The following is a 72,089-nucleotide window of genomic DNA, read 5'->3' as shown; positions in this document are numbered from 1 at the left end:
TGACAGCTTGGCTGTGTTTTTCAGAGCAAACCTGGCTGTGGTGGCACTCAGCTTTTCCGAAGGCAGTGTATTCTCTGAGGAGAGGGTGGTAGCCCTGGCCCAGGGTGAACTGGGGATGGCCAGCTGGGGAAAGGGGTGGATGGGTGGTAGCCCTGGCCCAGGGTGAACTGGGGATGGCCAGCTGGGGAAAGGGGTGGATCAAGGCGTGACGTGAGTACAACCCAATCTTTAACAAAAAGACTTCCTGCCTGAGTTGAAATGTCTTGGTGTATTTCCCTGCCTTCAAACAAGAGCTGTGTGCACCTGACGTCACATTCCCCGGCTGCCCAGCGGATGACAGGACGGACCTGCACTGACTCTGAAGCAGACATTCCACTGGTTATTGTGCTCTGCAATGGGGCAGGAGATTTTACTGCCAAGGTTGTTTCTGTAGTTGATGCTCCACTGGCACTTCTCCGCTCTGCTCCCAGCAGTTCCCAGGGAAGCAGCGTAGGAACTTGTGCGATGTGCTTGCAGGCACACAGCAGCAATGTGACTCATCAATAGGCCAGGCTTTGGGAGCTGGTGCCTGTTACAGCGTGAAGCCAGCCTGCTTCTTCACAGAGCTCCAAAAGGCAGCTGGCTATGTCAAAAGGGCAGAGAATAAAGAGTGTAGTGTAAAACGGAGACACAATTAGGCAAAGATAAAAAGAAAAAAAACCCCAACCCTATAACATTTTTCATCTCTTTACTGAAAGTTCCCTCGGGTGGTGTTTGCTGAAACGAACAGTTCTACAGCTTGCTGGTATAAAAATGGGGCATAGATTTTGCAATAATGTTAGGTTTTTTTGAAACATCTGAATGAACAATCATAAAACATCTACCTTGGTATGCACCAAGTTCATGATAGGATATGTCTTTATCACTTTGTAGCACTGAGGAAGTGGCATTTAAGTGATATCTCTATGAATCTGTTCCCCTTAAACCTTCAAGTGTTTCAGCCTTATCTTATATCTTGTATTTAACACTAGCCAGTGAAGACAGAGAGGTTAATTTATTGCTAGTCATTGATCTGAAACCTTGATACAGTTTTTTATGTTTCAGGGCATTTTAAAAGGAACCTGGTTTAGCACTGTCTGCATTTTGGAAGTGGGAAAATTTGGGCACTTCTTTGAAAAAAAAAAAAAAATTTGGTGCCTCCATTTGATTTCATAAAACCACAGAAAAGATGTAAAACTTGGACAATGACACCCTTGCTTCTGCTTATCTAGCAGGTGATACTGCAGTATGTCCCAGTAATTTGGTTATTTTGGGTTGTGCAGCTGTGCCTGTAGACGTGGGTTGCTCTTATATCACTGGAAATCTGTGCTGTTTCCACTCAACAATGGAATTTGGAAGACATGGAGAATAGTGTATGGCAGACATTTGAAAACAAATACTGTCCTCTATTTTGACATTGCTTTAAACATTAGTATTATTCTGAAATGACCACAAGGGTCAGCAAGATGTAGATTTTGACATTTCTGATTTCACTGAATTCAGAGGTTTTTGCAAATATGATTGCATTATTTGATTTCATTACATTTCTACAAAGAAGACAAATTCATGAAAAGGAGTGCCCTTATTCAGTTCCTAGTTTTTACCTGTGCTGCCCACAGCTGTGTTCACATGTCATGGGATGGCAAGGTCAAGTTGTAAACACGATTGATAATGTTGGCCAGGGTTATCACCACTGGGTTATCATTCAAGGTCATAATCTGCTTGTCCTTTATCATGTAACAATACCAAGAAAAATAGTCTCTGTAAGCATAAATAAGAATAACGTTAATACTAATAATTCACCACACTGCAGAACCCATTGCATGTTTTTCCACATTTCCAAGCATTTATTTAAAAACCCCCAAACAAACCTGTTTCTGTTCACTTCAAAGGATGTGTCAGGCTGCTCTGTTTCTGGACATCCTAGACAGTTTGGAAGACCAGAGCCTTAGTGTGGTTGGTGGTCCCATGCCTTTGGTACTGATATTTGGTAGAGAAAACTCTTCAAAGTATCTAGAAATATTTTGTTGTACACTGTGCTGAGTCTTGGCACTTCCACATAATAAAAAGAATAAGTCAGCTGCTAGGACAAAATCTTACTCATGAGTAGTTAGTTACTTGACGTGACAAATTACAAGGTTTGAAACAGATTAGTCAACCAGTCCTCATCTTGGTTTCTCCTTCTGATAATTTTTAGAGTCTTTCTGTGATTATCTAATATTATATTTTCTCCATAAGCAACATTTGGTTGAGACTGGTAGTCTCAGGACTTTTTTCTTCCCTTTGTTCCTTAGAACTTAGTCAATTTTCAGTCAGGGTTCACAATGGAGGACATATCCTTAGAATAAGCCTATTTATCTTCTGTGTACTTCACCACTTCTACTTCATTTTTATCTTCCGTGAAGGATAACTTTTTTTCAATATCTGTTTGTCACTGGAACGGGAGAAAATTTACATTGACAAGATCTGTAATATTCCACTGGTAAGCAACTTAAACCTAGATGCTTTCCCTGGAGTGAGTGAAATGGTGTGATTATACTGTATATTTGTGGACCCTTGTGATTTATCTCCTTTTATAGTCTGCTGTTCCCTCTAGTTCCCTTGAGATAACTTAATGTTACCCACAAAGGAGCATGTCCCAGCCCATCTGCTTGTGGGGTGTGACAGTGATATGCATCTGAATGATGAGTTCAGTGAAATGGGGCCCAAGGAGTCACTGTAACCCTCACACTCTTGGTATTTATTCCAGGGTAATCCAGGGTCAGACTTATGTTGATTAGTTGCTTTCACAATGAAGGACAGGAGGAGACATTCCTGAACATGTGAATTTTCTGAGGATATTCAGGTGAACTGCCAAAAGAAATCAGGATATCTTTTACAAGAATGAAATCCTCAAAACATTTGAAAGGACAGGAGCAGTATGTTTTCTTTGGGCAGGTATTTTCCTTTAATTTCCATGTAATTTGTTTAGACAATTTATTAAGGATGTGTTGGAAGGCAAGTTAGAAGTGAAATTATTTTCCTAGTTTAAAACCAGCTTGTTTAACATTTATTCATGAAGGGCTGGGCCTCCAGATGGTACAAATTGGCATAGATCCATTTAATTTAGTGGATCTGTGCCAATTTCCAGCAGCTGAGAATCTTGTCCAGTAAGTCACTTTTAGTCCCATGGTTTAGGTTCATTGCTAGAAAGATGGAAAGACTCAGCCCCTGGGGTGATGACAAAAATTCTTAGTTTTACCAAAATGAAACATTCTTTGTCAATGATCATCACAGAGCTGAGTGAGCACGATCTACTCAGAACAGACAAAATGCCCTTTTTTCCCCATCTACTTTTCATTACTGGTAATGTTATAGCTAGAGGTGTGCGTCACCTTAACCTTAGAGGTCAACATGACAAGTTTTATTATCATGGCAGGGCTCTGTATGGTGAGCCTGGGAGTGCAGGGGTTGTGAATTGTGCTTCTACAGGTACCTAAATTGGAAGTTACCAATGGAGTTATGCCACTTAGTCCATATGTGGATCTGGCCCATACGATATATTTGCTTTAGGAATTCATCCAACCATCACAACAATTGTTACCTCATCATCTCATCTATTATTGTTCATAACTTTAGACACTAGTTGTGTTGTAGAGATCTATTATCAAGACAGTGATGTTCAGACCACAAATGTCAGATCCTCTATGATAAAATTGCCAGCACAACACAGGCATCTGAAACAAAACTCTAAGAGATCAGAAGAGACAGAAGTCTCAACTGCTTTAGAATAATCAATAAAATAACACTTAGATTTTTGAAATAATGTGTTTCTTCAATAAAACTTACTTCTGTTGAATGTGTGGCGAGTGACCCTGGGTGGCAACTAAATGTCCACCCAGCTGCTCCCTCAGTCTCCCCAGGTGGGATGGGGGGAAGAAAATAGAGAGAAACAAGAAAACTCATGGATCTAAATAAAGACACTGATTTGGGTACTGAAAAGCAAAAATGACAAACATTCAAACACTTCAGGAAAGCACCTCCTCACTCCCCTTCCTAGAATTTTGCTATTGATGTCACCACAGATTACTCTCAGTCCCTCTGGCAAAGCAACAGGCAGCACAGGACATTAGGGTCAAGGGTGTAGTGGTTTCTTTCTGACACTCCTTGTTCCTTACTCTTTTCTCTGTTCCTCCTTCCTTTTTACTGTTTTCTTGTGCTCTGGTGTGGGTCCTCCATGGGCTACAGCCTGTTCATGGAGTTCCTGCTGTGGCATGAGTCCTCCAGGGGCTGCAGTCCCTTTGGGTGACTGTTGTGGAGTCAGCTAGAGCTGACTGGGACTGGCACACGGCATCCCTTTACCTTCTCCCATAGAGGTCACCCCTGCAGCACTGCCTTCCTCCTCCCCCCTGCTACCAAGATCCTGCAGAAGATATCCAAAACAATCTATAAGCTTCCTACTTAGCTGAGCAGAACACTTAAAACAGGTTGTTGTGGGGTAGGAACAACACTACACACTTTATTTATGCACTGCATCAAAGGTCTCTGGGTAGGGTATCTTAAGAGACAGGATATGGGGCCACTATATCCATGGTCTGCTATGTTAATTTACCCAATGTCATGTTGCCCTGCTTTATTTCAGTCTTTCACTAGCAATTATGGGGATTCCAGAGGCTGTGTAGAACCAAGCAGAGGAACACACAGCTGTCTTTAGAAGTGGAGAAGAACCTGGAGGTGGCAGTGTTCAAACCAAACAGCTCCAGGGTAAGGCCATAGCAACCCATAATTTTCATTTGTTAACCATAATGCTGGAATGAAAAAAAAAAAAATCTTAAAACCTTTTACCATCTTTATCCCCATGACCAAAAATCACCACCATTTCAATAACATTAATCTGCTCGGTCATTAAGCTGTTGAATGAGTAGATTTTATTTCTCTCAGCTTATTTTCTACTACTCTTCTAGCTTTAATAGCTATGTGCTTAATATGAAAGTTGTTCCCTTTCATTACCTTCCTCCTGGGTTTTTTTTTGAGGTGGAACTAATGCAATGCAAATTGTGATGGCTGTCTCTGATTTTTCTATTAAGCAACTTAGGATTCTGTACAGCCTGTGTTGTTGACTGCAGAGCTAGAAATATATTTGAATTTATGATGAAATCCTGGAGTTTGCAGTATATCAAGTTTGGTGGATTTTTTTTTCAAACAAGTAATAATATTCAATGATATTCAAGACTTTGATGGAGGCCTTTTCTACAAAGTATGTTTTACACACATTTCAGTTCTTTTATTTCCACCTGATGCAATTCCATAGCAGCTGCCATACAAAATTTATGACATAGGGCTAAGCACAGTACAAGCTCAGCTGGGCACTAAAGCTGCAACGGTGCAATGTGAACAAGTTCACAGACACTGTGGAACTGCGGTCTGGGCCTGGTGAAACCAAAAGCAGGAAATGGTTGACTGAGTTGTATCACACCAGAAGCACTGGGAGAGTAACTACTGGCACATACTGGTGCCTGGAGAGCTGGAGTTACTTCAGCAATCAGAGCAATTTTACTCTTCAAGTAAAGAGGAAATAATTTTTGGATTAAGCACTGCAATGTGTGTTTATGCTCTTCTGAGCACATAGTCTGTGCTGGAGATGCTGCAAATTGCTGCTTTTGAAAACTATGAATGAGCCATGGTGTGCGTCTCCATTAAGGCTTTGGATGCATTTGTTCCTCACTTCTGTTTTATTTCACTGTATAAAATTTAAAGGAACTTTCTAGCCTGTTTTGTTCAATGATCTGATCAGTCATATCAAAGATATGACTCCTTTCACCTCTGTCTTAAAAATAGAGTTTCTTTACCCTAGTGTTTTGAAAGAGGGGATGTTCTGCAGTCACATTTTTTTGGTTTTTTGGTCACTTTATTACCAAGTGATATTTTCAGTGTATGCATAACCAGACTCTCTCCTTTTATAAATCAGTCATTCTTTCCCTGCAGCAAATGTAAGAATATAAAATGTTTTCCCTTGAGGAGTTTCCTGTACTTTTTGCAGAAAGCAATACTAGTCCACTTTTGCTTTAATACGGGGCCAAACTCTGCCCAATCTAAAATAGTGGTGATCTTTCTGGTAGTATTGGAAAAGACTGATGTAGTTTTATATTCACATCTGGGCTGTCTTCTAAATGAAGCACCAGCTGACGTTTTTGGTTTTGCACTGTTTTAATCTTTTGTGCTGGCCTAGCTCATCTCAAAACTTGGCAATTCCTATCCTTTCCCCATACTCTGTCTGCTGAGGACTTGCTTTGCTGATTGATCATTTTTCTTTTGTTTTCCCTGTGGCCTTCTCCTTATATGTTGCAGAGGAACGGCTTCACCAGTTAAGGTGTCTAAATCTCTCCTTAAAGTTGATTTCCTTCCTTGGACTATGGGCATCATCACCTGGATTAAACCTGAACTCCTCTACTAGAATGTTCCCCTCATCCTTACATAGAGATTCCTGTTGGAAAATCAGTAGAAGTCACCATTTTAGGAAAGGGAAACTCTAAGGAGGTTTGGAACTAGAGAAGAAACAAAATGTGTAGAATCCAGGAATCTGCACTGCAGCAATAAATGTTATTCAGGTTACTATTTCCAGGAAGAAAGATTTTGGCTTTGCAGCAAGGCCTGTAGGAAATCCTACAGAAGTGTTAAACCATTAACATATTTGGTTATCATGTCTGAAAGGAAACCCTCAGGGCAAACCTGACTTGTGAATACCCTGTGACACTCAAGAGAACCTCAAATAACTCTCATGATTCAGGAAATATCAGAGGATACAGACATTACATAAATTAATTTGTTGAGTGCAGGGAAGGAGGATGAGCCTGATTCTTGATGGGACAATCCACTTCATCAGAAGAGAAATAATGATGAGAAAAACCCTACAGAAAACATTCTTGTGCTGAATTCAGAAAAAAAAAATCACTATCTCTCTATATATCTTGACTTAAAATATCTCACTGTTACATGTCAATGACAGTCAACTTCCAGAGAAACTCAGAGAAGTTCTGTAAGAACTGAGGTGGTCAAACTCATGATTTTCAAACAGTAACACAGTGTGATTCTTTTCTTAGAACATGTGTAGAGGCTTTTGTTAGGGTAAATGAATGGGTGGTCCGGGAAAGCTGAATTTGTTTCATCCTGGAGTTGTATTAGAGATCATTGCACGTTTCCTTGCTGTGAGGATGAAAAGGCTGTGAAATATATGAAATTCAAAGCTGTGTGAGCAGATAAAACACAAGAGGAAAAGTGTCACCAGACTATTTTCCTATTTGGATTATGTATTTCTTCAATCTCATTTCAACACTTAAGAGATGATCCATATGCAATCTTTGGCTGAGAAATTTCATATACAGACTGATGTGAAGAGGTTTTCTATTTTGAAGCAACTTGTTTACTCTTTCTCCTAATGTCCACCACTGGCTATTCTCAGAAGATGTTTGCCAAATTTACTCTTTGCCTGGCCGAGTGCAGCTGTTCTGATACTGCATTCTCAACTTTCCTTGAGGATGGATGTCTGCAGACTTGGTCTGTGTGAGAAGTTGTGATGACTCTTAGAGGGAGCATTTTCAGCATCTGCAGAAAGTCAGCTCAGCCATGAATTGCGCTCCCTATGGGTCCCAAATGGCAGGATTACATTTTGGAAGCGGAGTTTGCAAGTTGGGAATGTGGGGGCCCTTGTACAGAGTCCAAACCCAAGACTCAGACAGCTTTTAAGGGACAATGAGAGGAAATAATGAAGCAGTCTAAGGAGAGCTGGAGAAATGCACTTGATCTCTTACAAGCTATATACAGTGCCTCATGACCCAGATCTTTTTGGCTTACAGCGCAACACTAAGTCCTCTCAGGACCCCTTTGTCCTGAAAGGACCTGTATCACAAGAATTTTAGACCAGTACAATATACTGTGCCAATTGATGTAGGAAGCTACTTTTGTGCATGAATGATTAGTTTGACAAGCTCTGACTCATGCTGAAACCACTGGGAATACTTGGAGATGTAATAGGTTGCTAGTTAGGGCAAAGATTTTGAAATTTGCATCTACTGCCCCCTAACTTTGTACCTGTCTGCGATCATGTTTATGAGTCATTGCTGGTTTAACTACTCATGAATACTGTGATTCCCCCCAAAAAACTCACGCCACTTAATTATTATGTCAACAATTTGTAATTCAGATATTACACATATATATATGTGTATATATATCTATATGATCAAATGCAACATGTGTTTAAGACAGCTGTTTAAAATAAATTGCTGAGGCATACCGAGCTACATAAAACCCCCAAAACTCTAGCATTTTTGCTAGCTTCACACATATTTCATTACTTTAGTACTTTTTGAGTGGATTTCTGATCCATATTGATTGAAAAACATGTGAGCAAAGTAGGTCAAATCTTTGCTGAAATATTGTCAGGGAAAACATGTAAGGCATTGAATTCTAGTAAAATTCATAATGTGTTTTTAACCATATTTGAAAGACTGGGAATTTTTTCCCAGCTGAACCACAGGGATATCAGTGATGCCGTATGGCTGACATGGAGGTCAGGCATCATATACCTGACAACAGCACTCTGACTCTCCAGCACAAGTGTCTCATTGATGTTTCCCTTTAGCTTGGAATAAAGTTGGTTTTAAAAATCTGGCTCTGTTGTGAAAATTGTCCTATCTGATGCTTGATGTTGAAAGAAAATAATCAAACCTGCAATTCACACTACAGTGAAAAAATAGAGATTATTTGAGGTTCAAAATAATGGAGATAAAACTGTGGTTCATATGTTGATGTTTCCTTGACTTTTGACCTGAACAACCGGTGACACCCTGTAAGAAATGGCAGGACAACATTACTGTCCTAATTAAATGCCACTGTTTTATTTGAGAGAGTTTTGTATTATGATTTAATGTTTGAAAATCCAGATAGAGGAAATTGCTAGAGGCAGGTTATAATTTTAATCATGTAGGGCATATATATTTGTACCTTAGTATGACCAAGTGACCAACACAACAAAAAAACCCATGTTACAGATAACTCTGCTTACTGGAGATGCTACAATAGTATTGCAATACTGCTTCCTTGGAAAGTGTCTGAAGAGGAGATGCACTGCTGTACAGAGAGATCTCAAATCTTTAAAGCTAGAGAAACACTCAGTTTCCATTAAAGCAATCCCTGGCTTGAGAGGGCATTAAGCCACGTGAGTACCTCTGGCAATTCACATCCAAGGGATGTATCCAGGGTCAGGAAGGAAACTAGATGCAAAGCAAAGGCCTCTTACATCACTGTTTTGTGCTCTAAGTAGCTCTTACCTTCTTGTTCAGTAACAAGACCATCTCCATGCAGTTCAGTCCCAACATCATGAAGGACTTGACAAGTAATCTGTTTGATAGGGAAAAACAACCCTAAAATTAAAGACCATAAATAAGCAAAAAAGCAGAGCATGAGAGTAAATGTAAATTCATTTGTAAGGTCAGTAATCTTAGTGAAAAATCATGGGTTATAACAGTTTTCCCATTTGCTCTTTTGTGAACCTGTTAAGTTCTAGTCTCATCCCACAGAAGACAGAAGCAATCATTGCCCTTGCTATTCATTATACTTTTTGCCTTTACCTTTCCTGCAGAAAAGACAGAACTGTAGAAGTTGTGCCTCATCGGTATGATTGGCCTGGTTTCAGATTACAGACCCTCATTCTCATTCTGCTTTTCTCTGCTTACAAGTTCTCCATCTGGTATTGTCTTCTTTACACACCAACAAAATCACATCTCAGTCTACTTTTAGAGAAGCTAAACAGGTAGATCTTGTTAAGACTCTTACTGTGAGACACTTTCTCCAGTCCTTGAATAATTTTTGTACCTCTCCCATCAATGTAATCTATAAATTTTGCCAGAAGCAGTTCTGTACCAGACCTTAGATTATTGTCAGAATGCTGCAGAATATTTTATCTGTCATCCACCTGTGCAGAATCATTTATTCAATGATCAGCATCCGTCTCTATTCAAGACTGCTTCAGATTTTCCCTCCACTGATCCTTTGCCTATTTATCATCACTTTGTTCATATTACCATTGAATAATTTAGCTTGGAAGAGATTTCTGGAGATCATCTAATCTAACCCACACTCAAAACAAGGCCAGCTTTAAGGGTAGAGCCAGCAATTGGGCATTACTACTCTTTAAAGAGTGTTTTGTGGTAAGTCAAACACATTATGGTCTACTCTATTGTACCTTCACCAACCAAACAATGCTTCAGTGAGGATATGAGCTCTGAAGTTCCTTCCATACCTATTTTTCTGTTCTCTAATGACCTGAAAGTTGTTTAACAAAACCTATTCTCTGTCATGTAGTGGACTGACATTTATTGTATTTCCCATTGACTGAACCTCATACCAACAAGTAAACAGGAAACTATTTGGTGGGAAAATTTGCATTTATTTAGAAACAAAGGAATTTTTGCTCTGCATCACTCTTCTCTTGTTTCCCTCCCTTCTCCATGATTTTTCTGTTAGTTTCTCAGCATTTCCTTCCCCTTGTAACTCTTAAACTTCTTATTGTTTGTATTTCATCAGTGCTCTCTTTGGATATCTCAGGAGTGAGCTTACATGACTCATGTTCACAATGCACAGCCTATGCTATGTGTTAGCTCTAGAGCCACAGGTGTTTTACCTATATCCATATAACACATACTGACATATACCGTGCTTTCTGTTTTTGAGAAGTTACACTTAGTTTTTGGGGGAAGCTTAGTTTGGGGGGAAACCAGTGCAGAATCATCTTCATGATCAGAATCCAAGCAATGTCACAAAGAGAGACGTGCTGATGAAGAGGTTTGCTCCATACACCTGGGTGTATTAATTTTTGTGCTCCATACCATAAATGCTGTTTTCAGACCTCAGGCATTTTCTGAATGTGTGTAAACTGAACTTTAGTTTAATAGATCTATTGACTACTACTGTAGTGACCTACAGTGGGGCACACTCCAAAAGGGTGGAAATACATGGGGGAGCTCTGCAGAGCTACACCTGAGCAAAAACTCAACACATCTAGAAATAGCCTGTAGGATCTGACTTAGAACAACTACAGTGAGCAAAGTATCACACAGTGGGAAAAAAGACATCAGAGATGTAAGAAGGGCCCAAAATTCTGCAGGGACTCTGACTGAAACCTTTGGCTTATGCTTGTGCTAAAAAATTCCATGGAACTAGATCCTGGTCTGTGGCCAGACCAAGTGGCACTGCATGGCTCACCTCTCCTTAATTCCCTTCTTTTCATCTGAGCACAGTCTGGTCTTATCACTACTACCTGGTGGGCACAGAAGCAGTTCCCTAGTCCTGCATTTCTGTCTGACTAAAATATTAATTAGCAGGTGTGATGTGGTCCCCCTTAGTGGCTAATGAGACAAGAGGTTACTCTGATCCTTATGGTTCTGCCTTTGGAGCTGGAAATGCCTCTTGGTAGCCATCCTTTCCACCCCACAGATTTGTGATCCAGCTGAGGTGTGAACTTCTGTGGCCGTTTGGTTCTTCAGAAATCTTCACTTAGGAGAATGTCCTTTGTGGAATGTGTATGAAGGACCCATGAATGCATTAAGTGGCTTTTTTATTTATTTATACAAGTACACATGGAACCTAGGCATCCTATAAAAGGCTTATTTTGCCCTTTCTAGTTCTGTTTCTAGTCTGCAATAAAGCAGATTGATTCGTTTTCACATCCCCTTTTCTAAAAGGCTTCTTCCTTTTGCAATCCTCCCCATCTTCCTTCATTCCAGATGATCAGAGAAAAAAAAAACCCAGATAATAATCCAACTTTCAAGTTAGGCAATTGTAAGTATCATTCTCTTCAGTAATATTCTTAAATTACATTAAGATTACTCAGAGAAAAGGATAGAGGTAGATGAGTTTGGAGCAGAGAGGCCAAGCAGATGAAAAGCTGGAACTGTTCTTTTATTACCATTGCAGTCCCAACTTTGTTTCCAATTACTATTGCAATTTTTGGGGTTTTTAAAGTGCTGGGTCTGACATGTGCTATTCATTTGATTCAGGGAATATAGAAAAGATTGAGTAGATTCTCATCAGCTGTTGGTTCTGACCTTAAGTGAGTTGTTTAACATACCAAAACTTTCCAGCAGTGTTAGTAGAGATTAGTCAGACCCCAGCTTAAGTTTTTAACTTTGCAGCAGGGTCCAAAATGTTGTTACAGTCTTTTGAATATCTGTGGTAAGGACAAAGACTTGTCATCACAGTACACCAATGGAAGCAGCTGATAGATTCTGTGCCTGGCAAAGACCAGAAAAAAGCTGTAATTACACAGTTAAAGGGGAAAAAATGCTTGTTGCTCAGAAATGGTAGGCTTTCTCCTTGGGGTTGTATAGCAGAATTTCTATTAGCACAGCACTGTTCATTTGTTAGCTCCAAAAGCAAGAGCAAGCAAGTTTAGACTTGAATTTCTTTCATTTTATATAGGCCAGAGGCACAGTATTACTGGAAGCTTTTTCAATGCTAGATGTGCCACAAGGATGTGAGGCATGAGAAAGGGTGTGTTTTGGAAGACTGTTGCTGAGCTGGGTAAGGGCCACTGGCCAGCTTCCTTTTCACACCAAAAGTACAGCTGGCTTGTCATACAGACCTAAGGCCAGCTACAGATTCAAGCTGCTAATAATATGTTATTTTTCTCCTTCAGGCCCCTTTACAGCTTTAATTAACTTGTACTTGCATTTGCAAAGTTTCTCTTCCCAGTATGTGCAGTTTTGTCCATTCAAATGCTTTTATGCCAGTAGAAAAATTACCTTACTATACTTGTTAAGGCATGGGCCCAAAGCTCACCTCAGGCAACTACCCTGGAGTTAGTGCAGCCACAGAAGTCTTCAACCCTGAGATGGTGTGCCCAACAGAAAAAGATGGGAAGGACTGAGTGGGGAAAGGATACTAAGGTTACAGTAACTTCTCTCTCAGTCAGGTTCACAAAAGGAAGGAATAACAGACCATAAGTGACAGGATTAATGGACCATCCATTGCAATACCGTTCAGTCTCTGTGCAATCACAGTCTACCCCACAGGGCTTCTAAAAACTTCAACCTGTGACATCTTTATCTCTTATAGAAGTGATGCTGAGTTTCCACTTACAAGATCATTCAAGCCTTGGTCACATAGTAAAGTGACCAAATTGTTTACCTTTGGATGCACACAGCACAATTATATTGAGATGAATTTCAGGAACTGGCAACCAGGGTGTGTTTGAGGTGAGTGACCTAGAAAAAAACTTGGTATCTCGTTACTGTAAGCCATCCAGTATGATTTACTTAGTGGGACAATTTTGAGCCCATCCTGCTTTCGGAAACTGCTGAATTCTAGTAGTTTTTGACACTGACCTGTGAAATGTTTAGCTGACACTTTAAAAGAGGAACGTGACTAAAATAACAGAGAAAGCTTTAATTATATGGGATTATTCTTAACATGGACTAAATTTTCCATAACCTCAGACTTTAGGACTCAGCATTTCTGATTTCAGTAGTTTGCAGTCAGATAATATGATGTCTGTGAGCAGGAGGGATAAATTTAGATCTGAAATTAATGACATTGTAATGAGGTGCAGGCAAGGTAAGGGATCGTCAGCAATGAGTTGTTTAGATGGAGATGAACTGAAGTTTATCCAGGAAAGATGAGGCAAAACAGTTTGTTTGAGGATTGATATTCCCGTCACTTAAGGAAATCACAAACAAGTGTTCTATTCCAGGTAATGTTGGAAAATGGCTGGTAAGCCATTTTCCAAAGATCATTGTGTAAGTGTCAAGGATATGGCAGAGCTAAACATGTGGAATTAAGGAACCTGGCAGCTCCATGCTGAAGGAGGACATGGCAAAGAAAGAGATTTGCTTTGCAGATCTGTAAGATTATTTTAATAGAAGAACTATGCAAATATACTTCCAGATAGGATGAACTATTTGAAAATTTCGTTAGGTTTTCTCTGCCCCCCCCAAAATGACTATTGAGAATCAAATGGCTGGTGCTCCTAAGAGATGGACAAGTCAGTTTTGATCATGCGATACCTGTTGTGTTCTTGAGTGCTGAAAAAAGGGAAGAAAAAAAGTCCTAAATTTTAATAATTTTTACAGATAGATTTCATATTCACTTATTTTTCCTACCTGTCTTTGGTATAATTTTCAACTGTCTTAATACTCGTAAATTTCTGTTACTTTAGCTTAGTGTTATGGGCATTATGCGTGTATTATGTGAAATTACTAATCTGGTCAAGGATCTACATGGTCCCCTACCAGATGAATTTTCAAATAGTATGGAGGCAATCATTACTAATAAATGCCTCTGGTCTATATAAAATCTGAGATAAAAGGTCACATCAAAAATGTCATTCTTCAGGGAGGTAACAATTTGAGAACTTCTGTAATGACTGCTGTCTCAGTTGAGTAACAAAGCTGAAAACTGAGCAGCCAGCCTCCCCCTTCCTTCTGTGCTGGGTGGTGTCATTAGCTGACTTTCAGCACTGACACAGAAAGTGAAGAACCACCTATCTACTATCAGAAGGTTTCCCCTGCAAGAGCTCATGCAAAAAGCACTCCGGGTGATTATTAGATGATTCACCAGTTATCTCTGTCTGAGTCACGCATCCCGCTGAGTGGGTGAGGCTGTGAACTTCTTTATCTTCTGACATGCTGATTTGCCACGATGAGAATTTACTGTGTGGCACCCAGAGTTGTCACAAATCCGTGTGAGGAAGGGATGTGGCAGAAGGTCTGAGGAACAAAGTTCATCATGGATGAACTGATTGAAGACAGAGGCCTGGAGGTGAATTTGTGCTTTGTTGGAGCTGACTGACCACTTGCCTGCAAGGCTCAGTGCCCTTGGCACACTTGGCTGTGGTGGTAGCAGTGAGGAGCCTGGCACAGGTGTGACTCTGAGAGCACCTGATGGAGAGCTTCTTACACCTAAACACAACATAACCAAATTTATTCTCGAAAAAGGAGGTTGAGCTGCCTCTGTTTATCCTGAAAATGGGGAGCGGGTGGTGGACTTTTACAATATAATGGGTGGGCCACAGGGGGACTTTTGAGACATAAAATTGAATACAAGAAACAACAGGTATTAGCCCAATGGCAGAGACAGAGAAGTAGTTATTATCCAAACTGGCCTGCAATGCTCAGGTTCTTGACCTGTGCCATTAGACACATGTCAGAGTGGAGGAAAAGCTTGCTGAACAGCCTGTGGAGTCCAGGAATGGTGCAATGATCAGAGATGAGGTAGACATGGTTATACTACGTTAGAAATCCTGAAGGAACAGCAGGCTTTACCGTGTATGCTGTTCTCCTGCTCACCTTTGGTCTGACCCAAAGCTATCACCTGCCAGCGGTCAAGAGCTCCTTTCTGGAGTAGGAAATGCACTTCCTATACATGTCAGGAAGAGCAGCGCTGTTCCAGACATTAACTCCTGCAAATACGGGCTGGCAGAGGAACCAGAGCTGGAAACCTTTGCCTAACATCAATTTGCACTGTAGTCACTTACTAAAATCAGAGGAAAAACCAAACTGCAGTGTATCATGAACAATGGGCCTACAGCATCCTTCGCCTGTGGTAGTTGACTGGGAGGGGAAGTGAGATTTTCCATGAAGATGCAACAAATTTTTTTTTGTTTTGTTTGTTTGTTTGTTTTGTTTTGTTTTGTTTTGTTTTGTTTTGTTTTGTTTTGTTTCTGGGCTTGGGTTTTTGTAGTGAGGGGAGGAGGGGGCGGGATGGTGTGAGTATAGTGCTGTTTGTCAGTTTTGCTAAAATAAACATTTGTAATTTATATCAAACTTACCAGCCATATTTTCTGGCTCCACCGAGGTCTTCAGGGTCACTGTACCTGACATCTTTTGGCTAAACTAAGTCTTCTACCACTGAGGTGTCATCTCCTTCTCTAAACTTGGAGAATGCAACAAGATATGTAAGTTTGTTTGCATCTGTTTGTAACTATTTTGATGGTTTCTGTGTGGCAATAATTTGAAGTATTATTGCTCTTCTCCATATAATTTGCCTGTAATACAGCAGCTAAATATATCCTTTCTCAACAACATAATGGAAAGTTGCAACTACTGCAAAATATGTCAGTCCATGGAAGAGTTCTGGGATGATTATCCTGCTTCACAGAGCATTTTACATGCAGCCTATGTTTTATTATTTTTATGAAAGGCCAGGTGCGTAGGGAGAGGTAATGGCTTGTATTAAGTGATTGATGTGCTAGGGAAAATGACACATTTCCAGGCACACACATCCTTGCCTTTCAATGTGACTAATGAGTACTAGACACAATACCAAAAGAAATGAGTGACCAAACACTGAAGGTTGATAGCAAAGGGTTTTAAACTTGGCTTTTTATTTTTTTTTGTCTTTATTCTAGAAATTTGCTGTAATTACATGGTTGGGGTGATATAGAGCCAAAAGTTGATTAATGTTAATTCAGAGCAAACAGAGACAGGTAAGGCCAATGTGCTCCACAGCTAAAAATACACCTTCACTGTGGGACATGACATCTGCGGATTTACAACCCTGAAATTATTTGTGAATAATGATTAAATTCCCTCATATAATTAATTTGTGTCATCAGTGGCTGGTTATCCTTAAAGTCACCAACTGGTGTTGACTAAAACCATCTGCAAGTCCAGGTGAGTCCCCTTTCTACTTAGGACACAGGACTAGAATTGTGCAATAAAGCAAGGGTGTTCTAAAATAACCATCATAGAGATGCAAACACCTCTTTTTTGTGGCCAGAAACCCCGCCAAAATCAATTTTTTTGAGAGACATATTTTTCTTTTGACTCATTTATTTTATGTTTTGCCTATACTGTTTGCTCTGAGGGGTATCTTCTAACACACAGAATACCACTCCTCATGAGACAGAGCTAAAAGCTGGGATGGACTACTTGAGACATCTGATCTTCATAATCTGGGGTTTGTGATTATGCTAATGTATCCCTTACCACCTTCAGATTTTGCTATAGAGTTACAGCACATCCCTTAGTCTGGGCTTTTCACATGAGGGATAACCCACCATGCCCTTCATTAAGATTTTTCCAAACCCTCCTATCTCCTCAAGGTGGTATGTATAACCAAATCAACTCCAGATTCCTTTTGGTTAAATCAAATGCATGGGAGGAAAGTGTAGTCACTTGGGATGAGATGTATCTTCTGCTACCTAAACATGAGAAACATCTAGCCTAAGGTAGTTCTCTGCAGTCCTCCTGCAGTCAATGAGGAAAGATGACTCATTCAGAAGACTCATCCAACTTGTTTTAGACACCTCTCTTACAGTGGGATGAATCATTCTCTGGAGACACCTATCTGCCTCCATGGATTGCACTTCTATTTTGGACTAGGTACCTAGCTCTTTGGTGGCTGAAATTAGATGAGATGACTCTCACCATCACTGTTATGTGGAACATCTCCTTTCTCTAGTTTCACCATCTTTTTTTTAAAATAGGTGTATGAAAACTGAATAGAATTTGTAAATCTCTCTAGTACTATAAAACCCTGCTTCTCCACTTCTGCATCACTCCCCCTAGCAAGGACTCCCCTGTCCCCAAAGACAAAATTAGGTCCCTTAGCTACCACATTGTGTGAGAAGTTCACATTCTGCTAAGCACTGACCAAGACTGCTGGCTCCATGTTTCAGTCATCAGTCTCAAAAACTGTGGATGTATTATATATTCTCCATTTATATTGAGAACTAAGCATGCAAAAATAAAAAATCATAGACTTTTGAAGGTGAAAAAGAAGCGGTGTGACTTTTAAATAAAAAGAATATGCTTTACTTTCACCTTCCATATAAAATACACCATGCATCTTACCAATTTCTCTAATATAAAACTCTACCACAGGTTAGAATATGCTTTTGAAATACCTCTGATGCAACAATTCCTAGTGCTTTTTGAATCAAGAAATATGTGAGGAAGAGAAGTTTTTTTGTTCCCACTTTCAGGTAATAAATGTATGACCTGGTGGTTTACAACAGTCTCAGAATTAAAGCTCATCCATACTGCTGTTTTTTGAAAACTTATCCTTGCTGTTTGGAAAAACTTAACATGTTTCTGTCCCACTTGATGTCAAGTGCAAAACAACACATACAAGATGACAGAGGTGTGAATGGCCAAGTAGATTCAGCAGGAGCAAGAATCAAACATGGTAGAGAATAAAAAGAAAGTAAATAAAAAGTAGATTTAACTAAGAAAATACTAGCAAGCCCTCACTAAACCTATTAGAACTGAGCAAATCTAATATCTGACTTCTAATGTTCATCTGCCATTTGTGTAACTTGAAATAATTACTCTTGCCTCGTTGGGTAAGAGTTATAGCATGAGAATGCATACTGAATGGTAATTTCTCTAATGTGGAGACTAATTTCCTTGTTTACTGAAGATACTGATATTCAGCTAGTCTCAAAACACATATGCAACACTAAAACCTGATTTCTGTTGTAATCTGAAGGCACACCTAAAAATTCTCTGCAGTGAGTGTCTACAGGAAACTGGTGAAGTTGCCACATCTATTTTCATTTTGAAGCCAATGTTGTCTAAACCTTAATCACTTAAAGACAAAAAACACTCATGGCCTATTCACAAATGTTTTATTGCAGATAAATGGCTCCAGTTGTCAAGTCCTAATTAGCAATGAATAGAAAATAAAAAAATCTGTGGCATTTTTTACAAGGGTCTGATCTGGGCAGATGGATTAAGGAAGATAGGGCTACTTGTCTTCAGAAAATCAAAATTTTATCCTGATTGCTAACTTGTGTTCCTCTAAGGAAGGAATTTGCATGTTTGCAGTTGCTCTGCTCACCATCAGCCTTGTAGTTCTTCGGTGCACTCAGACATGAACACAATCCTTGGACACTCACGGTGTCAGGGAAATTGATGGAGAAAGGAAGCCAGTGAAGCTGGAAACTGAATGACAAACCTCTGCCTATCAAAAATCTTCAGGGAAAGACCTTTGCCTAGGATTGAGGTCCTGCTATCTGACTCTTCTCAGCAGTGAAATTAGCTTTAGCATACGTACTTTTGCTTCTGATTTTTTTTAACTGCTCACCCTAGGAAGAACAGAGACAGTATTTTAGATGGAGAACACTAGGTTCTTTCTTCCACATCTGTTTTTCCTACTGTCAGATGTCAGCCCTTGCAGCTGAAGTCACCTGGTTTATCATTCCTGCCTGGCCAAATGCTACCCACTGTGCTTGACCTGTTGGGGTGCAGGACATATAGCAGAGAAATCAATTGGTTGAAGCACCTGTGATGTATATTAGAGAAGTGATCGAAGTAAAAGCTACTGTTTCTAAAGGTATATTGCTGTTTGAGTTTTCAATGAGTTGTTTCCCCTAGTTTAGTCTTTGCAATTGCAGTACCCACATCCTGGGGTTTGTTTTTGTGCTGTTGGCTTTGGCTGATTTTTTATGGTACAGTCACTTCATTTTTTCTGCAGCTGCTCCTTAAAGTCAAGCTCCAGGCAAGTGACTGAAATCCTCTCTCCAGCCTGTGTGTTCAAAAACAAAGCCCAAACAGCACATGGGGTTTGTGTTGGCTGCAGCTTGCTGTCACTATGTGTATGGGACCTGGGTATCTGTGTGTCTGCACTCAATGTGCAGAAATGATCTGGTTACTGATACTTCTTCTCCTTATCTCAGAAAACCCTTCAGAGAAGGTAACACTGAAAGACAGAAACTGCCTGAAGCAGTTTGCAGCACAGTTAATCTGATTTTTTTGGCTTCATATACAAAGTAAAAATCTGTGTGAATTGCCCTCTGTGGAGGGGATGTTAACTCTGATGGCTCTTGCCCCAGCACCCAGGCAAGGATGATGCAGTCCAGCTCCCTTCCATCATCCTGCACTGGGTGTTTCCTCCTGCCCTGTGACCCCACGCTCCCAGCACAGCTGGTTGGGGGACACTGTGATCTGCCATCCATGCTGTGGGGCAAGACCACCCACAGCAAGAGCCTGGGAAAGTAGCCAGTACAATTACTCATGGCCTATATAATAGCTAAGCATGTGGAGGGCCTTGCAACCCCTTTGTAGCAAGTGTCACACTCTACTGAGCCACACCAGCATCTTCTTTGCCTCCCTCTTCTAGTCTGAGTTGCTAATTTTGTCATTCTTCATGTGGGTCTCTAAGAGAAACAGATTATTTTAAAACAAAATTTGCCTCATGCTAATGAATGCCACATATTTTGCACCCTGTAAGTGCATATTGTCCTCTACTGACTATGAAGAAAACTGATTTTGTTTTAGATACCTACAGCTGGCCAGGTGAGTTCTACCTGGTTAGGTTACTGAATTCCTCTGCAAATGTGGTGTTTTTACTGCCTAGGCTGTGCTTTGGGAGGTTGCTAAGACACTGAGGTGAAAGTTTTCAGTTCTTATGTGAAACTCTCCATGTAAGACAAAGATGCCCATTTATATCCAAAAGTTTACTACTTAGCTCAAATCCCCAGCTTGCTAGACTATGGTCTGGATGATGTTTTAAAAGTTCACTCTTATTTTCCAAGAACCTGATGTTTGCCTGTTACAATCAGCCCTGGGGCTCAGAGGAGGCACTTTAAAAACACCTCCACACTTCTGGACCAGAGGTACATTTCTGGGGTGTGAAAGGGGCCAAGGGCTACAATACAGAAGCACTTTTAGGGCCTGGAAGACTTTACAGTAGAATTATGCAGATGAGAGGTGGTAGGCAACTGGCAATATAAACAGTTCTCTAACTCTGATCCTAACTAATGAGTAGACAAACCTATTAGCTCCTGGATGAACAGGGTATCATGCTTGGAAATGCGGAGGGTTGGAGGGAGCTGAGACTCACATCTCATCGGACAGTGCAGATGTCAGTGATCTTGGGGGTGCCAACAGAAACAGCTCACGTCCTTCTCATTTGCTTCTGCAACACGGGTGGGGTGTTATGCACATGGGAAGAGTTTGGTGTGCATGGAGATTTGGGGTTTGTCCCTTTCTAGATGTTAGCAGAGATAGGAGACAGAGCTGAATGCAATATGGTAGAGGAGTTTTGTTGCTACAGATGTCTAAAGACAAGAAGACTGAGTAGAAAGTTTGTGGGTCACACAGAGAGAGGGAAAAAGCAAGATTTTTTAGCATCATCTCATCACACATCTCTGACCACTTATTTCTGAGAACTCAGGGGGGAAAAAGAGAATAATGTAAAAGCTGTAAAGAACTGTTTTAGGACAGATCATTGCATCTGTCAAGGAGACAGTTAAAGATGTGGAAGTTTGTACAAGGGAGGGAGACAAAAGGGAGGGCACCTTTGGAATGGTATATCCAGACAATATTCATATACCAGAGACAAGGCTAAAGGTTGAGATGAAGGAATTATTGTGCTAGGCAGTCAGCACAGCAGAATAATTAAAGGCTGGACAGAAGGAATATGAGAGGGAATGAGAGTGCAAGAGCTTTGGGGTACCAGATAGTTCTAATTGTTGGCATTTAGCTGTCGGAGAAGATGCAGTCTAGGTATGACTTGGACACAAGAATGGCACTGAGATTTTGGAAGCTGTGTGAATTGCAGATGTGACACATGGCAAGCTGCTACGGACACGAACAACAAACTCATCTGAAAGCATCTTGCTAGCAGATTCTCTAATTTACAGTACTCTTGAATAGATGGGCATGTAAGCTGCCTTTATTCCAGCCTGTCAAGTCCACAACATCCACTTAAATGTCTGTGTGTAATTACTCTTGGTTTTCTTGAGCTGAAGCCAGGCTAAATAGCCTTGTTTCTGAGAAAAGGCTGCTTATGACTCGGGTGATTTGGCACTATAGGAAACAGGATTTCTCATACGTTGCATCTGAAGTGTTTGTGGAGTTTCTTGACTGAGACTGAGAGCTTTTTTTATGTGAAGAGGGGCATCATCTGGGCCTGGAGTGTGGGTATGTGTGCAAATGAGGGTTTCTGTGTTCACGGGCACGTGTACACAAGATGCCTTATGTAATTCTTCCCAGAACTCCTCTGCTCATCTGCTCTGTGCAGACATGGCTGCACAGAGGCCTTTTATTGTGCTTTATAAATACGCACCCTTGTTGTCTTACCCCCATTGGTTCAGTTTCCAAGAACAGGATGGATAACAAACTGCCTATTCTCTCTTTATCTCTTTTTTCCCCTTCTTGGATCTCTTGAGGTTTTTTTCTCCTCTTCAGTTTTCCAGAGAATCTAAAGCATTTTTGTGGTTCTCTCTGTAATGATACGGTGTCTAGAGTGCCTGGCATACCACAAAATATAATAAGCACACACAACTGGAATATTTGCTATAACATCACAAAAAAATTTAATGACATTTAACTAAATTAAAACAATTTTTCCCAAGATGATGTCCTATGTCAACAACTTCTTCAGCTGAAACAGCCAAGAGGCATCCCAATGCTACCTGCTATGTTATAACCTACCCATAATCACCATGTTTCTTGCTGCCTTCCCAACAATTTGATGACCAACCAGTTAACAGCTATTCCAAAATAAAAGTATAAAGAGCATCAGTTTAGGCTTACGATGTTTTTCCCCCCATACAATCAATACTGTTATCTGAGAACTACAGGTCTTCTGCTTGAAAAACAGAATGACACTGGAAGTTTCCATTAAGTAATTGGTCTTCACCAGTTCTTTATGTCACTTCTCCCTTAGTGAAAATACTCATCAGCTACAGGGTCCATGAGCTTATATCCTGTTGGATCTGATTTCCAAATAACAGGACAGGACTGGCAGGAGACAGAATTTTTTTATTTCCCACAATATCCCTGGTGCCTGTTCATGGTTCAGCCCTGCACCAAGCCCCGTTTGAGCACCTGTGGCACTGCCACACTCTAATGTCCAAATAACTTCTGATTCTCTGGAACAAGAGCAGTAAAGGATGGACAATCTGTAAGCTTGGTTCCAGGACACTGCAATGTACCTGGACCCTGCAAAGGTATGCAACCAAGTTCACAGATCCTCAAAGCCTGTGTTACTTCAGATCTCCCTGGGGCTGCCATCTCACAAACCAACGCAGAAAGCACGTGTCTGATGAGTCAGAGGAATTTTCTTGCACAGAAGGAACTCGAATCCAGCTCTTTTGTGTCCCAGGGTGGTGCCTTAACAACAGCAGCTTACTTTCCCTTTCTCTTTTTGCTTAACAGGTTTTAACATGCCTCTGGTTGTCCAAAAAGCCAGTTGCATCTGTGCCCGTGTAGTCCTTTCCCCTCTTGCCCCAATTTGTCGATGTTCTGCCTTGTAACCAGCCCTGCCTCTGCAGACAATCTCAGAATAAGGTATGACATACAAATCCCCTTGTTAGAAGGCAGAAAGATGTGGAGAGAGAAAAAAAAAAAAAAAAGACAAAAAAAGAGAAAGCTATGATTATCTAAGTGTCTCATTTTAGCTTTGATATGATAGTACATGCGTGCAATCATCTAAATTACAATTTATTCATGCATTACAGTTGAATTATATTAATCAGGAAGCAGCATATTGTTAAGCAGAGCCTCGTAATGCAGCTTCATAGACGTTTTTCCTTTGTGCTATTTAAGTGGTCTTGTGTAAGTCTTGCAGAGGAGTTCACTTTGCTCTTGTTGCAGTTCAGATAAGTTTAACAAAGAGAAAAATAACTCTCCTTTGTGTTTCAGTGGATGAAAATTAACTCCACATTTCTGAGATAGCTAAAAAAACTGTCAAACTTTCAAGAATCAAAGGAAATGAATGGAAATGGTAGGAGGAATTTAATTTTAAGCTGGTTGAAAATAGGACTCTTTAGGAAGTTGATAGAATCTTGTAGCCTCAGAAAGCCTATTTAAAACAAGTACAAAAGTGCTACCAGCCCTCTTACAGTTTATTTCAGTATGAAAATCTTTCTAGTAAATAGATATACCCAAGTACTGAAATTTAGGAAGATATATATATAATTCTATATAAATTTCAGATAACCTTTAAAATGGGATGTCCTCTGCCTGGACTTTTAAGACACTTGTAGGAGATCCCTGAAGGTTCCATGGCCTGTTCTGGTTTGTGATTACCTTGTCTATATGCTTGATATACATCCAGTAATGCATATTCAGTGAAGTTTACGGGATATCCCTGCTGAGATAACAAGGAAAAGGTAACACTTGCTGGGAGGTTTCCAGGTAGTTATCAGTCACAAAGGGATGTGAGGAATATTGTCAGCTCCTGTTGGCATCTTCTGATGTGGATTCTGATGTTCCAAACTCAGGCTGAGTTTCCTCTGCTGGTGGAAAAGCCCTTGCCTTCCAGAAGAAATGCTCCACCCAGATACTGACCAAGTTCTCCCATTTCTGGATAAGAGTCCTTGCCCAGGTATGCCCAGGACTTCTCCACAAGCCAGTATCAACCTTCTTGTATTTTTTTAAAATACATTTGTATTATCACTTGAAATAGTGTTTGCATTTGGAACTGAGAAGGTAAGAATGGATGCTGAAAGGAGAACATACACCACCAGTAGCTGAAAAAAGCTTTCCACTGAAAAATACAAGCTTTACCATTAGAAAGAACTAAAGAGTTCTGTAATTTTTAATGTTTAATTGATATAATTTTACAGAGTGGTAAACATACTGTGGAACAATGGAAGGAAAAAAATTAGTTAGTGCCTGAATTGTGTGTGGAGCTTGCTGAACTGAAGCCATGGATGGAGAAACAATGTACAATGCTTGGGAGTGACTTCTTCCACAATTATAACAAAATAAAATAAATCAACCTCCTGAGAAAACAAGGTTTGTCAATTTCTTTGTCCAAAGATTGGCCTGAGGATGCAGGAAGTGTTTGGGCAGCAGCAAATTAGTAATAGCCACAGAGTTGTTATCTACACCAGTAGAGGAAAGAGGGTCAGGGACTGATCCTGGCCCCAAAGCCAAATGGTATGTACTGGTCTGCATCTGTATCAGCCAGGGCCAGCCCTCTCCATGGTAGATGTGTCTTGGGGAGAATTAGCTGAAACTGCCCAAAGCAAAGCCAGGGAAAGCAGGCAGCTGCACTGTACGGCCAATGACTGACACTTCTAAAATATATTACTACAGATCTACTCAGGAAACAACTGGTCTTGTTTTATTTTATTTTATTTTATTTTATTTTATTTTATTTTATTTTATTTTATTTTATTTTATTTTATTTTATTTTATTTTATTTTATTTTATTTTATTTTTTTAAATTTAGAGTTAGTGATGTATTCAGGGGTAGTATCAGCATGAGCCTAAGGTGGATCACTTCAAACCATAGAAGGAGTTGGAAATTTGAAATGGATCTAGGAAATCACCTTCCTTGCAGTTTAAACTCAGAGACTCAATCACTGAGGCATTAATTTACCACAAACATGGTAAAGAAATGCCTCTGTAGCCCAGGTTGCATTCCTCTAATAGAACAGTCTATCTTTCATCTGTGGATGAAGTTCTTTATGGTATGTGAACTCTGACAGAGTTCTTCATGTGCTTGCATTTCCTTCATGAGTGAGGAATCCACAAGCTTTTAGAAAAGGCTGACGTTGTAGCTGAACAGCCATAGTCACGCTTGGTACAGAGTGCTGGCTCCTTCTCTAAAAACCTGTGCCAAAGGACATCTTCATATGCCCATTCTTCCATTCAATATGGAACAATGTATTTAAAGCATACAGTGTTACAATAGTTAATTAGAGTTTATGGCATTTTCATGAAAAGCAAGAAATGATGATAAATACATGAATAATGACCTGGGAATGGATCAACTGTTTTATCATAAATGAATGTCAATGAAGTGTAATTTTCTGCTTTAGGAGGATTCCTGCACCTGGTAATATCCTTAATAAACATTAATTAAAAGGTTAATCTGTTGTAGAAATTGCTTTTCTCTGAAGCCACCTGAAATCAATTTGAACTCAATTACATGCAGTTATCTATTGTTTATGTGGTTAAAGATTAGAGAATACATTTCTGCTTGTCAGGAGCCATCAGAGCAGGTTTTGAATGTCCTGATCAGAGGTGATTCTGAATATTTGAATGCACTTTAATGAGCATAGAAAAACCATTAGAAAATGTAATCAGTCATATTTGATGATGACTTGACCTTGGAACTTTGATAACAAGGGGTCTAATCATTTCAGTCTTAAGTACCAACAGGATTTGCTCTTGAAATCAATTGACCATTGCTTGCTTACTGAGAGGATAATCTTCCTTGGCAAAAAAGTATAAATTGCAAAAGTACAGCAACTTATATAAGTAGGTTCAGAAAAAACTATCTTTCACAGACTTGTGAAATATGAGATGCAGCTGAAAAGTGATCAAAGATAATGCTCTTCAAAGACATTTGGAGACAAGCGTCACTTAGTAATTCAGGAAGTTCTGCTCTGCACATCTACCTAAGACTGAGCTGCAAAGCACCCTGCAACAGCAAGGGTGTGTGTGTTGCCTTATTTTCACAGAAAAGTCTTTGAGGTTGACAAATGCATAATTCGCATCCGTTTGCATCCCAGGTTTATTGAAACTTGCTCTTCCTGTTGGACAAGAAGACCTGCACTTCCACACATAACACATCTGGGTACAGGAGCCAGTGGAAGTAATAAAGGACCAAGGTCTTACTGCCTTTTCCCACAAAGGATGGGAAGAAATTTGTGCCTCTCTCTTAAAAGTTAGGTCCATATTTCTCATCATAGGTTTTCACATAGTTATTTACCCTCTAGGGCCTTCACTGCCCTTTTCTGGGCTTGTTCCAGAACTTCAATGTCCTTCATGAATTGAGAGGTCCAGAACTGGACACAGTATTTATGGTGTGGCCTCACCAGTGCCAAGTACAGGGGAAAAATCACTTCCAGAACAAGTGGGTGCTTGAGCTTGGCTGTAGTTTCACCCAGATGAGTAACCAGGCTGAAGCCAGGGTATGCACATGTTTAAGCACAGAGCTTATGCCAAGTGACTTTGGATGCTGAAGATTTAGGCATCTCTTCCATCATCTATGGAGGGAGACAGAGGAGAGGAGAGAGAGAGAGTTGCAACTTGAGAAAACACTTCTCTTATCCAAAGATAGGCATTAAATACAACTGGAAGCAATTTCCCTCTGGAAGGATTGAATTTTCTGTTCATTAACAACAAAAAGAATCTAGAAGAAGAACTTAGGATTTGGCTGACTATGAGTGAGATTTTTAGCACTTAGATTTATATACATAGCAAATTCCAGCCCTCCTGTTTTCACTGAATTCTGTATTTAGGACGATGATTTTTGAGAAGCCAACAGAATTCATTTAGGCATACGAACGTAAGCAATAGATCATCTCAGGCATTTCCATCAGGTTGTCCTATTATAACGAAAGAGTCTCAAAATAAATGACTGCCCACTTGGATAGAAAAATGACATTTCTGTATGTAATCAGCAACAACACACTCAAGCATACACACTAGAACTCTTGTAATGACCTGGTGTAGTAAGTGGCAAAATGCAGGCATGTAATGACAGCTAAAACACACTTTCATCACATTTGTGATAAGGTGAAGATGATTTCAGAAGTAAAATCTCATTTTAAAATCCCCTGATCCAGTCTTAAAAGCTCTTCCCCCAAGTCTTCTGAACACGCAGAAAGGCAATTTTCTTTGTAGCCATCGTGATGCATTTCTTGGCTATATTTTGTGTATTTGATAACGTTTGTAATATTTGATTAGATTCTTAACCAGAGAAATTACGACTTACAGTTTCAGAGAAAGTGAAATTTGGCAAAATCATCATCAGCTTGTTGATGATAAAATCATGTTCTATGATCCAAAATGCTGAATTTGCATTAAATCAGGCAGTATAAAACTTCCAACGTAGATACCAGAAGGCTGGAATCTAATGAAATCATTATGAATGACCTGGGTTATTTTATTTATTTATATATAACATGGAGATGTCCTTTGAAATGAGCAGTCTGACAGACAACCTCACTGAGTACATCTCAACAACAAAAGTAAGTACAGACTGTACTTTGTTCAAGCTGGGCAAGCACCAACAGCACCTGAGAGGATGGGTGGAAAAAAAATCTGAACATTTCATTTCTCACTGTGAATTTCCAGTTCAAAGTGTCTGAGAGCTATGCAATAATTTTGTGGAAAAGTATTGTAATTCAGTTCACACAATGCTCTGTAGGTGTAAAATATTGGCTGTACAGTCCATTGGCAGCTACAGGAGAAACTTACCCCCTGGCATGTGCTTGTTCCTGGGAGCCACAGTGGTGGTATGTCCCTGGCTGTGGTCCAGCACAAGGGCTGGGGGGACTGGTCGCTCTGGCTGTTCAAGGTTTGGTGAGAAAAGTGTCCTCTTTTGATTAAGCTTCAGCAAATTATGCAAAGAATGAAAATGAAATCTAGGGAGGAGTTACCTGCTCTCTTTGTCAATGTATGACAGATCCATTCATCAAGGTCCATCACATCTTAGACCTTGGTGATGTCGTGTACGATTCCCAGTTTCAGTTCCACCTGATGCCTTTTAGTTTAGTATGAAATAAATTGGTGTTATCTTGTGTGTTGATACCTTGACATCACTACCCTCAACTGCACACTGTAATGCAGGTTTTTATTTGGTTTTACTATGTCACTGGGCTGTTAAACAGCAAGTTGATATTTTCCATGTCAAGTGTCAGTCTGTGATATTGCTACCCTGTTCCAAGGACTTCTGAGAATTTAAGGGAAGATTCTGTATTACATCTTGGTGAACTTTTTCTTTTTGGAGTGCTTACAATCCCACAAGACAGGGAGAAAAGGCTTGAAATTTGTCAGCAGGGGGCCTCTGAAGCAGAAATATACCTTTTGCTGTGCCCAGATAATCTGCACCAAGTTTGGCCAAGTTGAAAACCTTTGTAAAATGATTTGTAGACTGCTGGCAGCAAAGGACTCTGACCACATAGAACGTGTCTCCCTGTGGAAGGAGGGGTGGAACACACACTTCCCTGCAGTTATGGGCACAGGATGTGCTAGGCTCATCATAGATCTTCTTTTGGTGTGCACCATTCTCCTCTCCATACTGACTCTGAGGAATTGAGGAAGAGGGTTGTGTGGAGGGGAGGGCCAAAGGAACCTGAGATGAACAAGGGAGAAAATCAGCATATTGGCTGAGGGCTGAGAGAAATCAGCAGGGAGGAGAAGACAAGCCTGAAACAGTGACACGTTTAAGGTGATGGGGAAAGGCAGAAAGGAACAAGCCTGAAGAGGCTCAGGCAGAAGACTGCTGCTTTGTGGTGGTGTTGGGAGGAGACCCCCAAACCCTTGGTACCACCATTCTCCTACAATCGGAGATGATCTGCAGAATACACTGGACAGGCATTGCCTCTTTAACACCATGAGCTCTTGAAGGGCACAACAGTCTTCCATGGCTTCCTACCAGCACTCAGGGCAGGGCTCTGGATGGGAAAGTAAGAGGTCTCGCTCATCTCAGCCCACATGAGAGGTGCTCTAGGCTGAAATTTGCCTGTTCTGTCCACTTCTGCCCTTCTTGGCTGAGGAATACTGACACACTAAATGGCCTGAAAGAGCATTTATTCAGGCCATAAAGTCAAGCATTTCAGTGGTAGAAAATGCTGCAAACACCGTTGCTGAGCAACTATAGAACTGAACCTTAATCAGTGCACACACCTTAGGAGCCAACCCCTAATTACACGATCACATGACATTTCCCCCCGCCACAAGTTACAAAAGATTAATTGGCTGAGCAGCCCTGAGCATGTTTTATACAGATTCCTTGGACCTCAGCCCAGCTGTTACCCAAGAGAGGTATGCACAGAGCACTCGGCCATGGACTTGTTCTAGCAGACCCACCTGTGCAGAGCGCACAGGGAAGGGTTTATCCCACCACACACATGCCAGTCACACTGTTTCTGCTAAAACGCAGTGGTGTAGAAGTTGTCTTTTTTAAGTTTTCTGAGAGATCCATGAGGTCATAAGTAGATTTGTTAGTAGACAAGGAACCCCTCAGAAAGCAGTGTTTGGTTCTCTTGCCATGAGAAGACCCTGGCGCTTTAGCTGGGAGCCAATTGGCTGACATCCCTCGCTGCTCGTCCTGCCACACCAGCAACAGGTAAGGGTTTGGTCAGAAGTGGGGCTGATCCTGTGGTATTTCGCTAAATAGTCAGCCAAGGGTTTCCCAGCAGCAGCTGGGTGAACTCGGCATGACCTTAAGGGATGCCTGCAGAGCCAGGGGCGCTGTCACACCCGTGGTGCAGTATGTACTGAAGCAGATCATTGTCACAGTGCTTAGCACCCACCTTGGTCAATGTACACAGTGTAAGTGCACTTGGAGGTGAATGAAAGACTGGAACTGGCAGATAAGAAGCTCTGATGTGCAGGGGTCCTTCCCCATGGCTACCAATCTAACTTGGGCTCTCTAATGTTTGCATAATTAACCACAGTGACCTAATCCAAGTTTCCCCAAATTTTTGGAAGGTCTTTCCTGCTTTCCCTTTTGCCATGTAAAAAACCCCAGTCTTGCTTGCTCATGGGTGAGACAGGCTTGTTAAAAGATACCATCCCTGCGTGAATGCAAGCAGCGTCACCAGATCCTGCGTACTCAACGGGAATATGTTCTGAGAAGATGCCAAAGCATCAGCTCTCAGTTTGTGGGTTTTCCATTAGTCACGTGCCCAGGTGTCGGCCAGATTAAAATAAATAAACACATACTCACTTGCACCTCTCCTACAATCTCAGCCAGGCACTGAGATTCATATTTCAAGCCATCCTGACATTACTCTTGCTCCTATTTCGTGGGAGGTAAACCTTAATCTGCCCTTTCTCCCAGGAGCTGCTTTACCCATGTGTTCTGTTTCCTACTGCTGCTGCCTCATCACTTACAAATCATGCTACTGACACTTATCTTGGCCACAGGCTGCATCCCTTTTCCTTCCCCCTTTTTAGCCTCACATCCAAAAGTAGGAGGACAGCCAGTGCTGCACTCCATTCCAGGTCTTAACCTGACCTCCCACGTTCCTTGACTCTATCCTTAATCTACTCCTGAGGTAAATGGTGTACAAGAGATAAGAGTCTTCTCCCCTTTTGTTGAGGAAGTAAGAAAAAATATTTTCAACAGCTCAGCCTCAGGACGTCTTCCCTTTGGCTCCCTTGGTAGCTTCTTCAGTGATTTACTAGTTTCATGCAAGCTTGGCAGTGGAACAGCCACAAAAACAATTACCTTTGCACATAAGTCAGCCCTCCCCCATAGTTGGGGACAAGAGTGACCACACGTCAAATATCTGAAAGATTCTTTACACCCATTTGCTCCTTACAGCTGATTTCTTCACCATTGAATGGAATAACAACCAGTGTGCTTCCAAAACAGGGAGAAGGAGAACGACGCTATAGAGGAATGGGAGAATTTTGTAGATGCATTTGAAGGAAACAGAAAACCTTCGTATAAAATAATTTTAAGCCCTTCTGAGACATAAATCCCAATGCACTGCTTTCTTCATTGTTTACCTGGTGATATTTCTGGATGGAAAGAACCTGCACCTTTATTATCAGTGATGAGACAGATCATCATAAGTTTTAAAAATAAATCTCTCCCTCTTTCTGTCACATTCTTCTGAAATGGTGCATATCCTTGAAGCATTTGTTTCTCTGAGAACATTAGGTACCGCCAGAAAACTACTCAGATCATTTATTACTCCTGAATATTTAGAAATCGTTAACCTTTACACTCTCCACCCAAGGAAACACTGGGAGAGGTTGTAGCATTTTTTTAACTCTTTCACTTCTGCTCCTCCTCTTAACTTCTCATTCTGTGGCATATCTGCTTACGACCAGCTAGTTTTATATGTGTTTTATGATCTGGCTGATTCAGCAGAGATATAAGTCTATGGAAGACACAGTTTTGCTTAGAGGCAGAGACATCCATGTTGAAGTCTGTTTCCACTCTTTAAAGCATTAACATACTCAGATGTTACCAGAAATGGTGAATAGGTTCAGTTAAAATGCACAACAGATGGGATCTTTGCCCTAGAGTCTTTTAGGGTCAAAAGCCAAACCTATTCCCTGTTCTGCTATTTCATGTGCAATTAGAAATGGAAATAATAAAACAAATCTAGAGATTATTTTCCCTCTATTCCTTATAGACAAAACCCATAGACAGATTTTAAGCCTGAAAAACCCCAAATACAGTTAAACTTCCTCACTGGCTGATAAGTAGTGGAAGACAAAAGCAGATTTGGTGAATAGCTCCTTATTTCCTGGACTTAAGTCTGAAGATCATTTCCAGATGCACCCAGTTCCCGGCACCACGCAGCTGGATCCCACTTGCCTCATGCCCAGTGTGAAGTGGCACTTTGGCCAGCTCAGGCACAGGACCCCAGCTGCAGCCTGCAGAGACCAGCAATAGAGGTTGACTTTTGCCCTTTGGCCCTGCCTTCAGGGCACATAAGGACCACACCAAAAGCAAGAGCCCTTCTCTCTTTCAACCCCTGCATCAGTTATTATGAAGAGAACACCAGTGCATTCTTGAGATTAACATGGTTTTGAAAGGGCATTGGTATTAAAAATATTGTTGGCAAAATAGCATTTTTTTTCCAAATTTTTTCAGGATGTGAATTTAAATAATAAGTAAGTGGGGCCAGGTGAAATCCTTTGGATACTGGTTGGTATTGTGTAAAACTTTTTGAGAAATAAGCCTGAAATCTAGCAAAGAGTTTCAGCCAAAGACAAAGAGGGTAATTCTGAGAAATCCAATTGCAGTCAATGCAGTGTGATGATTTCAAAGGGAAACAGCTCAGCTTTTCAGTTTGAAACATTTGTTTTTGTTTTGAGGTTTTCCTGCCTGCAATAAATAAAAAGGGGTGAAAAGTTTAAACACAAAAATGAAGTGTTTTGTTTCAGGTTGAACCAAACACTTTGCTTGATCCAAACTGGAATTTTGGGATTTTATTGTTTTACCAAGAAAATACAGTTTAATTTCCTGTCAACCCCAAATATTTTTTGTAATTGTAGCCTTTCTGTGCTGAATTCAAAAGTCAGTGATTCCTACTGCTCTTGAGGAAAAAAAAATATAGAGAATTAATATTTTCTGGGAAGTGAGATGAAGTTGCACAGAACAGTACGTGTGGGGGGAAAGGTGATGAGGGAGCAGAGCTGGCAAAGAAAACTAACAATTGATGAAGGTACAACTAGTGCCATAAGGAAAGGATTACGGCTGAGCAGGTCTTGGAGCCACCCTGAATAGTCATTGTTTTACAGCAGGACAGCAGCTATGGGGCTGGGCTCCTTTGGCACAGACCAGCTGTGGGCCAGCTGAGCTCAGCTTCTCTCTGACTGTGCCCTGGATGCACGAAGCTGCTGCTGCTTGTGGTGCTGTGTTCCTGACCCATTCGCAACTCCCCTGAAGAGGAAATGTCACAATCTCTCCCCAAAAGTGCCAAACTGAGTAAAGGTATTGATGGCACCAACTATATCCTCTGGAGACCTGGGGACAAATACCATTAAGTAAAACCCTGGATGTGAGGCTCCATTGCAGCTCAAATGTGTTTCAGAGCTTGCTTTCAACTGATGAAGTATTTGGGATTATGCATTACCCTGTAGGGCACAGAGAATGCCATACTCCTCGAGTGAATTCAGCCAGCGGCACTGTAATTACGCTAATTACTTTCTAGCCTTCAGTCAGGGTAACAAGTTGCTGCTATGCCTGCTTGCATTGTGCAGCACTGTAATGTATGTCATGGTATTTCTGTGCATGCGTAACCCACGCTTCCCTCTTGCTATACTTCGACACAATGGTCCAAAGGTAGGGCTATTACTACCTCCATACTCTTTCTCATTTCTTTTACTCCTGCTAAACTGTCAGATGGACCTGAGAAGTAAAGGAACAATTTCTGGAGCCTTTCCTCTAGTAGCCTTACCTGTGTTTGTGTGTGTGTGTGTGTGTGTGTGTGTGTGTGTCTTTTGCACGAGGGTCTATCTACCAGAGGAGCTGGGGCCATCATTCTCCACGGTCACTGTTCTCAGTGCATTAGCCAAGAGGAACCTTTCCCCCAGCTGAACACAGGCCTTCACTTGTCTCAACTGGAAACCAGACTTTGACTATCTCACAAGGTACTGTGTTAAAGAAATCTTTACAAAGTGAGGTGTTGGTAAACAAGAGCTTGCTGCTCCTATGATTCACTGCCTTACGCACCTTAAGAGCAGATTTCTCCACCCTCTTATGGCTGTGGGGAACCACAGACACAGTGGAACCAGTGCCCTCCTGTAAGTGTCCCCCCAAAGCATGAGAGGCTGCAGGCAGCATTTCGTACGGCAGCAGAGGTCAGGGGAAGAGCACCACGTGTGACAGTTCGTCAAGGCGGGGAAGGGATCCTCAGAAAGGCCTGAGCAGGGTCCAAAGCATGTTCGGCACTGTCCTGTGAGAGCCTTGCAGGAGTGGCCACGGCTGTGGTGGAGGCGAGGGCAGGCAGCCAAGCGCTGCTGGGCAGGAGGGCAGGGCCGGTGTGGGCAGGGAAGGGCGAGGCGGGCAGGCTGGGCTACCAGACAAGGCTGGCCACGGGCTCCCTCGGGGAACTCCAGCGAGCCTCTCATGTTGCATGTGCTCCGGTCTTCCTCTCCAGCAAAGGAGATCTAGTGTTCTTTCTTTCACTGTGGGTGTCATGAAGCTTCAATCCGTGGAAGTCCTGCTGTAAAACCCTTCACCACACAAATGGACACAGAGTGATGTGCAACTGGCTCTTACAAGCTCAGTGTGCTCACTCTGGAGAGGGAAGGCTGGTGAATATATGCTCTGTCCAGCTTCACATGGCATCTCCATGCTGAAGTGAGCTGCATGTGTTGCTTGCTGGTTCTTGAAAGTGGTATAGTCACATCAGTGTGGCACTGAGCCTAGCTAATTAGCCCTTTTTGGCAGGTCTAATTAGGCTGGGCAGGGAGCCATGCTGATAGAGTTGAACTTTCGTGAGTTCCAGCTCTTGCTCACTCCTAGTCTGTGTATGTATCTCCACACCACGGTGCAGATGTCCCACGAACACTTCCCATGAGCCCAGGACCCTGGCAGCAAAATCTGTGGAGAGGCCAGCTGAGGACTGAAGAGAATAGCTGGATCTTGCAGGATGAAATGCTGCTTCTTTTCTAAGAAAAATTTTTGGAAGAAAGCAGAAAAGAAAAAACAGATACAGATTTTTCTCTGCTCTTTTGACTTGTGGCAATGTTTTCTGAAAGTACCCCACACCCTGGGGTCCCAGATGAGGTCAGACACTTGTGCTCAGCTCAAACCCTTTGTGAGATGGAGGCAGTGTCTCTGAGGTCAGGGTCTCTTGGGGATTGTCAATCCTAAAATTAAAGCGAGTCTGTGCATTCCCTTCACATCCCTTGCTATAGGCTTTGCCCATTTTTTGGACGGAGGGTTAGATGGGTCTCAGTTTGTTAACTGCTGAGGATTAGTCTTGACTGGGCTGTAACCTGTGCTGTGGCACAGAGCCGAGGTAGTCTCTGTGTGATCCTTGTGATCAGTCTAACCTGAGGAGGACAAAAAGTAAGGATGAGAAATGACAGCTGAGTCCTCCCAGCTGTGGCAAGACCTATCATGGGGAGCGACTGGAGGAAAACTTAGCAGAATTGGTTGACAGAGAAATGAAGAGGTGGAGATGAAGATGGGGCAAAGATGGGGTTGGCAGTGGAGGCAGGGATCCAGATGGCCACCTTCCTAGATCAACATTGCAGACATGAGGACTGAAAGGAGAAACTGTCACAAAAGTAAACAGCATGAGAGAGAGGGCCGTAATGTAATGCTTGGACTGGCTGTTGTCCAGGTGTCCACCCTCTTATCACACAGCACGCTGCGGTCAGACGCCGGAGCAGGTCCTGAGCATCTGCACCCAAAGCTCCTAATGAGTGTTTGCAGGATGTGCTGAGAGGGAGGCTGCGGCCAGGCAGGGCAGAAGGGTGGGAAGGAGGCTTTCAAGCACGTGGCAGGCTGCCTGGCTGACACAGCATGCAGCAGGGAGGAAAGACATGAAACAAAACCCTTCCTGCAGGAGGAGAGAGGAAAGACCCACTGCTGACAGAAATGAAACAACACAGCCTGCTGTGCGGGCCAGCGCTCCCGGGACAGGCTGGACCAATAGTTGTAAAAACAGTTTTGAAGTAGGAAATGTAACATGACTACAAATTGCCTCGCTTCCCTGCTCCAAGGCTCCCATCACGTGTAACAGGACACGGAGCAGCACGGCAGGGAGTTGGCAGAGGTACAGGCAGGTCCTGCCTGCACTGGCATGGGACACCCACTGGAGAGCTTGGCACCCCACACATCCATTTCTTTCTAAAACACATAACTGCCCCAAATAGAAATATTCCCAACACCAGCACTGCCCCCTCCCTAGCAGTGGGGAAGCTGTTTTTGTTTGGAGACTATCCACCAAAACCAACAATAATACAGTACTGTCAATTCCCATGGGCGCCCTACTCACAATGGCAAAAGTGGACAGATAATCTACAACTGATGTGTCTGTTATGGAGACAGGACACAGGAATTTTTACCAACAGGTCATCTAAGCCCCAAAGTCAAAACACACAGTGAAAAATACATTTTCCTCCTGTTTCCATGCTGGCTGTGACAAAGCTTTTGGTTGGGCAGCATGATGGTAGAGGACTGCAAATTCTGTTGTTGCTGCTCTGGATGTTGCATAATCTTTGTCTTCTGTTTCAGTGGGTCTTTTTACCAAAATATTTGCTGTGAATGGTAAGCAAAGGAAAAAATAAAAGTTGACTGGAAAGGGTTTGTCCTGCACTGTTTACAAATTTTACACTTTCTTCAGAGCCACAGAAGTGATGGAAAAACCATAATAAGTCATAAAGGCTGAACTTTTCTGAGGCTTTTAAATCACTTATCATCCTGACAAATGACCTCCAGGGAAACTCTGTGTGGCAATTCTAGATATTGGAGCCCACCAAAGTCTTTTCCATGCCATCCTCACAGCAGCTAGAGTTAAGAAATCAGGCAATAAACTGTGACTGAAGCAAAGTCAGTCTGCTGACTGCTCTGGGAAGAAGCAAGTGCTGAGAAAATGAACATAGGAGAAGTGGGAGTAACTTGGGCTGATCTTTTCTGCATATGTTAAAGCTTTTTGAGGCTTTAATGTCCATGTAAAATGTGACCTGTAGTGTGGTGAAGGGTTATCAAAGTTCTGATTCTAGGGTGAAACCACTCAAGTTCGGGTCTGCAAAGGAAATTGTATGCATCCATAAACAGGTAGGAATTGAGAAAGACCTCTAAAAATGCCAATCAGGCTGGACACTCAACTGTAATTAAGATGCAGAGGAGGCAGACACAGGAAAGCAAAAGAAATGCAACTTGTATTTTTTACAGTAGAACAATTTTGAAGCTGTTTAGCAGCTTCTTCCCATTTTCTCCTTCCTCTTAAATTTAACTTTATTCTTCTTCATTCCCTCTTTCCTGGTATTTCCTCTCCCTCAAAGACCACTTTTGTTTTTTTCACAGCACTTTATTTCAACGTGGAAGTTGACTGCTCATTGAAATAGAACAAAGACACTCTTGACTGAATCTCACCTCGTGTTTCTCACATCCCCATCATGGAAAGAAAAGTGACGCTGCACAGCTCATGACATTGAGCTGTGTTTATTGATTCTGTGAGCTGTTTAGATACTGTCTCAGACCACAAAGATAGAGTCAGCCCTGTAAGGGTCTTGGAAAAGACTCTCCTGGTGGCAATCTTTCAGCTGAAGTGTGAGTTAGTCAGCCAAGATGGGATGTTTCACCTAGCCTTGGGAATCAGTGACACACTGAGGCTAGGCTGCATGTTCTGTTCCAGTGGAGTTACCTATCTCTCCATAGGACAGTTTGTACCACTCATACTTCTTTGACAACTCAGACTTCATTCTTTAGAGAAAACATCCCTTCCAACTCAGTCCCTTTTTAATATTCAGCTTCTACATATCAAAAAGCACACAAGGAACAAATATGCTTAAAGAAGGTGTAGTATGCTGTTACTACAGCAAGGAGAGAGCATAAAGATTCTCAAACTACACCTGTGTAGAAACTGAAATTTCCTACCTAATGCCTGTATTGGTAAGTCACCTCTGACATGTAGCTCTTTTGTAGCATCTGGTCCCTGTGAAACTTGGGAAGGAGCAAGTCATGGAAATGGCAATCTTGTCTTACTGCTGGGACAGGAGAACCAGAACCCAGATTTCAAATGCAAGCAAGGGATGGTGTTATGATGCATAACAGTTCAGTGCCCCATATTATGAGAGGACAATAATAATCCCTAGAGAATGTGGCATCTTTTTTTCTCATCTTGTTGTATAGGGCAAAACACTGGCCCAGCAGTGTTGTCAGCAAATAGCAAAAATTATTTCCCTCTGTCCCTGCCTCATCTGTGCTACCAGTTGCTTGAGCAATGTGCGAGGCAAGAAGCCACTGCCCTCGCTGTGCCCCAAACTGCTTTTGTGCCATCAGCTTGGCATGAAACCCTACACAAGGGCCCCGGGGGAAAATATTTCTTTTGATTTTGTTCAGAGAACTCTGGTTTAGCAGGTCAGAGAAATTAATGTGGTGGGATAGAGAGTACCAAAGGAAGAGTAGGAGAGAAAGCAAGTGGGTAGAGATTATTTCATCATGAACTTTCCATGAAATAGCAGGGGTAGAGCTGGGGACAGGAGGATGTTAATTTATGGCAGAATGTTGTTATTGCAGCCCTTCTTCAACCAGTCATGTTACAGGAAGATAAACAAAGCCCAAGCCAAATCTTCTCCTGGGCTAAGCCAGCTAGCTTGGAGATTTATGTGCAACTTATATCCAGCCTGGTAATTCCACTGTGTGACTGACCAAAGGTCTCTGCTTGCAGGGTAGGATGTTGTTAAAGGCATCAGTACTCGGAACTGGAGCACAGCAGGATGCTGCCTGATGAGGTCCTCAGTAAATTTCAGTGGCCAAGAGCAACTTGTTGATCTCTGTGAGTCGTTGCTTGCAGCACTGGATACGGGGCTATCTCACAGTACAGCAAACACGAGGCTTTTTTTGTCAGTGATCAGAAAAGCCAGGCTCTGTTTGTTTGGCTAGAAAGTGCTTACACTAGCTTATTTTTTTCCCTTGAAACTCAGCTCTCCTAATTCTGTATGGGAGGGCTTTTTTCCAGCCTTTTTAAAGTAATATCAGTGTTATGGCTAATGAGGCAGTGAAAGCAAGCTGGTCCATTCGCTGTAGCTAATGACTCCATTCCCATGAGCCTAATCAAAGATTTGTACATTTAATTGCTGTCAAGTCAGCTCCAGCCACCTGCCATTTCTGCCACACCTGAGCTCCCTTCTTCGTGGCCTGCAATTCTAAATGAATCCATCTCTTTGGCTAAGGAAAGGAAAACAGAGCTGCCAAGCAACCCTGAAATGGTGCTTTACCTTTAGAGCAAAGATCAAACAGTCTGCTTTGCCACTGAGAAACGTATGTGTTAACTGACTGAGGCACAGATTTTTCAAAAATTTATTAGTCTCATTGGAGATTAGGGATGTGAGAAATACATCCCTGTCTGGACATGTTTGGAACTTGAGATAGAGTTCTGTCAGAGGCAAAAGTGATTTTTGTTGGCTCACCACTGAACAAAGGTGAACTACATTTATTTTTGGTTTTTTCCAAAAAATGGAAAAATATCACTGAAGCCATTATTCCATTTCTGCAGTGGACTGATTCAGTATTTTGACCAACCTTTGTCTTCAACATCACGATTCCTAAATATCCTGCCTTCTCCATAGGGAATTAATGCAGGAAATGTTTTGGGGCCACGTTCCCTTGAATGTAAGAGATAAGTCATGTTCATTGTTCCAGGGGAAAAAAAAAAATAAAAGGGAAAAAATCCAGTTGCTGCTAACATATTGTGAAAAGAAAATGTAAACCCAGTATTGGGCTTTAATGAACTGCTCATTTTTTTAGCCCCATTTTCTAGTGAAATGAGAATAATGGGATCATGTGGTGTGATCATTCTGTCGGATCATCCCTCACTAACTGTTTTTCTGTTCTTGGCCAAGTTGAACCCTAGATAAAAAAGGAGACCAAATGTAATATAACAACATTATTGTTTCAAGAACATAAGTACACAGGTGGAGGTGTAAAAGTCCACAAATACCTCCTAGGAATGGCTTAAGTAGAGGAAGAGTGGCAAATGAGTTCATATGTTGTCAGCAAAAGAAGAAAGACCATACAGGTGCCCCAGCCAGAGGAATGACTTTAGCTGGAGATTGCCATAAGCCACAATGTGAGGCAAATCTGTGGAATATGAGGCATCACTGATATCCATTCTCACAGAGCTACTTCGTTTCTCTTCTCAATGCATGGCAAAAAGCAAAGACACTATTAGGATATATAAGATCTTTAAATGGATAAAACGACATTTTTGCAAGTGGCTTTAATCCAAATGCAAGCTGACATTTTTCCCCCCACTGTAACAATGTGGAAAGGCTTTCTATTAGATTTTAATACAATTTACTCCAATGTTAGAAGCTCTTTCTCTGCCAGGGCAGTTTAATTGTCTGTGAAGTCCTGTGAGTTTTTGCATTGTGAGTTGACAGATGCATAGATTAATTTACCAGGAAACTCAAAGAATAAGTTAAAGGGTCTGAAAACAATTAAAGGGTCTGCAGCTTTGTACCAGACTGAGAGCTTTAAGCTAAAATCTGATGCTCATTTTGTCACAGGGCTAACCATTTTTGTACCTTACTGAAGTGTAAACCTAAAGAGAACGTAACTTTTTAACCATTGCTGGATAATGTGTTTAAGGCTTCTGATCAGTATTTCCTGTAATGTCTGTAGGAAAAAAAACCCAAAGCTGCCATATGGGAAGGCACCTCCTTCCTCTGAGCTGTCAGATAACAGAGAGTCACATGCACACTGAGGGGAAACAGATGCAAAGGTCAACTGGGTTGCTGCCATGCTAAATTCTGTAATGGAATTGAAATACCTTGGTTGGCCATGTGAGCCACCTCGTAAAGATAAAAACCTGTGTTTCTATGCTTTCCTGTATTACTGAAACAGACCAGGAACGGAAGAGGACAGCTACTCTTTCCACCTGGCTGGAGCATCTTACTAGACATGTGAGAGCTGTGTTGTGCAAGTGTGAGTCTGCACACTACCCAGAAGTGTTTCAAAAGATGTCCTATTTTCTAAAGAGAATAATAAACATAGGGCTGGAGATTCTTGCACCTCAGCTCAGTCATCCATTCCTTTACACACAGCATGCTTAAAGCAGTCCTGAATACATGAAAGCTTGATGGTATAAGCCTTTCTTTTTCAAGGAGGAACTGAGGGTTCAATTTACTTTTTCTTGGCTACATTCAGGATGAGATTTCTATCTAGCTAACTAAAGTATGTAAGAAAAGGATGAGGTAAGTGGTGCATTCCCTTCAGCATTCTGAGAAGCTATCACTCAATCTTGCATGGGTTCCAGCTTGGTCAGTCTGTGGGGAAGATGTCCAGAGTGTGCCTCACTTGGTCAGCAATCCTGGGGTAACAGCAAAGGCAGCTCTAGCTCTTGGCAGCCAGCTGAGTTTAACCCGAGTGAGGTGTTGAGATGCAGCAGCTTTGTTTTTGCCTGTACTTCTTTGGGGTTTGCCTCCATGTAGCCACATGCTGACCATGCAAAAGCCGGGGTCCCTGCTGCTGTTTCAATGGTTCACAGGAATGCTACCAAAGGTGGAGCTGAGCCATGACAGGAAACCCTGAAGTTCTTCCTAGTGTGTGCAAGGCCATAGTGTTTGCAATGCTACTGCAGTGTAATAGTGACAGCCTTTACAAGGAGGCACAGTTTCACATACTCAGTTGCAAGACAGAGGTCTTTGACCTTTCTCAGAACTGTCTTGCAAAACCTGTTGCCACAAGATCTTTGCAGGATTCATGGAAGGGCTCTTCGGGGATATTGTGAAATTGGGAGCCCTCTAGTCTGCTTCTCTTGGTCTGTTTGATCAGTGCATAGGTGTGGAGCTATTCAGGGCTTTGGGATGAGTGAGGTAATGCTCACAGGAGGAGCTTCCCAAATTACAGAGGGTGCTGAACACAAAGCTGAACAGAGACTGTAAGTAGATTCAGGCCCTCCTCCATTTCCACATCGACTCCATGTAACTCCAAGTCACATCAACTCCAGCCATTAATTAACGTATTAAAGTCAGAACACAGCTCCCTGTGGCCTCTCTGGAAAAGCCTAAGAACCAGAAAAGAGGTCATGCCATCAGGACCTGGAGTATGGGTGAGGATCTGTTTTCTATAGCAAACTTGTCCCTAGAGTCTCATTCTTGCTTGCCTTTATCTTCATAAGGAGTTCATAAATGAGAATACAGAATATGTAAATATCCTCAGCTAGCAGTGAAGAAGACCTGTATGGAAGGAAAACATGAGAGGGCCTAAAGGAACTTCTGTCATGCTTCTTTGGGAGATAACAGTCTCTGGATGCAAGTTCCCTTTAGGAGCGGGTACTGGGCTAAAGAACCAGAGGTCTGACTCAGAGGTGCCACAAATCCTCCTAGATGCGCTCAGCCCATCTGATTCTCACAAACAGAGAGAAGTCTCAGAAACTGGTGAGTGTGTTCTGGAGAGGTAGGGGTGGACTCCTTCCCCTGTCCTGGTGAGTAGGACAAATTCTCTGCTGCTTGTCCAAGGCAGTGTAAAACAATTGCAGAAGGATATAATACAGGCCCAGCAAGTCCACTGAGGCAGGATAGTGTCAGTAGTGACTTGTGAGGATGGGGAAAGTCAGAAGCAAACTGCAGTGACAGGATGGGCTAGGTCTTATCCTCACTTGGACACTGAAATCCTTTTCCATTGCAGAGCTGGGGATTGTTGTGCTGAAAAATTAGAAGGCCTTTAAAAAATTATATATACTGGCTCAGTTCTTTGTAAGTACTTCTGTTATTCCTTTTGCTGCTCTGGCTGTGTTTGTCTTTCACTTGACACCATTGTCAGTGCTGAAGACAAATACGCATTTGTTTTGATTTCCTCCTTAGTGTACATATAACTTACAATGGGGAAGCCTGGAAAGTCTGCAGGATAACCTCATAGATAGCTAAATCCATTCTAAATGGCAATGAAAACACAGTCTTCTAATCAGGAGGGAGAGTGTACCTTTAAACGTGGTCCAAAAATGCTTTCTTGGATAGTAATAGAGTACACTGGTTTTTGTTCAACTCTCAGCCAGGGGTTCAGATTTCTCCCTGGGGTCCAGAAGTTGAAAGTCATAAGGCACTTGGCATAATTTCATGAAGACCTCAAAGTATAGTTCTCTCTAACTACAGGAACATATACTCACAGTCAGCTGTTCCTGAATCACTACCTAAAGCAGGAAATCAGTGAGGGAACAACAGGACAACCAGCTAGTGCATGGCAAAAATAGGGATCTTAATCCTAGAGATGATTGGAACCACAGCTTTCCTTAACTGGAGTTGAAAAGAATGTATTTTTAAGAGAGAGGATCCTAGGAACATAAAGGCAACATTATTAGCTCTTCTACAGTGGCATTCAAATGGTAATTTAACCTTTGCCTGAGCGAATAGATTAAAGGAAGAACTCAGAGCAGTCTGTTCTTTATTTTCTTCAGTTACTACTGGCTCACTTGCATATCTGTCTCTGACTGCACAGAAGCAGAGCTTGAAAATTGAAGCCTCTAGGAGGTTCATTCCACTCTTCCTCCTTTTCCCCTGTAATTTAGGCACCTGCTTTCCTTTTAGGAAAAGGGAGGATTTCCCTCTAGGGCTGGCAAATACTCTCACAGAAAGGAATAAGGGGGGAGCCATGGCGAGTGGAAGGGCCAGAGCATGTGACAGTTCAGGTCCATTTCCTGAGCTTTCCAGTGTACTGGAAAACTATGGAGTCAGTAGGACAAATAGCTCTTGCTCATGTGGAAAAGTTCCACTGAAACTGTAGTTTCTACAAAATCTAAAGTTTCCATAACTCTCTTCTTTTTCTGTATTTATTCTTCAGGAAAATCAACCTCTGTTTTGTTTTGGTATTTTTTTAGACATGTTCCTGTAAACTGTCTATGATATCTGAGAGCTGTAGCCTATACTAAGGGAACCCTTGCAGACACATTATGGGAAGTACAGTTTGTCTAGGAAGTTAAATCCAATGGGGAAAATCAACAACAAAAGGCAGTGGAGTACAAGACCTTATTGAGGCATTGAGTGTAGCTTAAATTGAACGGATGTTCAGTGAAATGCATTGGCACACAGAACGAAATACTTGGATTTGGAAATAGTCAAACATTTTCTTTTATTGATAATATTGAAATATCTTTGTATTACATTTAGGAAATAATGGGGAATAATCTGAGGGGAAATCTGATATTCTTCACTTAATGTTAATGCATTAACTTGCATTTTGATTAAGACAAAACAAATATGGAGGAAATTATCTGAATTTCTCTTAATTCCATGAGTCATTTGTTTTACTTTCACTTGTAGAAGAACATTTAACACTCAAAAAAAGTTGATAGAGACCCCCAAGGCTCCATGGGAAGCTACGCCTTACTGCCACCAAAAGACAATCTACCTGTGATTAGTAAGAGGGCAGAATTTATGACACAACCTCTCTTTGCCACAGAAATTACTGGAGTACACTCATTCAGAGAAATTAATTTAATTTCAAAGCTAACACAATTTTGCAGGGGAAAAAACAAAGTATTTCTCTGTAGGTCAAAGAATCTTAGAATCCTAGAATGTTTTTAGGTTGGAAAAGACCTTTAAGATCATTGAGCCCAACCAGACTACGTCCAGACATTATGGCCAGCTCAGAGTAGATTCATCTGACTGGGTGTACCCAACGAGCCAATCTCATCTGGCCAATTCCCAGTGGAGGAATGGGAATGGGGAGGGATGATGGGCCCAGATGAGGGCCTATTTCCCAAATATTGCCAGAATTAAGTGCTGATTCCTTTGAGGGAAATCCAGCAAAGAAGCTCTAAATGTGGGATAAACATATAGATTTGCCAGAGGGACTTCTGAGGGGATGGCATTGAACAGCTTCTGCCTTGCTTCTCCTAGCTCCAATATAGCTGAAACACTCTCTAGAGGAGGGTTTAGTTTGTTTGAGACAGACACTGGGTTGTTTGCAAGTCCAACTATAAAGTGGACAACTATAAAGAGGAAATCATTTTATGGGGTGAGGGGGAAGTCTTAATAAGTCAGACTGAACAACTTTAACAATTATTCCACTTACTCCACATTGCCAGGTCTTTCAATCACCATTTACATCTGAAAGAATTCAAACATGTATTATAGACTTAGTGCAGGCAAGGCAGTATAAGTATATAATTGAGTGAAGAATTGTGGTGTCCCTTAAAAGAGAACTGTTAGAATGGGAGAAATGGACAAACTTTTTGTATATGCATCCTTCCCAAGTGCATCAATAACCCTTCCCAATGAGAAGGAAGTGTTTCACCTTGGAAATTATTTCAAAGCTATTTGCTATAATTTTTGTTCTGGCAGTAAATCTCTTCAGTATCTTGCTCCATACACTTCTTTTCCTTCCCAAAAGAATGGTCTTGTTTCATTACTGTTGGTTATTATTTTATTAGTGCGATGCTGAGGAGTGTTATTATGCACCAGTTCTTCAAAACAGGATTTTGCAGTGTCTGATGCATAACAGTTGGGTTCTAAAAAGTAACGTAGATACACTAGGATCACCTTTCACAGCCTAGGTGTATAGTAGCAAACCCAGGAGAGCTTGAAAACCTTCACCTCCACATATGCTCTCTGAAAATGTCATCCCTTCCTCTCGGAGCAGGGCTCAGGTGAGCACACTGGTACCTCTGCCCTCCATCAATCCCAAGGACCCTGCAATAGCACCAAGCACAGGTTAGAAAAAAACCATTGAGGCCTGGAGCTTCCACTTGTCATCACACACATCCAGGCTTCCTATTTATTTCCCATACCTCAGAAATCTTGAAAATGTGGTACACACAAATAAAACCAGAAGTGGGATTTGGGGCTGAATATAACAAATATTGCAAACTGTTTTTTAGCTTTAGACCTTGCCACTGAACATATGAATCTTGCTTAGCCTAGCTACTCCCAGATTTATCTGACGCAGCTGTTACTAAGATATGTCTGTGTGTATGTATGCCCAAGAAACCTAAGTTGAAAGTAAATTATTGCCATTTTCTACCAAGTGCAATGCCTGCTCAGTCTTTGATTTGCCATCCTTCAGAGAACTTTCTGACTCAAGGATTCTTTGGCAATCAAAACCAACACAAGTGTGGAAACTGTATATAAACACACTGGTGACTGGTTATGGGGTATAAAATTCATAGAAGTGACAGGGGAATTTAGAGAAGGAATTTACAGTTATAAATTTGGGGTAACATATGATTGATGCAGAATTATAAGGCATGCTCATTGCCCCATTAATACAGTACCTTACATTGACCTGTTTTGAATGAGCTTTGTCATTAAATTATGATTAAATTATGTCTTTTCTATGTAACCTGCTGATATACTGGAAAAAACAAAACAAAACAAAAAAATCCCAGCCTTGAAACCTGACTGTGACACCTTTTTTGTAGATGAGTAACACTGCTGTTTGCATGTCTTGAATATGGCTAACAGTCTGCATCAGGATGGTAGTGTCTGGTAATAGGAAATAACATAATCAGGTTTTGTTTTACCAGTTCAGTGTAAGTACTTTGTTGAGAAATTTTTGCTTTGGATGTCCCTGTTTTTCAGAGGACCAGCAAAACACTCAATTTCCCTGGAAACATACAGGTGACAGAGGGAGCCAATATGAAAAAAGCAGATTTCTGCTGTCTGGGGGCAAGGCTTTACAATTTGCAGCTAGACCCACAAGAGGATTTAGATGTTCTATGCAGAAATATGACTCTCAAATGTTCAGAGGTGCTGCCACTGGACCCTGGTGGCACCTGTGACCTTTGTGCTCAAGTAAATTTCCACAGATTCATCAGGATCTGCTTCTCCACACAGGAGCACTTCAAACTTTCAAGAACTCCTTGTTCAGAAAGAGGAGAAAGAGGTCTTGAGGAAGGGACACAAGGGAAGAGACATGAAGAGAAGCTGCAGGACATGGGGCAGCATCATCTATGTATGAATCTGAGATTGAAAAAAGCAAAATGAGCTGCTTCCCAAAGCAAAGGCTAATGATGTGGTCAAAGGAAAAAGAGCAGTAAGAAAGAATGGGGCATTGAAGGAGTCTGTAATGGGCAGTTTGAGTTTTACCTCTGATTTCAGCCATTATTTAATCAAATGAGACCAATCTATCTCCAGCACAGCTCTGCCTGCATATATTCAGAAAGGAATCTGTCCTGACTACAGTGGTATCTCCTCAGGATCCTCCTTGTCTGTCTTCTCTAGTCCTGTTGTGTTGTGTGGCTTCCAGCTGAGCTTGGCAGTGAGAGCAGCAGGATTTACTGGAGTGATGAGAAGTCAGCACAACCAGTTATTGATGGCAGGTTTGTGACTTATGACTCTCCCCTCCCTGTCAGGTCAGTCCTGTCAGGGCCCGGGGCATGGGCTCTGTTCCCTCCACTGCCTGAGGAGTAGAGGCATTTAGTTATGCTCTAAATGTTGAGCTAATGGATGGGAGGATTATGTGGGTGTGAACCCCACCTTCTTTGGTGGATGTTCTTTGAGAGAGATCTTAAAGGGCTTGAATGACCAACTCCAGAAAAAAAAAATAATAGAACTGTGGTTTCTAAGTGAAAGGAAACATCTCCTTTTCAGACAAAAATAAACTACTCAAGCCCTTGCCAGAAGCAGGATTTAAGACCCAATTTTCTATGTGGCATGTCCTATTAGTGAGACAAGGTGTATCCTCATGCAACTTGCTGGCAATTGTCCTTTTACCCCCATTCACTTCACAGGCACCCTCAGCATCAAACTCATTATGTGGGTCTGATCTACAGCAACAGAGGAGCTGTCTTAAGGCAAGCCTTTCCCCTACTTTCTGTAGTAGTGAATAGACTTCTGCGACCAGCCTGTGGTTCCTGGAAGGCATCATTTTGTTTGCAACATACAGAAGAAAGATTAAGTAAAGCACCTTCTAAATGCCTACTCTGGCTGCAATAAAAACGGCATTTATGATGGAATAGAAATGCCAGTGTTTAGATGTGTGATGCACATACATGTCTGCAGATAACAATGATAAAACCCCTGTCAGAGCCAAAGAGACCTTAGCCAAAGGAGAGAAAGCATGCAGGAAAACAAGGAAGATTGTTGCAGAAAGAGTCCTTGAGTTAACTTCTCAGGTTGTTACCTGCATATATTTATAACCCATGCTGGTGAGGAATCACTGGAGGTTTATAGACACCCACAGCCCCTGGATATGAAACACAGCAGCTGCAGGGTGCACTGCAGAATCTCCCATCTGGCCAGGCTCAATACAAACAGAAAAACACAGGAGAAGATGCAGGATTAGGTATAACAGAGTTTCAGGCTGCAATGTCACAGCAAATGGAGTGAGATGCTCCAGTTACAAGCAAAGGGAACCCACTTTTAAAAGTCAGGGAGAGGTGGACATTTCTGAATGTCAGAATATCTGCACCGTCAGAGTCTGCATGGATTGCCCAGCAATACACAGGTGCCTCAAAAACTCCTCACTACCATTGTGGTTCTTGCTGTAATTGAGCCCTGGAGTAAATGCCCTAAGATAAATGGAATTGCAGCGGGGCTGCCCTGGCTGGGTGACTGCCCAGTGGCGCTCCACCCAGCCCTGCATGCTTAGCCTGTTACTCATGCTGAGCCTTGGGACATTGGAGGCTTGCAGCCTCCTAACTCTGCTGCTGCTTGTCTTTTCTCTACATCTTTTTGGAGGGTTCAGATCTCTGACCCTAGTGCAGGCTTCTTCTCACCCTGTGCCCTGGTTTGTCTCCTGCCTCTGCTGCCTTGTTTTCTTGGCCTGCGTGTTAGTTCTGTGGGCATGGGCAGCTGTAGCTGCAGCTTTCTGCAGAGTCTGCTTCTGCTTTGTGCTGAAGTGTCCTCATTGCAATTATTCTTGCTATTTCCTTGCTGTCCTGCAAAATAACAAAATTGCCATGCTCAGACCTAAGGCTTTGTTATCCTCCTTCTGCCTCTGGCTTTGCATCTTTTGATCCTGTGTAACCATGCCAATTGTCATGCATTTTGCAGGAAGCTTGCACATCCTTCAAGTTCCAAATAATCCTCCTCCTCCTAAAGACCTGTATTTATTAATTAGGAGTAATCCCTGTTAATTACCAGGAAATACATACAGCTGTGCAAGTCTGCACAGAATATTTCACTAAGTATATAACCTTTGGCACCAGAGATCTGCTTTTGGGAGAATTAGGTATCAGAACTTATTTGTTTAAGCCTTGAATCCCCAGAACGTCCACCAAGAAAAAAGTCACTTTTCAAGGTCATCTCAGACCTCATGACCTTTAGGCCCACTCCAGAATCTGAAGACTTCCTGGATAAATAAGGTTTATCATTGTTTGAAAGAATTTGGCCTCTGGCAAGTAAAGGTGAAAAGTCGTCCGTATTTGAATGTTTTCTGTATACAAGCTTGGCAGCTGCCCATGATTTTAAAGTTGCCCATTCTACTTATAGCCTGAAGAAAGCTGTGAAAGGAATAGGGAGTCCCTAGCACAATGAGAAAGTCATCAAGCGTGGCATTAATAAAAAGCCAAAGGGACAGATTCAGCCTCTCTCTATACAAGGGTGTCTTGGGAATTGCTTTGTTGAAGGCTGTGAAGTTATTCTGGATCTAGCTCTGAAAATGAAGGTTGGAGAGCCCGGAAGGGGACCAGGCTGTGCCACAGTTGCATCCCTGCTGACACAGCGGTACAGTGGCATAAGTGAAGCTGATTTTGGAGACAAGTCCTGCTCATTTATCCTGTCACCTCTTGTCAGCAGTGTGCTCAGCGGCAGACCTCTGTTCACGTGTAAACCCAGCGAAGACTGAAGTTGCAAGAGGTCAGATACTGCTGTCAGTGATACCAGTACAACACCTGGGGGTGAGCAAGGCAGATTCTGAGCACAGTTGCACAATTCTCCCACGGAAATCACACTGCTACCTGCAGAGGTGTGAGAGCCCAGAGTCACAGCGATGGGACTGAAGTCAGCATCTGACACATGAGGGTTTCTCTGACTCATCCAAGGTAGTGCTGATTCTTCAGGTTCACCTCAGTGCACTTTTAAATCAAAATTCATTGAAGTAGGCTTAAATAGACACAACCCTGCATGTGGAATGACTCTTATCTGTTTAAGGAAAGGGACAAGTCAGCTCTGTGGATGAATTTTTTTCTTTATTTCCTTGTAGGTTTGCAGTGTCTGTATGCCCTTGGTTGACTCTTAGTAGCACAACTACCAGGAAAGTCAGAAGATATCCTGATGTTTTCAAATCTGTCTGGATCCCCTTGTGATAACAACACACAGGTGAGACCAGCATGGGGTAGAGCTCTGCCTGGTCTCCCTGTGTTCTTAGAGGAAGAAGTGGTACAGGTTGTTCCACAGCGCAAATCCTGATGGGCTCTGAAACACAAACCATTTCCCTGAAGTGGATTGCCATGGTGCCAATAGCTCTGTACTCCTACTCTTTCACGCCAGCACTGTCTGTTGACATCATGTTGAATGTGTTACCAGAAGGCACTGGAAACCTGGCAATATTTGAATGTTGCCTGTCCGCCCCAGCCCCTGCTGCCCCTCAGCCTGTGACGGAGCTCTTCTGTCTGAGATGTGGCTGGCAGCACTCAGAGGCCTCTGCCATGTGCAAAGCAGCCCCAGGGAGAGGGCAATGTGCATTCTGAACCCAAGCGTGGAGCAGCTAAGGACTGCCAAGTTCACTTGTGAGGCCTCTCTGCAGTGCGTAGATTCGTGTGGGGAGAACACGCACTGGAAATGTGCAATTACTGGATTGGGGTTTCATTTCAATGAAGGAGAAGGTTTTTGCCAAAGGATTGCTCTATATATTGCAAAGCAAGCAAAGCAAGGCTGGATTTTTTTTTTTTTTTTTTTTTTTTTTTTTTTTTTTTTTTTTTTTTTTTTTTTTTTTTTTTGAGGGAGCCCTTTGTTAAAATCTTGGCAGCACATCTCTGCCGGGAAGACAGAAGTGCTCTGTGCTGAAGCGGTGTTGGCACGCCTTGCTGGGGCACGCAGAGGCGGTGGGGAAGGCTGCCATCTCATGGCCAGCCTCACACGGCTCCTGCTCGCCCAGATCACCTTCCCTGCTGCCAGTTTCCAGGCCAGGTTGCACCTGAGGAGACTTTTCTCAACAAGTCTGCAGCTTCAGAAGCAGCCGATGTCTTTTGCCACGGGTTTTGCGCTTTAACTTTGAGACCAAACCTGCCAGAGCCTGGAGTTCTCTGGTTTCTTGCCTTGTCAACATTTTATGTGAGAGCAAAATGGTAGTTTTTGAAAAACTGTGGGGGCAAGACAACTGCACATCTGAGAAGAGTGACTGTCCCAGATGATTTTAGTGGCGACTTTAGGCTGATATGCTATTGCCTGTGACAGCAGCTTTGCTGAATCACAGTCCTGAATGGAAACTCCCCTGGAACCACTTGTGGGTTACAACTCATAATTTTGGGATTCTTTGGTATTCATCACTAACCTTCTGCCGCAGCTCACACATCCCACGCTCTTGCGCTAGCTGTCTGCCCTCCGCCTACTGAAAACGTACCAGTGCTCGCCCAACACAAGCTGGATGCTCCCTCTCCACTCCATGGGATGTGGCAGCTCTGTGGAGGGCTGCATAGTGTTTCCAGAAGTTTCCAGAAAACCCTGGACATGAACCTGCAGCTGAGAGGTTCATCTTTGGCCAGTGAGAGTTTCTACACAGAATGAAAGAATCCTTGCTGATCAGGAGAAGTCCAGCATGGCAGTGTTGGAACAGGCAGATGGGCAGCATCCATACTGACAGCAAGGGGGATGGAACAGAAAAGGGGAATTTTAAAGGTGGTAAAGGTCTCTTATTCAGGGAAATGGTCAGAAATTTTATCACTGTAAGAGCTTTGAATGCATCTGTGGTGAGGAAAGGGAGAAACTGCATTTCAAAATATTGTCTGTCACACCAGCCTTGACAGCTGTCAAAAATATGTGCTGAATATGCACACCCTGGACATGTACATGAATATGGATTCTCAGAAGTGAATGGGCCCTACCCACCACTGGCTCCCATAACCCACTCCTGAGTCCCACATGTGGAGATCTCTGTGACACATGCTTGAAGGAAGAGGATAAACCTTTTAACTGTAGATTCTGGCAGGAGAAAACATCTATTTTGACTCCTGATTTTCCTCAGAAGGTAGGTTATTTTTAAAAGCTGCTTCTCTGAGTGGTGGAAGCCAGGGTTAGTGCTGTGGGTAAGCACAGGATGTGAATCAGACCACTCTCAGCTGAGGGGTCCAGACTGCTGTACCTTACACGTTTCACCTAAGAGGCTTTTGAATGGGCCAGAAAGAAGAGAGAGACAAAGTTAATTTTCATTTGTTAAAATAGAGTAATACTTTGTATGGAATATGTGCTCAACCCAAAACCTTCACAACTTTAATTTCAGGCAGTAAACAGAACAAAGGTGTCAAAAGACATTCAAGTAATGGAAAGAAAAGCATTATATTTTATAGCAGGATTTTCCCAATTTCTTTTGTGTTTCTGCACAGTTATAGAAGCTCAAGCCTCTCCAGGTGTCTTTCCATGTTGTATCCTAATCATATGTTTCCATCCTGTCTCCCCAAACCCTTCCTCTCTGTTCCAATTTTACCACTTCTCAGCTTGGCATGTTTGTTTATAATGACCCAAATCACTTCCTCTCCTTCTGAAAAGGAAAAAAAAAAGAAACAACACCCATCCATTTTTAGATAGTAGCCACATGCTCAGTTCGATCTGCACACTGGGGAGGCAGCTGGGAAGGACGCAGCAGCAAGCAGCTGGGAGTGGGCAGGTGTAGGAAGCTCTTAGTCAGGTTTGTCATGGAAAGTCATACTGTGCAATTACAGGGCAAAGAACAGGGTAGCACATGCTGCCAGGAGAGTCCTGCAGTTGGGCTGGGATGATGTTACACAGTATAAATTGACCTCAGTGGGTTAATCCAGTTTAAACTTTCCTGTGCTCAGGTGTCTCAGCAGCGCGTTGCTCACCCCCTCCTCAGCTGTTGCCAGAGCATCCACAGGCATTAAGTAAGCTGTGATGGTGGAAGGAAGGATAAGGCTGAAAAAACTGAACTGCCCACCAAAGGATGATGTACAGATAAAAAGCAGAATCACAGAATCATTTAGGTTGGAATTTACCTCTGAGATGGAGTCCAGCCTTAGAATGATCACCACCTTTGTCAACTAGACCATGGCACTAAGTGCCACATCCAGTCCTTTCTTGAATACAAAGGGAGGAATAGGTAGATATAGTGGGGAATAGTTCAGTTTTGCTCTGAGTTCAAATGATTTCACTGAGTCACTTTAGGCTGCAGTCCTGTGACCAGTATTTCTGGAAGGCAAGGATGGAGGGAACAACACGGATTTATATCCCAGTGAGTGGAAATGAGGACCACTGGAGAAGGCAGAGACAATCTTTTGCTGGGCTTAGAAGCACTCTCAGGTTACTCCTAGTGAGGATGGGGGCAGAGAGCTGGAATAGATGAGGTGTGACAGGCATGGGTCCCAAACTTGCACAGGCCCAGAGAATGAGCCCAGCACTAAGAATATAAAAACCCAAGCTAGAACACATAATGCTCAGTGTCCATCATATGAAAACTGACATGAAGATCTTCAGAGCTACCAAGGAGCCAGGAAAAGAGGGAGAATTGTCATCCAGGATTCTGTATTGGCTCTCCCTTGCCCTTTGCTGGGGAATGGCTTGGCTCTGAGCTCTGTGGGATGACAGAGGACAGCCCTGCCATCCCCACCATGCTGTGAGGATTTCTGAGAGGTGTTTGTACAACAGAGATATTACAAACACAATGTCACTGCTGCGGACAGGAAAAAAGCTTAAGTCCAACCAACCACTCAAGGTGTAAACTTGGTAGTGATGGGATTTTTTTACACATAAAGAAAAAAGAAAAAAGGAGGATTATTTTTTTCTTAATGAGGACTGCTATTCATATATTGCAATATATATTTATTGTATGTACAATATACAAATCTAGCATAATAGGAGTGTATTTTGCACTAGTTTTCTATTCTCTAAAAGCTTGTTTACAAGAGGGCTGGGGGAAAGCAAGAGTGGTTAACTAGAAAGAACTTTTCCTCTTGGAAATACTACTTTACTTCAGATTATGAGGAGAAGTTGTTGCTCCCCATAAACACACATGCTGTTCTCCATTTGGGATTAAGTCCTTCAGTGGTCTTTCCTGGCTCAGCTGAGAATAAAGCTCATGTTGGCCTAAGTCCATGCTGATCCACCAGGCTGCAAGGACTTCTCCAAGGTGTCAAGGGAATGACTATTTACCTTCACTATGGGGGATGTGGCTTGACTATCTCTCTGGAGACACCTGCTCTTGCTGCGTGGACTATGCTGGGAGCTAGCAGGCTTGATTGGCTTTCTGAATATTTGAGGGACATAAGAACTGGAGCTGGGATAGTAGGGCTGAACTGGGTGATGGTGAGATGAGGGGGAGAGAGAGGAGAAGGACTGTGCCTTTGATAGCCAGGGAGCTCCTGGCCTGGCTTGGTCATCTACCAACCCTCTCTCCAGTGTGTCCCATGATGTTCCTGGATCAAGTGAGCTAAATATGAGTTGCTAATGCTGCATCTTTCATCCTCTTTTAAAAGAGCCTAGACATGTAGTAAGGTACATGTGAACTTCTGGTTCTTCTGATGCTTCTGGAATGGGGGTAAGAAATCAGCAGTCATCAGGTGTTGAAAAAATAGGGGCAGTTTGGTTCTAGCTGGTACTGAACAAGAAGGGGCAAATCCAAAGTCAGCATGTGAGGGAGAGGTATGAATTGTTTATGCTCTGTTCTCACATAAAAGCAGTGGCAAAGTCAAGGGCATGGAAATGACACTGCAGATGGGAAACCAGCTCTTGTGGGCCTGAGCTAGCAGGGCCTTTCCAACAAATCCCAGCGTTCCCTGCAGGAATCACATCAGAGCTGAGTAAGGTTAGGAAACTCTCCAAATTCCCATATCACTGAAAGAATTTTCTGGCCACCCAAGCATGAGCTTTACCAAGAAATGGGGCTCATGCAAAGGTAATAATTTCAGACTAGCCTCAAAAGGTATTACCTTGGCATTAGCAACAGTTGGGCAATGAAATATTTTCTTTATTTTTCCTCACTGTAGAACATGAGCCTTACTTGCTGAACTCCTGGGGTGCCAATCACACCCAGGCATGCTTGACCTGACCTTTTGCACTCCCGTGTGTGGGACACTATGGGGCTTCATGGGTCCTCTTGTGTCTGCCAGCTCTGGAGCTGTTTTGCAGCTGCTGGAGGGCTGCCAGCTTGAAGGCCTTTTAATGAGTGGTGTAGTGTCTGGCAAGTAACTAGCCTTCAAGTGAGTGTGACTAATCATGAATCTTTTCAATAATGCTGACAACCCAGTCTCTCTTTTCTCACTCTGCCCAAGACTGCTGAAATAGGAGTAAATTGGCCTTATTCTGGCAAAGGCAGGAAATTATGAAGAGCACCTAAAAGGCTTCCAGTGCACCATGCCTAGGTTTTGCAGTGAGTGTAATTATCAGAGTTGTTGTGTGTGTGTTTTGAGAGCAGCTAAATAGCTCCAAAGGTCTGGAAGATCGTACTCTGTCACCAACCCCCGGATCATTTGCCTGAATGCCTAATTTCTGTACTTCACTGGTACGGTGTGCTCCTGCAAAGGCAATAAGCTGAAGCCTATTAGAGTTCACAGCTCTGTGTTAACTGTTTATGTTTGTTTTATTGGAAATGTCCTTTTTGTCTGCCTGAGCAGCAGAGCCAGAATGCGGCATTGTAGTTACTGGTCTGTGCTACACTTAACCTGGCTTATTTGGCTGGAGAACGAGATCTTTGTATCATTAATTCCTAGATTAATAGGATGTTCCCTAGATGTGTAAGGAAACAAAAATGCAATTTGGCTTCATATGATATGCAGAAGTATATTGTACTATTTGTTCTCTGAGAGAAATGGCGCAGGCATTTTTTCCCCAGATAAAACCTGTTGAAAAGTGAGTGCATACACAAGAGAAAGCAGAAAGTTTGGGAAATTAAACTTGAGGAGGAGAAGAACGGAAAAATATCACTAAATTACAGGTGAAAATCTGCTGCTGGGAAAGGAAAGGAAATTTTGTTGTGAGGGTATAGTTCTCAAAATTGTTATCAATATCATTTAATGGGACTTGTAAATTAAGTGGTATCATTGGTCTGAGTCATGTTGTGATGATACGTCTTGAGTGCTGGAGATCTCATCCAGCTCTTTTTAATCATGTCTGTGTGTACTGCCTTCAGAGCAAAACATGTAAATCTCAGCAGAGGAAAACTGGTAGCTCTTGCTGACTCCAGTTGATCACCATTGATCTCCACTCTGGTTTTCCCTTCTGGTTTTCTTTTTTGTACCTATGGTTGTGTACCTACCATTTGTGTAAGTCTGCGTGATATTTCAACATCCCCCACTTTTTCACTACACTTGAAAAGATCTGGAATAATTCCTGATGGAGTTTGGATCTGCTCTTCCATTCTCTTCCTTCTTTCTCTTTCTAGACCACAGCATTTTGCCTCAAAACTGGGGATACATGGATTTGACAGATGGCCCACTCAATGGATAAGGAATTGTCTGGATGATGGTACTGAAGGAGTTTTAATCAATGGTTTAGTGTCCAAGTGGAGACGAGTGGCAGGTGCTGTTCCTCAACGGTCTGTATTGGGATTGCCAAATCTTAACATCTTTGTGAGTAATATGGAGAGTGGGATTGAGCAAGTTTGTCAAGCTTTGTGGTGTGGTCCACATGCTGGAGGAAAGGGAGGCCATCCTTGACAGCTTGAAAGGTACCTAAAGTGGGCCTGAAAGAGATCTAGGGAAGGACTTTTCACAAGGGCATGTAGAGATAGTACGAGGGGGAAGGGACTTAAGCTGAAGGAGGAAAGGTTTAGATTAGATATTAGGAAGAAATTTTTTACTATGAGGATGGTGAGGCACTGGAAAAAGTTGCCCAGAGAGATTGTGGACTCTCTATCCCTGGAAATGCCTTAAGACTAGGCTGGAAGAAACTATGGGTAACCTGGTCAGGTGGAAGGTTCCAAGGCTGATGGGTTGGAACTAGATGAACTCAATAATCTTTAAGTTCCCCTCTGACACTAAGCATTCTATGATTCTATGATTTTGGCAGCTCTTCACAGAACCAGTCAGGAGGACAAATGGAAAAGTGGTATTGGGTTAGACAAATCCTACCAATCAGAACCAGTTTAGTGGGTTTCTGTAGGTGGATCAGTTGCCAGCATTGAAAAATCTTTGCAGAAGGAAAAGTGAGAATTAAGTTGCATTATTCACACTTAGTTATTTATACTGTTTACATCATACTATACATCAGGTAGAATTGTGCTTTCTTGTCACAATTTTGGAAGTAGGTGAGAGGACAGAGGTTACAGATTAAGCTGCCTAGGGCAGGGATGCATGCTGCTCTCTTTGAAATTCACTACCAACCCTAGCAATTTATTGTATGAGTGTTTGTTGAAAGGAAAAGGTATTAAATGCTAAAACGCAGGAAAAACAAATTAGTCCTGTATATCAAATGGATTGTCAGCTTAATGGAAAGAAGATAGTCCAGAGAGGCCATGGAAGAAGACTTTAATAACAACTTAAGAAGAAAAGGAATTAAAACTCTATACGAATAAAAAAAATCTCCGTGTCTCCAAGAAATTCTTATACCTTTGCCTTACTTGTTGATCTTTTCTTTGAAGTTTTATTATTGTCACTTCAAGACAGAAGAGATTTGGCAATTTTAGAGGGTATATCTCTCCTCAACAAATAAATGCATTAGTCTTTCCCTAGCTGTTGTTAGACAAGAAGCATTTGAAGCATTTTTGAGATCTTCATTGCTCAGTCTTTTAAGCAATCACCTGTTCAACTACAACAATCAGGAAATCCCAGTTTGCCTAATTTGTATTATTACTATTTTCAACAATATTCTCTCTCACAGCATCAAGACCCCAAGTTTAATGTAATGCATTTCCTTAATTGTTTTTTTGTCTATTTTTGCTCCAACACACAAAAGGTGTCCAGATTTTTGCATTACCAGGTCTCTGTGCTGTGTCAGGCGTAGTTAAGTGCATACAAAATTGAGGCAATTTCTGCCTCTATTGGTGTGACACAAATGCATCTCTCTGCCAAGGAGTCCTCCCCCAAGAGATACCTTCATGCTTTGCTTCTCATGGAGATGAGAACCCGTGGGTCTCAGATCCTAGGATGAGGCTGTCATATACTCTGCCACTGGGGTGGGACACAGGAGGAGAGAGGACAGGAATGGGTGCGGTACTTAATATGTTACACTGACGTTGCAGAAACATCACTAGAAAAGGATTTTATGTTGTGCTTTCATTCATCTTCAGCAAATTGTTGTAGAGAAGATCTCTCCCAAGCCTGATAAATATGAAGTTAATTAGAGGCCAGTGCAGGATTTCAGCTAGAGCTAAAACCTCAGCAACTGTTTCTGCATAGTTGAACTACCAGGGAAAGGCATTGTGCTGATGGTAACTGAGCTTGTGCTTACTATTCTAGCAAAACCACTCCAAAACAAGTTCAAGACCTAAAATTAGGTCTCAGCACCTGTCATTGCCTTGGGCATCCGCCTGTTCATGCGTGCTCATTGAAATATCTGTCTGCATTCTGGCATCTGCATTTCTTGCATGTTTTTACTCACTTTTACCCCTTCTTTAAATTTTATGTCTTCTCTTTCACTACTCCTTTGGGTATGTGTTTTACTGTCCAGTGAAGATACAATAGAAGCAATATCTGTACAGGGACTGTCCTTTCATTGTAAAGCATTGAGAGCAGAGCAAGTGAGGCTAATTTTATTTCTGTTGAGTTCAATATGTTTACAAGGATGTGAGTGCCTGGAGAAAGAGAATTTTCTGTAAAGGATTTTTTTTCTCCTTAGGCTTATTATGGAAAAACTTGGGTGAGAAATGAGCACCATTTCGCCCTCAAATTTGATTATGAAGGAATTTTTGCATAGTGAGAGACCTTATTTATGGAGCAGATTCTCAGGTAAGTACAGGTGTTCAGAAGATGTATTTGGAGATATTGACATGTATAAAACCTGAAATAAAAAAAAAAAACAAAAAACATAGTATTTCCTTTTCTGCTTTGCTTACCTCTCATAGAAGTGCCTCTTCCAAGGTGCCAGAAGACATACCAATGAATATTGGCCTAGTAGTGTAAAACACAGATCCCAAAAGGCATGGCACACATATCATTAGCAATAAGAGATCTACATCAAAGTTACAGTCAAATTACTGAAGTAGCCTAACTTTTTTTTAATGTTCATGGATGCAGCTCTGCAAAGAGCTCCTGCCTCTATGTATGTAGCAAAGCACCTCCTGGAGCCCCACATGGAGTTACTTTGAAGTGTGCCCTAAAGTATGGCTGCAAGCATATTTATGCTACTTTTTTCCCCCCCATTTCTTCTTCCTTCCAGTTAGATTAGGCTTAATTTTTGATAGACAGAGTCTTATCTAGTTTGTGTTTGTTTTCAGAACAGCAGTGGGCAAAACACTGAGGAACAAGTAGGCCTGGGGAAAAAAATTAACAATCAGGGAAATGAAAGCACATGTAGATTTGAAAAGATGAAAATTTTCTATACCTCTCCACTTCTGTAATGCTTAGTATTGCAATGCCTGGTTCACTGGAAAAAGGAATACCTGATGAGCCCAAAAATACGTGAAAGCAGGAGACTGCATGCACAAGGGTGTTCCAGTCACACAAATATATTGCTTGGTGTTCGTTCTTGAGGTTTGAAAAATCACAAGGAATCTTCTGAAAATGACAAGTCTATTTCCATGCCATGTGTAGTATACATTGCACCTCGTATAAATTGCTGTAGGGAGGCAAAGTACTATTCTTGGATCTGCAGGGCACCCCTGAGCTTTGATATGTGCTCTTTGATACTGTCAACTGTGAGAGTTCTTCACGTGTAGCAAAGGCAAAACATCAATGCTGAGTGTGACATGCACTGATCTTGGAGAGAGCCTTGCCCAGAGAGCATTTCAACGAGCAGAATTTTAACTGTTTCATTGGATTCTGCCGAGACATCTATTGGTTATGGATCACTGTGGAGTATGCAGGGATCACCCCCTGAAAATGATGCACTTGTCACTGTAAGTATATCTAGGGTTCACTTTGTTTGGGTTACTCCCAGTTTACACCCTGAAATTAGAAGCAAAACTGACTTGTTGTAGGTAACTTCCAGTTACATTTCCTGGTATCTCAGGTATCCACCCTGCTGAGCTTTGTGCAGTTGGAAAAGGGAACAGGGTTTCCACTGAATAGAAACCCTTTCAAAGCTGGGCCCAAGCTCTCTCATAGGATGGGTGCGAACTCAGCTGCAGCAAAAGAGAGTGCACTGCAAATAATCCTGCAGCCTCTGACCCCAGCTGATTGTCTTTTGTGTTCATCTCAGTCGCACATAGTTCAGACACCCTGTTCCTGAGTACACTGGTAGAAAATGAAGAAAACCATAAGCAAAGCAATGTTATAGTGACTACAGCATAATTTCCTTCCAAATTGTATAGAACAAGACAATCTAATGCAATTTTGTCAACAGTTAAAAATTATAATCATTTGCACTGTTAGAGAATGCAACTCTGGTAGTATTCTAAGTGATGTCCGTGGGAAATGTTTTGTAAATAACCAAGACTGATTATTCAAAAGAGAAGAAATCATTAACTCATTTTGTTGTTTCTTCTGTTCAGAAATTGTCTTCGCTATATGTTCATCATGAAGTCTTTTGTGGCTAAATATAAGCTGTAGTATAGTGAATAATTGCAGGAAGGTGGTTTGTTCTATATTTAATCCCCTCACCTGATCTTCTAAAAGTCTCTGTAATTTTTCTTGGTTACAAGAACCCTTGTTTATGCTGTGGTTTGAAACTGTGATGAAGGCCCATTCTCCTTAGCCTTAAATACAGCCAGAAGGCTGTAAGATATCTCTTGGATTTTGTCTACTCGTGTTTTCAAAACATGATCATCATAAGTGAGTGGAGCTTTGCAAGCAGTAGGCTGTCTAGGCACCTTTTGATCACTCAGAGTGAGTTTTAATTTAATCTGGTGCTTGGAGTTGGTAGCACCATGTCAATAAAAAATTAATTGCTTCAGGTATATTTGCGGTTTCTCATTTTGTGAAGCCTATCTTATTTAGGAGAGTTAGTATGTGCAAAGTAATCACATTTAACGTGGTTACATGCTGGAGTACAGTTGACTTTGTGCCAAACTATGGAGCTCATAGCACACGACTGCTAACTGGGGGTGCATTTCTGGGAGGCTTTGGGGGCTGGCAAAGAGGTCTCTGCCTGCTGCAAAACTAAGGGAGCAGCCCTTTAGTTTCCTTTGTGCCTCTCTGGACAATTCATGGAGCAGTGATGGGCTGCGTGCCCTGAGGCCCTGGTCTGCAGAGCACAGCTGGAATCAGCTCTGCTGCCTGTGAGGCTGAGACCTGACCACACATCCTCACAGCCTGGCCTCTTTTGGCTTGGGAGGGGAAGGAGGGTATAATGAATTTCCAGAAATCTCCTAGCTACAGTATCCTCCAGGATGAACTATTCCTAGTAATCTTTTCAGTGTGTTCAGGGATTTAAGGCTGTCAAAGCTACAAATGATAGATAAAAGATAACATGTTGGAAACTTAATAATAGCCAGCCCAAACAGATCCATAATAATGGATAATCATATCAGTGCATTATTACAACAACAGGAGATATTGCATGTCCTGCATGCATATGTACTCATATCTCACAAATGAGCCTGCCTGTGTATGGTCCAGCAAGTGTGAACTGAACTTGGCCATGGCACCAGAGGTTTGTCGTGGCTTCTAAGACAAATGGTAAATTTTAAATAAGTGTGGTATTTGCTAAGCTGAAATTTCATATGATGATATGAAAGACAATGTGTTGTTGGCTGTGTTACACTTTGAGTGACTTTGTTATATATCGGTTTTTAAACTGGCAGTGTGCACACAAATAAATGTTCATCAAATTTTAAGCTGAAGTATTTTACACCATCTCTTCAAAACTTTTAAATTTACCCTCTGTTCAGTTTCCATTTGGATCTCCTCGTGTTTTCAAGTTATACCTGAGATAATATGACTAAACAGAGTAGAAGGAACCCTCCCTTTTAAAACTGTGTATGTGATACAGTTATTTTTTGTCTCCTGTACTGACCCCTCTTTTTCTCTGTTGTTTATAAAGCAAAAAGAGGGAGAAGTACACAAATCATGATAAAAAAGATAATCCTTGGAGAACATGGAGATGCAATATGGTCCAACTATATTTCGTTGTTTCTTTAAAACATCACTGGCATGGTTTGTTTTGCACTTTATTTTTTGAGGCACAGCTTTGTCAATTTGAGTTTTCTTGGCTCCATTTGAATTAATGCAAAACAGTAAATAGTCTTTGGAAAAAAAAATCCACTAGGAACAAATTCTTTTGACTTGACACTTAACCCGCACACTTCTTCTGGCTCTAGGTTCCTCAGCCCTGATTACTGACTAACAGAGTATAACTTTGGACTCATTTAAAATGCAATTGCAGAACACACCAGAGAAAGTCATTTAGCAGTGTATTGACAAGAAGGGCAGACTGTTAATCTAATGACCTTCTTCCATTTCTAATTTCTAAGATCTCACTGTCACCAGTATTGGCAATATCTGACACTCATGTGTGGCAATGTATCAAATGGTCTGTTAATATGAAAGATTAATTTTTATAAAAGAGTCTCTCATGCCTCTTGGATACATAGAGGAACGCTGTGAACAAAGCTTGCTGTTTACTCTCTTTCTGTTCTCATGCTGCTTATTAAACTAGTTTGATATAAAAGCAAGGCATAAAACCACCTACGACACCAAATATAATTCAATAGTATCACTTCAAAGATAAGCACATTGTTAAGTTTCCATTGGAATCAACTCATCTGAGGCAGTATTTTGTAGTCACAGAATATTAACACATAACTTTGTTAACCATCACCTGTAGCTGGTGAATGCCATTGATTTTTACTTCATAGTGCAACCATCTCAGAAAGCCAAAACTGAAGAAATGCAGGTATTTCCAGGTAACAAAACATGTCTGATAGTGGTCTTCAGCCATAAAAATCTGGCATTTTAAGTGTACCTTGGAGAGGAGTCTCAGGAGAATTCACATTGTTTGTTTTGAATCCTTTCTAAATCCCCAGTGACACAATCTTGAAATAAAACTTAACCCGAGGCAGGTGTCTCCTCCAGTATACCTATATAAGCCATTTGGTCCAATACACACAAAGAGCACTTTGAGTTAAACAGTTTTCTAGATGGCTCTTAAAGGCTGACAGCATTAAGTTTCATAACAAACAGATGTTCATATTTTATAAGCTTCCTCCATGAAAGACTTCCAGTGTTCTCTATTTCAACAGAGGCACACTGGAAAATTATGAGGGTTTAGAAACAGTACTCCTGTGGGAACCTGAAATGACTGGGTTTGGCTACAGCAAAACACATCTACAGCTGTGGAGACATCGATAGTGAATGGTGGGAAGGGGTGGATGGACAGGATTAGGTCAAAGGCCAAAGGTTTAACATCCTGATGATGGAGAGATTTCCACTGATGGTGGAAAGTGGTGATTTCCCTTCTTCTTTGGAGGCACTGGCTTCCAAAATGGGAGCTCAGGGCTGCTTCCTAATGCCAAGACAGGTAACAGAGCTGTGAATCCAATAACATCCATGTGAATTCAGTGGCAGTGTATCCTTGAAAGCAGGGGAACAGAGCAGCCTGGCAGGCTGTGCTGTGGCAGTGGGGAAAGGAGAGCAGAGCAACACAGCACCTCAGATGCATCACCCTGGAGCCCCTGGAGCAGAGGGGGCCATTTGTTTTAACAAATGTTGCCGATATTCGGAAGGAGGAGATTGTACCTCTCTGATACAGGGCTGTTAACCCTCATTTTCCAAATTGGCATGTTTTTGTGTGCTGCTTTGCTGCCTGCTTCCTGAGCAACCCTCATCTGCTACTGAAAACTGAAATGGCATCTCTGCTTTTCCAGCTTTTTGAGGCGAAATGTCCAGAAGAGTCAGAGGAGCAGTTAAAGGTGTCCCTTTCCACACCTTTCCACACACATGGCTTGAAAGCAATGTAGAGGCAGTCCCATGTCATGCTGACCCCCACCCCCCCGCCAGAGCCGGTGCTCCTGACACCTTCCTTCCACAGACTCCTCTTTTTATACAGCCAAGCTGCCAGCCAGATCAGGGGGCTTATCACAACAAAGCCAAACTGTCTCTAAGCCAGCTCACAACCTCCTGTTTCTGCTGGCTCAGCTCATCAGTCAAGCTAAACAAATCAACTGGAGTGCTGGGTGTGAGGAAAGGAATGGGAGGGCATAGCTAGGGCTAGCAAAATACCTTTTCTGGCAGTGACACAGCCCAAAAGTTGTCTAAAATTAACCTGGAGCAGTAATGGAAAAAGATTATTTGCTTACTCTGTGCTATTTAAGGGTCTCCAAAACATAAATGGATTTTTTTTTAAATTTATTAAGTCATCTTTGTCTAACCCTTTGGCTAAAATAGTGGACTCAGTACTCTAGAAGTATAATAAAATCTTGTCATTGTGAAATGTATGGGCATTCTACTAATGAATTCAGGAGAACTAGGATTTCACCCTTGAAATTAGACCTGGATTTCTTTAGAATTTTGGACATTACTCTGTATCTTTACATCTTCTTGACATTAGGAATAAACCTAATACTCCTGAGTTTTAACTTCTGAAGCCTTGCAGATAGGCAATGTAAAATTTCTTTTGCATATACATTTAACTGCTCGTCCTTAATATTTACTTTGAAAAAGACTTTGTTCCAAAAAACTTATTTGCATGAATATTTGTGGAAAGCAAAACCAGACCAGATGCAAACACAACTAAAGTAGGTTCATTTAAAAAAAATTCAACTGTTTTTGTATAACTACTTCACAGCATTTATCCAGTCTGGCTGGTAAAATGAAGCATTTTAGGTCTTTGAGAGAAAAAATAATTCTTGCAACAGGTACTTTCATGGACAAACAAGTTTGAACAACCCATTCCTTCTTTGTAATCTCTTCCTGACTAGTTACAGATGGAAGAAGAACTAAGGAAAGAGGCAAGAGAGATTCTTACCATCCTGTTTTCTTACAATCATGGAAATTAAATTAAAATAAGCATTAAAAATCAGCTTCTTTCACTTCTTCTCCTAGCTCATGAGGATTTTCCAGTGCATATTTTTCATTGGTTTTGTTCAGACTGGTCTGCCAGATTGTGGTAAAACAGAGGAAAAATCCGCCTTTTAAAAAATGTGAATTTTTCACATGACATGGAAGCCAGTCACTCCCAAAGCTCTTGCTTTGGGATACAAAATATTATACAACTGTATAATCTCATCCCCTCAGTAAGGCTATAAAAATTAGACCAACTCATCTTTTCTTACACCTTATATATTATATTGATATATGTCAGTAAGTACTAATATGTTAAATTGCTACCTTTGTGCAAAAATGGATTGGTATGGATAAAGCAAAAACCATCTTGGAGTGATGCCATTAGAACTGACTTGCCCTGAATCAGGCCTTGTTGTACTGTTCAGATGCAGTATTTCAATTAAAACAATAAAAGAACAAGGTTTCTAGACACTATTAATTAAAATTTTCTGCTTAATCTCTGTGGAATGCACAAAATCCACATTGTCTCACTTCTTTAAAAATCCTTGGCCCAGCCAGCTCCAGAGCTTGTTTTCAGAAATTCAAGTTGAAGAGAAGTTATGTAAAAGGGAAACACTGAGAGTGGTATGGACACAATGCCATATGTGGCATCCCCACAGCGTCTGTATGAGGGGCCACCTCTGTACATGGGTATGGGCTTTGCTCACAGAGAGCCAAATTTACTCTGAGCATTTACCACTCTCTGTTTGTCTACCTTGACTCCTTCTCCTCTGGACACATCACCAGATCCATCATCATTCCCAAGGGATAACCCTTTTCCACAGTCAGAGCTGAAGGACAGAGACAAAAGGAGCTTGAAAAGAACCAGCCTCAAACAAAATTCTGCAGACTTTTTTAAAAAAGTAAGTTTTTGCAGGTGAAAAGAAATCAATATGGCTGAAAGCAGCCAAATTGGTATATACACCAAGCTAGAAGAACTTTCTATTTGAATAGTTTTTTCTAATAAGGAAAAGTGAACTGCATGCCAAAAATAGCATATAGCTGTGACGTGAATGAGCCACTGTTCCCATCTTGTTGAGAACTCACTGGACTCTGCCTGCTTCAGAGGGCTTTATAATACCGGGTAATACTATAGCCTAACATTTTGCCCATGACGTCTTTACAAGAAAAGGGACTTTGAGTTCCTGCTAGTGCGTATGTCTACCAAATAAAAAACAGCAGGAGAAAATTGTGCTTCTGTCTTACACTGGTAGGGCTTCAGTAATTTTGGCAACTTTGTGTCAAGGGAGTAGAAACCAAAATCGTGCACCTAAGCTTTCCAAATCAACATCAGCAATATTTATTGCACTGTTTGTCCAATTCCAACCTTAGCAATTGAGGCCTTATAACCTGTGCTTCACCTAAGCTTCTAGTAAGCTGGAGTAGTAGAAAACAGTGCAAACCACTGAGAAAAGAAGTAATTATCATGTGGACACTGAAATGTACAAATTATCATCCCAATTCTATCAAGTGCATAACTGAACAAATTGAACTATGAATCAATACCATGGTTCAGTGTCTGTTCATCTCTTCAGGAGAGAAGATGCTTCTTCCAAATTCCACTGTAGTTCAATTCATCCTTGATAAATGACAATGGGCTTTAAACATTGCAGAATACCCAAATGCATGCTTATAGACTATACCCTTTTGGTCAATTTGTTGGAGGAAAGTAGTAAATGGAGGGCTGGTTTCCCTTCTCCAGACAATATTTGATCTCTCTAAACCCCTGAGAACAGCAGATCTGAAAATCAGTGCCAGCTAGAATTAAATTATTTTGATGGGAATGACAGTTCAGCAAAACCTGCACTTTTAACACCAAGAGCTTCTTCAATGGATTACTGGTGGAAGGTGGCACAAATTTTGCTTCACTGCTCACTTTAATGTATTTAAGTCTTCGCAGCTATGGATATAAGGGCTCTTTATATGTATTTATGATCTTTCTAATGCTGCACTTAAATTCATAAAAGTGGTTAGGTTGGAAAAGAATTCTAGGATCATCCAGTCCATCTGTTAAACCAGCACCACTGTATTCACTACTAAACCATAACCCCGAGAGCCACATCCACAAGTTTTTTCAGCAGTTTCAGGGACCATGGTTTCACTCCTTAACTGAATCCCCTGTTCGAATGCCTGACAACTCTCTCCAGTAAGAATTTTTTTCCTAATATACAATCTAAACTTTCCCTGCTGCAACTTGAAGCCATTTTTTCCCCTGGACACACTTCAGCATCTCAATATCTTTCTTGTAGTGAGGGCCTCAGAACTGAACACAGGATTTGAGGTGTGGCCTCATCAGTGCTGAGTACATGGGGCAAAGGTTTACAGTGAATGGGTGGTATCAGACTGGCATCCTGTGATTAGTGGGTTCTGCAGGGCTCCATCCTTGGCCCCGTGCTTTTCAACATCTTTATTAATGACCTGGATGCAGGATTGGAAGGAATTCTAAGCAAGTCTACAGATGATATAAAACTGGGAGTGTTGACTGCTTCAAAGGCTTGGAGGCCCTGCAGAGACACCCTGACAATCCAGAGGGCTGGGCAATCACCAACCATATCAGTTTTAACAGGAAAAGTGCTGGATGCACCTGGGATAGGACAACCCTGGATGTACAGACAGACTGAGGATTAAGAGGCCAGAGAGCAGCACTGAGGAAAGGATCCTGGGGGTCCTGGTCGATGGCAAGTTGGACAGGAGTCAGCAGTGCCCTGACAGCCAGGAGGGACCACCCTGCCCTGGGGTGCACCAGGCACAGCATGGCCAGCTGGGCAAGGGAGGGGATTGTCCCCTCTGCTCTGAGCTGGGGCGGCCTCACCTCCAGTGCTGGGGGCAGTTCTGGGTGCCACAAGATAAACAAGACATTGAGCTGTTAGAGATTGTCCAAAGGAGGACCACAAGGATGGTGAAGGGCCTTGAGGGGAAGCCATATGAGGAGTGGCTGAGGTCACTTGGTCTGTTCAGCCTGAAGAAGGGGAGGCTGAGGGGAGATGTCATAATCTACCACTTCCTCATGAAGGGAAGAGGAGAGGCAGGCACTGATCTCTCTCACCAGTGACAGGACCCGAGGGAGTGGCCTCGAGTGGTGTCAGGGGAGGTTTAGGTTGGATATCAGGAAAAGCTTTTTCACCCAGAGGATGGTTGAGCACTGGAACAGCTCCCCAGGGCAGTGGTCACAGCACCAGCCTGACAGAGTTCAAAAAGTGTTTGAACAATGCCCTCAGGCACAAGATGTGACTCTTGGGGATGGTTCTGTGCAGGGCCAGGAGATGGACTTGATGATACTTATGGGTCTCTTCCAACTCAGCTGACTGTGATTCTGTGTTCTGTGATATTAAACAGAACTGGCTCCACTAGTGAGCCCTGGGCAACACCACTTGTGATTCTGTAATCATGTAGTCCCTAGTAACTAACAGCATCAGTGTCATTCTCAACTTTTTAAGACTAGCTGGAGTGTGACACTCAGAGAGGCATATCATTTACTCCATTTACAAGATTCATTACATTATCTGAAGGGTTTGACAGGCTTTAACTAACACAGTGAAGTATTATAACTAAGGCTTCTTCTTTCAAGAACAATCTGCCCTAATCTGAACTAAAATCTTAATCAGGCAAACCTTCCAGCTCCCATCACACATTAATTCAAGGCTTGAAGGGCAGTCATGACCCTGAATTTGTCTTGTGGTCACAGATCAGACAACATATGGGGCTGGAACACTTTTGTTTCAATGTAAATTGAAGAATATCTGAACACTAATAGTGTAACAGGTGGGCTTACTGTTGTCTATGAGCTTTAATATTTCAACCCAGTATGCCAATCTCTTACACTAAGACACTTCTTCAGTATTTGCCAAATACCTCTTTGAAGAAAAAGTGAGATTCACCTTTGCTCAGAAAACTATGGGCAAATGGATGATATCCATACAGTGCCTTCAGGCATCCACAGTGCTTAAAAAATAAGCAACTGATTTAAGTAGGAAGATCCAGATCTCCAGACAGTAAATGCTATTGTTTCTGAAATGTGTAATTTTTTTTAATGCACTGTCTTATGAGCTGCTTCTTACAGAATCTGGCACAAGTGAAGAATTCATGTTAATGTACAATCTGGACTTTTGTAAATAATGTCAGTAGTTCTGTTGTGACGACAAGACTTCACTTGAGACATAAAGAAGGTTCTGTCTGTGAACACTCAGACAGAAAAAAACCCCTCAGTCTTGTATCCGGGCAATTCATAGAAGGGAAGAATTCTATAGATCTGAGACATTGCCAGGTTCCCTAGGAAAGAAATTCTGAGCCCAGAGGACAGAGTGTGAAAAGGTGTATAAATAAAGATTAAAAGGCAAATATAAAGAGAAAGGAGAGCCAAAGCTCAGGAGGGAGATGTACAAGGTGAACTTGCCAAGACTGAAAAAAGAGACATCTCATAGAGCTATACAAAGATAGTGACCTTTTCTACTCTGCAAAACACAGTCAAGATGTCCAAGTTTGACAACCACAAGACATTTATGACAGACCTTACACAGCGGAGAGCTTATGAATACTCTAGGAGATGTTCCCATAAGGAGATGATAATGATACTGTGGGCTTCTATACCTCCTTTCACATCTGGGAATTAGGATTGCCCCCTGTACAAATCTACTGCAGGCTATGGTCTTTCACTTTGGCTGTGTATTGACTCCTCATGGGCTGCTTTTGGCCCAGGATTCACACTATACCACTGAATCTTTTAACATTCTCTAGCTGTGGCATCCTAGAGACAATGGAAAGGTCCCAAAAACATCCCAAGTACAGGAAAGGGGGAAAAAAGGCACTAAACATCTGGAACTATTTGAGACATTAATTTTTTTTTCATTTACACACACACAGACACACACACACATATATATATATGGATGTACACATACCCATACAGAGTGAATTTCATAGAATCCTGGAATGGTTTTCATTGGAATGCATCCCTAAGGATCATCTAGTCCAACTCCCTGCCAAGGGCAGCAACACCTTCCACAAGATCAAGTTGCTCAAAGTTCTTTCCAACCTATCCTTAATTACTTCCTATGATGGGCCATCCACAACTTTTCTGAGATGTCTGTTCCATTGTCTCATCACCCTCATGGTGAAAGAGTTCTTTGTTCTATAGAGTCTAAACCTATCCAGTCTCCTTTTAATACCATTGCTCCTCATGCTGTCACTACAGGCCTTGGTGAAAAGTCTTTCTCAAAGTCTCTTTTGTATATTGAAAAGCCACATGAGAGTTTCCCCAGAGCCTTTTCCAGACTGACCAGTCTTTCTTCATAGGAGGAATTTTCTAGTCCTCTGACCATTTTGTGATCCTCCTCTGCACCTGCTCCATGTCTTTGTTGTGCTGAGGACTCCAGAGTTGCATGCAGTACTACAGGTGGGGTCTCACCAGAGCAGAGAAGAGGAGAATTGAATTCTTCAACCTGTTGCCTATACTGTTACAGTTGGCTTTCCATATGTATGTTATTTCCATACGTATGCAAATGCACACTGCTGGCTCATGTCCCATTTTACACTCACTGGTATATCCAAATTCTTCCTGCAGGACAGATCATTCTGTCATGCTGTGACAGATCATTCTCTGATTCTATGATCATTCTCAATTCACTCCTCACCTAGTCTGTACTGGTGTTGGGGATTGTCCTCACCCAGGTGCAGAACCTTGCACTTATCCTAATTGAACTTCATTATCCTCATGTAAGTCCATCCCTCAAGCCTGCCAAGGTCCCCCTGGGTGGCATCTCTTCTCTCAGTTGTGTCTGGTGCACCACTATATTTATGAAGATGTTAATCCGTACTGGACCCAGTACTTGCCCTTAGTCTTTGAGTCACTGAGTGGGCATCCAGCCATTTCTTTACCCATCTAACAGTTCACCCATTGAACCCATATCGCTCCAATTCAGAGGTAAGAATGTTGTGGGGACCTTTTCAAGGTGCTCACAGAAGGCCATAGGGAGGGTATTTGTAGCTCTTACCTCGTCCACTGATGCAGTCACTTAATCTTAGAAGACTGCTAGATTAGTCAGAATTTGCCCTTGGTGGGACTTGGTTGGCTCTGTATAATCACCTCCCTGCCTTCTGTATGTTTTGAAATATTATCAAAGATGATCTCATCCATTATCTAAAAAAAAAAAAAAAAGGTAGTGCAAGGGATGAGCCCTCTGGAAAAGCTACCTGCCTCGTCATGGTGGGTGTTTCCTCTACCAGATAAGTATTTTCCATCCTAAAATTTTACCCTACTCCCTGTAATAGGAGACTAAATCACAGATTTGAATCTCTTGTGGCTTAAAAATAACAGCTGAAGTCAGATTTGAATTGTGTCTTGACATTTCAGATTGTTGTGTCATTAAATAATTATCAGCCCAGACATATAGTGAGTAAATGCTTTGTGTTAATTGGACTTCAGAGGTGTGACAATAGAGAAGAGGCTGGGAAAGCAAGAGCATTTCCAATGTTGATATTTGTGTAGTAACCCAGGGATTTGCTTTCTTCCTGAATAGTGGGGAGTGACATACAGACTAATTTTTCTTTTTGAAAGACTTCATTCTTTTCACTTTATGCTAAAATACTCCAAAGGTGCAAAAGCAGGTAAAGTTTGAAGGGGATGTCAGCAGATGTTTACATGAGAGACCAGAAATTATAGAACAAGCTTGAGTGCTATTTTCATTTCAAAAGTGTGATGCACTTGACTCTATCTCAGAGTCTTTTGAAGAGAATTAGGTCAAGAAGAAAATCTGTTTCTCAAGGAGCTACTTAGGAAAGCCTTTTACTCAACAGCAATGACAACATAGACACTACATTTATTTTAACAGACAGCGTATGTTGCAATGCTGAG

The 72,089-nt window shown here is 41.8% G+C and overlaps 1 long non-coding RNA gene across 1 annotated transcript; it reads left to right on the top strand.

Moving 5' to 3' along the window:
• Positions 1–29,767: 29,767 nt before the first annotated feature.
• On the top strand, positions 29,768–60,057 carry LOC134548617 (uncharacterized). Its single transcript, XR_010079826.1, has 3 exons — positions 29,768–30,036; positions 50,200–52,182; positions 58,938–60,057. It is a non-coding gene; the product is annotated as an uncharacterized LOC134548617 (long non-coding RNA).
• Positions 60,058–72,089: the final 12,032 nt, after the last annotated feature.

The sequence above is a fragment of the Prinia subflava genome, chromosome 3 (assembly GCF_021018805.1).
Source record: "Prinia subflava isolate CZ2003 ecotype Zambia chromosome 3, Cam_Psub_1.2, whole genome shotgun sequence".
NCBI lineage: Eukaryota > Metazoa > Chordata > Aves > Passeriformes > Cisticolidae > Prinia > Prinia subflava.
The sequence above is the reverse complement of the archived record's forward strand: the minus strand, read 5'-3'. Positions and strand labels throughout refer to the sequence as shown.